The 60709-nt window shown below is 37.6% G+C and overlaps 1 protein-coding gene across 2 annotated transcripts; it reads left to right on the forward strand.

Annotated features, from left to right (window-relative positions):
• The first annotated feature begins 9150 nt into the window (after nucleotides 1-9150).
• On the forward strand, nucleotides 9151-32268 carry LOC117434698 (zinc finger protein 281-like). 2 transcript variants are annotated; one of them, XM_034057313.3, is made up of 8 exons: nucleotides 9151-9405; nucleotides 17364-17411; nucleotides 22056-22456; nucleotides 23961-24074; nucleotides 24562-24685; nucleotides 28106-28189; nucleotides 29642-29760; nucleotides 30166-32268. In XM_034057313.3, the coding sequence occupies exons 3-8, from the start codon at nucleotides 22097-22099 to the stop codon at nucleotides 31792-31794; spliced, it is 2430 nt and encodes an 809-aa protein (XP_033913204.3). In that variant the 5' UTR covers nucleotides 9151-9405; nucleotides 17364-17411; nucleotides 22056-22096; the 3' UTR covers nucleotides 31795-32268. The 2 variants fall into 2 exon arrangements, with proteins under 2 accessions (XP_033913204.3, XP_033913203.3); XM_034057312.3 differs by lacking the exon at nucleotides 17364-17411.
• Nucleotides 32269-60709: the final 28441 nt, after the last annotated feature.

The following is a 60709-nucleotide window of genomic DNA, read 5'->3' on the forward strand; positions in this document are numbered from 1 at the left end:
CTTTATGTCCTTTACTGTCTTCCACAATGAAATCCATATGGTAATGGCCATATTCTTTTAGTGTTTCTATGTATTTAGGCATTTGTTTGCATTTAGCCACAAATTAAAATTATGTTTTAAATTCCACAAGCTTGTAAATACTCCCTATGTAATATAGCTATATTCTTTTTTTATCGGGGGTGTTTTATCGGTTTTTATCTGTTAAACCTGAAAATCAGAAGCCCTATTTATAACTAAGCCAGGTTTACTTCGAAATAGGGCCTTCTGTGTATTTTTTAAGGAGGTGTAAATATTTATTGATTAGTGCTCAACAGAAACTGCACTGTTCACCAAAGACAATATAAAACACCAAATATAACTCCTACACTGCATCTCATTGGGGGAAATCTGGCCTCCCACACAATACAATTATCTCCCCTATTCCTCTTTGTACAGCACCATCTGGACGCGCATACAAAACAAAGGACAACACTATATTATACCATTTCACTTTAAATCTGTAGGGTTGTTTTAATAAACGTGAAAATTAGGAAATCTCTTCCATGTACAATACTGTTGCTTTATAGAAATTGACTGAAGTGTGTCTGTAGTAGCAAAGCATACTGAAGCCATAGCAAAGGCGTATAAAAGATGAAGCCGACAACAATTTAGAATCATGAATCAAAGTGTATTCTTAAAAAACAGACTTGAAAAAACAGTCTTTAAATAACTCATGAGTTAAAGATTTGTAAATAGGGCCTGTAATTTGCATTATAGTGTAAGGATTTCAAATTACTGATACAGTTTAGTCATCTCTATGGCTACAATACAATGTTAAATTGATTATTTCAGTCATGTTTACAGCGAAAAAATTGAGACACTTTGAACAAATAACTGATGAGAAACCTGTTTCAGAAAGCTGATTTATTATAACCTGTGATACAAGTTACTCTGATTAAGAACAGTACCGTCATTACAATGCACAGAACAAAAGCATAACTTACTGAAGTCTACTCTATTGTGCTCATTTCATCTCATCCACTGTACTTGGACAGTATATTACTTAACTGGTTTGCTCGCATAAACACAGACAGATAAGCATGCAAAAGCAAATGTTATCAAAATAAAGCAGAATCTTAAAGTGGTTCCAAAGCTTTTGTGATGCCAGCCTGGGTGCTAAACACAAAATTCAATATAAACTGTTAGTACAGAACATTATGTTGGGCACAGATTGAAGAATTGAAGTACTCATTGGGTACCGATGTACTTAGTGTAAGATTAATTTGAGGCCAATTGTATAAGGCACTTGGAATATGGATACAGCAAACCATATTAAATTAATTGAACAAAGATCAAACACCAAGCAAGAACAACAAATGTATTTTCATGACATTTTTAGTTTTTGGAGTTGGTCAGACCATCCATATATATGTAACATTTTGTGGCAGGATGCCCCGCCCGTTTTATTTTATGTGGTGTGTATGTATTGGTGCACAGAGTGTGGGTTACGTAGCATGGGTGATTTAAAATGTATAGTTGTATTTAGGCACGGAGATTGGACAAATTAGTTCACGTGCTGGGATTCCAGTGAATGATTCATTTATGTATAATTTAAATGCGCAAGCAGCGCATTCCTACCCCAGAGCTGTCTGTGCCTGTCTTCTTCAGGATCTGTGATGTCACACCACCCAACCAGCCTGCCACACACTTAATAACACAATGATTAAAAGGCTTTATAACATTTTTTTTTTTTTTAGTGTTTACTAATGTCACCTAATGCTGACAGCAGACTGTGATATCACACACACTTGCCGATAGTAACCCTCATCCCTGTAATGAGCGTCTTGACATTATTAATGCCATAATTGCTATTTTAAATGATCCATTTCATGGAATTAATAATGCCATTACGCTGACAGTAATAACTGCAAAGAACTGTCATTAGCCAGTTTAAGTTGCACAAAAGATGCATAGAGTCTCGCACTTCAAATTGAGTTTCATCTGAGTAAGATAATCAATTTTCAATACTATGCACCCAAACTCCAAAATGTATTACGGACTCAAATTCTATTAAATCTGTCAAAATGAACTTGAAGGATCAGGTGTGTTGGCACAAAGAACACTTTAAAAGTCAAAAGTTGTTGTTGTTGTTGTTTCTTTGTTCAATGAATGAGAGACACGTGTCTCAAGCAGTCCCCTTAGTGACTTAGGTTCCTTTAAGATTCACCCTAAACTGACACCCGTTACAACAACTACATTTAAATATATAATGCATCAATGATATGTCAACCACTTGGGCTACCACTACTTTTTGGATTTCTTTGGACACCAAAAAAGTCTGTGTTTTATTTAGAGTTTAAATATTTAAACATTAGCCAAGCATTTTGAAGTTATGGAGAATATAATTCTGTCAAATTGTTTAACCATCAAAAACAAGCAGGTCCAATTTAAAAGTTAACCTCAGTATTTATACAATACATGTAGGCTTACTTGGTAAGACTTTGGGGTTATTTATATTCAGTTGTGGTTTTGGATATTTTTGGTTTTCTAATTGGTTACAAACATAACAAAATGAGTTTAAAAAATAATCTAACACCCTAGTTTTAAACAATGTGTTGCAAGGCACTGCACACCCACAATCATTTTCAGCCGAATGCAGAACTACACAACAGCAACAACACAGTACCAGTAAGTTGACTACTTTTGCTGCTTGATAAGATAAACCAGCGGTTCTCAAAGTTTTTTGAACGCAGGTTGCAACACATATACGTTTATTTTAATGGTTTAAATCTTATGCTCTAAAATTAATAATCCTTCATTTTTGTGGTCTGGGGTCAATAAATCAACCAGTATTAAGGTCTGTCGCTGTTTGATCATTAAAATAGACCCCACTGTATCAACTGTAGCCTAATAGTAGACATTTCTATGTATTGGATGGAAACATATTCTGAAAATTCCATCACAATGACAGAATGCATTAGCGGTGATCTTACTCATAGCAATTGATGGTTCTGAAATATGTACTCAGAAATTCAGCTTGATGATGTAAACAAATATGATGGCCAGGATTTAAACTGTACTATACAGCAGTCAGCAAGCCAGACGGAGAGCTTTATGCCAAAAAGAAATGTTGATAGCTATGCAGTATGAACTTCAAAAACATTTTCTGTTATTTATTTACTTATGCGGTATCAGCTATATTTAAACAAACGATATAAAGTCATATTTGCTATCCAACCTTGCCTCACTTATTTTCTTGACTAATTAATATATTAACTATGTGCTGCAGACTCAGTTCATAGTGGAAAATTAAATGCTCCTCGGGAAAACTATTGTTACCTCCACTCCAAGGTATATATATATATATATGCGGCAATTTTTCTTAAAGACAATTCCCAGGGTGCTTAGCTCCGGTTAATGGAAGGGGCGGGGCATCCTGGGGATAAAAAAGGAAGTCGTCATGGAAACCATGCTCCGCCCCAAGGACAGGTAAGAACCTGGTGCCACCAGGGGGGTGAAGAGTGGTCCACGACCGTGAAAGGACCGTCTAAAAATAGTGAATTGAGGCAGGGTAGTGGGAATTTTAGCACTTATAGGTGCTATAAATGTAACCGGATGGGCCACATTGCAAAATTTTGTAAACAGGAAGAGCCCATGGACTGTAGCCTAGGAGATCAATTTTGTGGTAATATAATTGTACCTAAACTAGCGGAGGGAAGGTACCCGTACATTGTGAAAGTAAACGTAAATGAGAAAGTAGTGGGAGCTCTTGTTGATTTAGGCAGTGTATTAACATTGGTAGCCCCAGAATTTGTGGCTAAACCCCTAGTCTTAAGACTGGAATCACCTGCATACACAGGGATATAAAATATTACCCTACTGCTGTAGTGACATTCTGTATAGGGCATAAAAACAAGGAAATGAGGGTAGGTGTAATACCCAAGTTACCCCATCAGGTGATTCTAGGTAGAGACTATCCAGGCTTTTTCAACCTGGTACAAGTAAATGGGGAATTGGCCAGCCCCGATGTAAAACAGGAGGTGGTAATTGAGCCTCAAGGGAGCTTTGTCAGCCTGTTCCCATTCACAGAGTTTGTGTCACCCAGAGCAGGAAAGAAAAAAAAAAATCTCGTATAGAGAGGAAACGGGGTCTGCCCCAAGAACAGGTGTTGGTGGGGAGTACAGGGAAAAGAGGTAGCAAGGGGGTGGGGACCCAGTGCGATGAGGAAGAAATTTCAAGCGAGACCAGGGAGGTGCAATTGGACCCAAGTTCGGTAGAAGACCCTGGGGGTGGAGTAATTCATTTCAACCCAGTAGTGAACACTTCACTAGGGAACAGGAAAATGATCCAACCTTAGTAAACATTAAGCAACGGGTGGTAACAGTAAATGGCAAACCTCTAGAAGATGCCATAGTTAACCATCAAGAGCATTTGTGGTTAAAAATGATTTGTTGTACTGTAATACTGTGATTAACGGTAGCCAAGTGGAACAGCTATTACTTCCAAGGGTCTACCAAAACACTGTTTTAAAGTTAGCACACAATCATTTGTTCAGTGCTCATTTGGGGTGGGGGGGGGGGGGGGGGGGCGACACTACAGAGAATCCTACAGTGGTTTTAGTGGGTAGGGATATGGAAAGGGGTAGAGTTGTTCTGTAAATCTTGTCCCAAATGTCAGTTGGCGAGCCACTGACCTCACTTAAGAACTCCCCTAAAGCCCTTACCCATCATTGAAGTCCCCTTTGAATGGATTGCCATGGATCTGGTGGGACACTGTAATTTTTTGTGAAGAATCAACAACAAGTGGGACACAATCATGAAGTGGAACGAAATTTATTGGATATTTCAAACTTTTTTAACAAATAAAAAACTGAAAAATTGGGCGTGCAAAATTATTCAGCCCCTTTACTTTCAGTGCAGCAAACTCTCTCCAGAAGTTCAGTGAGGATCTCTGAATGATCCAATGTTGACCTAAATGACTAATGATGATAAATAGAATCCACCTGTGTGTAATCAAGTCTCCGTATAAATGCACCTGCACTGTGATAGTCTCAGAGGTCCGTTTAAAGCTCAGAGAGCATCATGAAGAACAAGGAACACACCAGGCAGGTCCGAGATACTGTTGTGGAGAAGTTTAAAGCCGGATTTGGATACAAAAAGATTTCCCAAGCTTTAAACATCCCAAGGAGCACTGTGCAAGCGATAATATTGAAATGGAAGGAGTATCAGACCACTGCAAATCTACCAAGACCTGGCCGCCCCTCTAAACTTTCAGCTCATACAAGGAGAAGACTGATCAGAGATGCAGCCAAGAGGCCCATGATCACTCTGGATGAACTGCAGAGATCTACAGCTGAGGTGGGAGACTCTGTCCATAGGACAACAATCAGTCGTATACTGCACAAATCTGGCCTTTATGGAAGAGTGGCAAGAAGAAAGCCATTTCTTAAAGATATCCATAAAAAGTGTCGTTTACAGTTTGCCACAAGCCACCTGGGAGACACACCAAACATGTGGAAGAAGGTGCTCTGGTCAGATGAAACCAAAATCGAACTTTTTGGCAACAATGCAAAACGTTATGTTTGGCGTAAAAGCAACACAGCTCATCACCCTGAACACACCATCCCCACTGTCAAACATGGTGGTGGCAGCATCATGGTTTGGGCCTGCTTTTCTTCAGCAGGGACAGGGAAGATGGTTAAAATTGATGGGAAGATGGATGGAGCCAAATACAGGACCATTCTGGAAGAAAACCTGATGGAGTCTGCAAAAGACCTGAGACTGGGACGGAGATTTGTCTTCCAACAAGACAATGATCCAAAACATAAAGCAAAATCTACAATGGAATGGTTCACAAATAAACATATCCAGGTGTTAGAATGGCCAAGTCAAAGTCCAGACCTGAATCCAATCGAGAATCTGTGGAAAGAACTGAAAACTGCTGTTCACAAATGCTCTCCATCCAACCTCACTGAGCTCGAGCTGTTTTGCAAGGAGGAATGGGCAAAAATTTCAGTCTCTCGATGTGCAAAACTGATAGAGACATACCCCAAGCGACTTACAGCTGTAATCGCAGCAAAAGGTGGCGCTACAAAGTATTAACTTAAGGGGGCTGAATAATTTTGCACGCCCAATTTTTCAGTTTTTTATTTGTTAAAAAAGTTTGAAATATCCAATAAATTTCGTTCCACTTCATGATTGTGTCCCACTTGTTGTTGATTCTTCACAAAAAATTACAGTTTCATATCTTTATGTTTGAAGCCTGAAATGTGGCAAAAGGTCGCAAAGTTCAAGGGGGCCGAATACTTTCGCAAGGCACTGTATAAAAAAAGGCTAACAAGATGCTCGGATATATTGTGAGAAGTGTTGAATTTAAATCAAGGGAAGTAATGTTAAAACTCTACAATACATTAGTAAAACCTCACCTAGAATATAGTGTTCAGTTCTGGTCACCTCGTTACAAAAAGGATATTGCTGCTCTAGAAAGAGTGCAAAGAAGAGCAACCAGAATTATCCCGGGTTTAAAAGGCATGTCGTATGCAGACAGGCTAAAATAATTTAATCTATTCAGTCTTGAACAAAGAAGACTACGCGGCGATCTGATTCAAACATTCAAAATCCTAAAAGGTATAGACAATGTCAACCCAGGGGACTTCTTTGACCTGAAAAAAGAAACAAGGACCAGGGGTCACAAATGGAGATTAGGGGCATTCAGAACAGAAAACAGGAGGCACTTTTTTACACAGAGAATTGTGAGGGTCTGGAACCAACTCCCCAGTAATGGTGTTGAAGCTGACACTCTGGGATCCTTCAAGAAGCTGCTTGATGAGATTCTGGGATCAATAAGCTACTTACAACCAAACGAGCAAGATGGGCTGAATGGCCTCCTCTCGTTTGTAAACTTTCTTATGTTCTTATGTTCCAATCCGTGGCCCTCAGTGATGGCCTCCTTAAGTGACTTCCCTAAGTAGTAGGTGTTCCCTCAGAGCAGCAGAGGTCACGGCCCCTATGAAAGCCATCCCTCAGGTCAGCCTCTCTTATCAAGCGAGTCCCCGGCTTCACCCGCACATGCATCCACATCACATCTTCTCTACCTAGGCCATCTTCACCCCTCCCGGCTTCTCTTGCTGCCGTGTCCTGTCTTATCCCATCCCAGACTCACCACCCCGGCTTCCCATCCATTCCTCCCATGGCCACCTCCCTCGGCTTCCTTTACTGCCAGAGTGGACATAATAACATGTAATTCTGATCAAGCCTCTGCCCACTGAGCCCGAATGGCTGCCCTTACCTCCCTCCGCTGTTCTTTTCTGAGGCCCGAGTCCCTGTAGCTGCACCCGCTGCCGTGGGTACTGCAGTCGCTCAGGTCACCATGGGAACGGTGAGGCTGGTCGGCCATTTTACGGGCTCCACGAGGTCCCCTTGATGCGTCTGCCATTTTGTGTGTACCAGTCAGTCCTCATGGCGCCTCAGCCATCTTGTGTGTTGCTGTCTGTACCTGGCTCCTCTCCGAATCCTCTCTCTTTAGCGTCTCGAGCTGACCTGTTTTCGGGCAATCCCGTCACCTCCACTGGTCCTCAATGCGATCATATCCCCGACCGACTCCATAAGGTCACTTCTGACACCAGTGTAGTGTTTTTGGGTAGCACCCTTATGGAATCAGACTACAGTAATTGTAGCAAACAGGGGTAACAGCCCGTGTTTATTTAGAATAGTGATAGCAGGGGGAAAGAGTACAGGGTAAGCAGAAGAATGGGGAAGGGGTTGAACAAACACACTGCTCTCCTAATGCAGCTCCTCTGGCTCATCACTCGGACTCCTGTCTGGCTTACCTTCTCCTTCTCACAGTCACTCCTTTGGCTCGACTGGTTGTCCGTCCTCTACCTCTCGCCCTCTTACTTCCTTCAACAAGGTTCCCAAGGGGGGAGTAATGGCACAACGGTGTTCTGGGGCCCGTCTCATGGCTGGCTGTATTAATGGTGGATAAAGGTGGTTCTCTCTCTTTCTCTATTCTTACTCGTCAGTTCACTTGTTGTCTCCTTCTCTCCGTCATATTAAGTCCGCTGCCCTTTTATACTGCCCCACCCCCTCTCGTTCCTGAGAATCTGTTTGGAGGAAACCTCCCGGTAGCCTCCGCCTCCCATCCAATCAGCGCTCCCATCGCCTGTCCATCACACAGGTCCTCTTAGGATCTTAAAGGGGGACCCCAGCTCTCTTGAGGTCATTACATATACGGTATATATATACACACACACACACACACACATATATATATATATAAATATATATATATATATATATATATATATATATATATATATATATATATATATATATATATATATACACACACACACACACAACGTCACAGCACATTAATAGATTTAAATAGAAACAGAGTGTAGTTGCACGTCATCAAAATTCTAGAAGTATGTCCACTGTTTGTTTACAAAGGTATTATAGAAAAAAGGCTAGGGGGTGGTGCTACTCAAAGTAAGGAGCGGTTACAGGGACAAAACAAACCGTTACAACACTCCTCCCCTTTTAAGCTTAATGTCATTTAAATACAAATAAACAAAATAAACAGTTACAACACACACGTTCCCTAAACAAAGGTATGTTAAACACACCGAAACGCTGGGAAGTTGGCTCTTTAAAGCAAAGATTTTTCAGGTGTTATTTTTTAAAAACATGTATTCACAAGAAAATCCCCCAAAGGTTTTTGGCTCCTTCACAGCTATACTGAACATTACCAGATTGCCAAGAAACATTTGGCAATAAGGGGTTAATACTTTTTTTATTTTTTGGTACTGTATCTTATATTGGTTGATGGTAAAGTAATAATGGTAACTAAAAATTAAATTTCGCATGACATATATCGAATTAAATAACACATGTCTCTGAAGTGAATCTGGCTGAATTGTTTACAGAAAGACATTGTTATTTTTTTTTAAATAAAAAAACACACAAAAAATGTGTCCACCCTGGAAGGCGTAGGGGAAAAAGATCAAAACGAGAGCACGCATCGCTCTCTGAAACAAACATATTTATTTTTTGCATACATTTAAATCGTATCGTAAAAAAAATATTATAATTATAACTTGGAAACCGTTCTTATTATATATAAATGTATATAATTTGCGTTAAAAAAAAAATCCTCTCCCTTCTCCCCTTTCCCTTTCCCTTTCCCACTCCCACTCCCACTCCCACTCCCACTCCCTTGTCGTCCACTTGCCTGCTCTGGATCTCGAGCTGTTGACTGTCTCCTCTCAGGACCCGTCCGCCAGACCCACAATCCCACGCGCTGAGAACAAGATGGAGGAGAGCAGTAGCTGCTGTAGAACAATGTTTGGGGTTTAAAGATTCAAAGAAACGAACGAAAAAAAACCAACAACAACAGCAACGCGTAGCCAGTGGCGGCCATGCACAGGTAACTGGAGCAAATTTTGGGTTAACATTTTGAAAAACAAAAAGGATCGGCCTGGGAAGAAAAGATTAAAAGAGAAATATTATGTGCGAGGATGCACATTACTAAACCGAGCATCAATTGTTCGGTTGTTGCATGGGCCATTTATTTTGTTGGCTGCTGCAAGCATACACCATTACGGTTATTTTAAGATGACACGGTTTTTGAATGATGTGAATAACAGATAATATTTGTCGTAAGTCGATTTTCACAGCAGTACACTTATTTTAGTTGGGAGTTTTTTTTCGGTCGCGCTGTAATTTAACAATTTGCGCCATTTACACCGTGTTGTGGTTTGTTATTTATGTAGGCCTTTTGTAATACGATGCGATGTATTAAATATGGACACCATAACGGTTTGTTATACATCAAAGGTTAATACTGCAGCAGTAGTCGTCGATCTTCCATTAAGCCAACGTTAAAATGTATTCAATTATTGATAACCGCGTTACTTGATTTCCTCCGTTTTTAAAGACTAATTTTTTTCATCCGTTTTTCGTATGTATTGCTATGTTTAAACGCAAAGGCCTCAATGCATTGTCTAGTTTCTATTTAATCAAGTCAAAGCATAATTATTGTAGGTACATTTTAGAAGAATTAGAGGCGGATGTATTTCTTTTTGGTGTTAAAGCTCCATTAAGAAAATGGCAGGGAAATAAACTTGTTTACGATTATTGTAGATTATTGAGTTTAATGTTCGGAACATAAATAACAGGAACGTAATGATTTTTGTTTAATTAGCAATAAAATAGAATCAGTATGTTACCTACATTTTATTTTTCATTTGAATTTGACAGATTCTGTATTCTGTTGAAAGAGCAAATAAGTCAGACTTCGACCTTCAGGGTTTTTTTTTGTACATGGCTCCAATGTTTTTGATAACATGCGTTAAATACACTAACCAACAAAAACAGTACATTAACACCAGTTGATGTATGGCACACGCCCTTACAATATACAATGTAAATAAAGGTTGATTTAGTAAGTACTGTTAATTTTCAGTAGTAATCTACTGTAATGTTTCCATTCTAACTGGTAAGGTTTGATACAATAGTCTGTTGCCTATCGTCCAAAACTGGCAAATTCGTAAACGTATGTAGTAAGCTTAAGTGGGAGAAAAACAATTGGTTATTTTCTTGTGGGGTGGTGGATTATTACATGGAAATTTCCATGCAGAGTTTCACTCTTAGGGTGCATATTAATCCCTGAAGTATTCTGATCTGTTAGTCAGGGCTTAATTACTAAAACGTACACTTGCCTACATAAGGCAATTATTTGATCTTCGTTTTTGAAAATGGACAGTTTTTCTAGTTTTCTGTTTTTGCTTGGTGGCAGTGATTCTGTGAACTGCATTAAACAGCTTTAATAATATTCAAAGGGGAGCACCAAACATGTGTGTTTATTTTTTTATTTTCTGTTTTTCTGATTCTTGCAAGTTCAAGTTGAAGTGTGTGACACCAGTAGATTAACTCTGTTTAAAATTGTGACCCACAGTGCATCTTTATATATATATATATATATTTCTGTTGCATTAGAAAATAATTACTGCCCCTCCTAGTAAATGGTTTTCTGTATGAAACTCTTGTCCAGCCTCAACAAAAATACATTTTGTGGAACTGTCAGTCTTGTATGTTACACTTTCAAGTCTAACTCTGCGCCTTTCTACTGATATCTGAAAGTTGAGTAACATCAGAATTACTTCTGGAACTTGTTTATTAAGGATTAATAAATATAATGGACTCATTCATCAAGAAATAAGTAAAGCACCTACTGAGTTAGTAAACATGAAAATAAGAAAGTTTATCTTGAATTACTAATTAAATATACCTAGGTTTAGCCCCCCCCCCCTTACAAAGAGATAGTGATCATGCTATTTTTTTGTGTCCTATTTTAAACAGGGTGATTTAATTAATTTAAGTAGCAGTTTACTGTTAAGATTAGAAGATCTGTATTCCAGATTTCCAGATTTTAAATGCATTTCTTTATGTGCAATTTTTGAAAAAAACTTGCTGTCCAAGGTAGTGTTCTGCAATACCTCATTTAGGGAGTATCGATACGATACCATGCATAGTATCGTGCTATTCAATACTATCATGGTATTTTGGATCTTATATCCATTACATGTTAAATGGCTGCCAAAGTGCGTGAGAGGCTAATACACAGTTAATAATGCTACAGCATGGTGGAATGCTTCTTGTTAAAATATTAGTGCTGGGACGAAAACTGGATTTTCATATTCGGCTATTCGCTCATATTCATTTGCTTTCAAAAAGTAATAAAAGCCATTATATTGGGCGGAGGGAGCGTTGCCTCTGTGTGTGTGCCTTTATTTTACAGCAAAATGCTACAATATCTAACATATTAAAGTAAAGAATATGTTGTGTAGGTCTTACATACAGCAGGGTTTGACATTAATCATGGCCCGGGGCCGGTAGAGATCGCATTTTGGCCTGTAGTTATGAAGCACCACATGCCCGACTGGGCCAATTACATTTTGTAACTAATATATAGTATAGTGCACATGGCTTCTGTTTCATGAATCAAGGAAAATGGACCAGTGTGCCAAAAAGCTGCAAAAACTAATTTACAAACCAAGCCCCCACCCCTCCGATAACGACATAATTGAACTCATCCGAATTTTTCCGCTGCACGTCATGTTTGTTGTACCTTCAGAATCAGAGACTAGGCTACTTACTAAAGTGCTGTGTTGGTAAGAATCGCTCCTGCTACGTGGACAATCTTTACAAATCAGGTTTTCTACAACTAAGCAACGAATAAGCCAAAAGGAAAGCGCTGAAACCAATAATCGTAAAGAAAGTAATTATGAAAAAAATGAAGATAAACGTCTAGAGTGGAGACTTCATCTGGCTTCATTATGACAGTGGAAAAAAAAGTAATGTTCTGACATGTTTCCCAGACTTGCAGATAAAACAGTAGCTTTATTTGTTGAAAATTCAACTTTTCGTTTACATCATTTCCAGTCTCACAGTAATAGTTTGCAAGATAACAGGTGTTTGTCTGCTGTGACTTCACAATCTTTCCAGGACTCGTTGGTATCACTCAGCAAGATTAGCGCTGATTTGGGAGAGTCTACACAAGTGACAACGCTCGGAGAAGGATAGTTATTATTTTGTATTATGAATATTGTTTTAATAGTGTTTTTTAGGATTAGGAATGGAAATTTCGAATGGTTTCCTATTAGAATGCACAGGGTGCAACATTTTCACATATTTGATTACCCAAACTAGTCCCTGCTCTTACGCTCCCAAGAATAAAAGGCAAATGCATTTATGTACTACAAGCAGCTAGCATAACCGTGTAAGCCAGTAAGGTTCAGCCGGGTTCACAAAGTGTACAAACAATATCTAAGACTATTTCATCGTTCAATACTCTATTTCCTTTGGCACATTTTTCCTTTTGTTTACTGAATTAAAATACAGATCACAATGAACAGCAACATCACAGCGCATATGTCTTCCAATTAAAGCAAGAGGGTTGGTCACTTCCACTAAGCGGAAATGAGTAAGCTTAGTTCAAGTTTTGTTTTTAAAAGCTAAAAAAAATAAATATAGTGCTCACCAGTTCCGTTATAGTGCGGAATCAGTTATAACACGGTAGGGTCGTGGCTCCCGTTTGCTCCATAATGCCATTGCAGTAGCTCTTTTATACTCGTTATGAGGCGGAACACAAATAGCACGGTCTTGTAACTATGGCTCCCCACTATAGCGTTATAAAGGGTGAGCACTGTACAAGGTATCGAAAAATAACGATACTTCGATATTTTTATTTTACCCTGATATTAGGTGTCATAAGATTTTGGTAACATGATATACTGCGGAACACTAAGGGACAAAATGCTACAAAAATCTACTAGTCCCCTCCCTGTCGCACAAAACACACACAAAAAGTAGATTATAACTTGTAGGATTTTGGTTTTATTTAACAGTGAACACAATCAATTAGTGATTAACAGGAGCGATCTAGTCTTGTAGCTTGACAGGTTCATTAAATTCTTCACGATACACAAGTGGTTCCCAGTGACCCCAAATGTAAGTATGGTAAATAGCAAACTATGTTAGCAACATTAAAATCGAAAGAAAATAAAATGCCAGTTTGTCTTGAAATGTTTCTAAACAGTAAACTTCACATTTCTTTTAAACATCTCAACAAGTACTGTACATGCTTGAAGCATAAAGTTGACTTTTAAATCATTTTATAAATTACAGTACACAATGCAATTTTTTTTTCCGCTAATATCTTAGCAGCTGGTGTTTTTTATTGGTTTAATTTTACTAGATTACTGCATTTAAATGTCAGGTTCGTGCATTAAGAAAGCAGCATTACTTATTTGGTAATCTACAAAAAAACATAAACAATACCTTAAATTTAAAAGATTAGTGTGCATTGCCAGAGGCTCTCTTGGCAGCCATTTCTGGGTTTCTTTGTAACCAATAGAAGATCAGCTTTTTTCCTACAGCTAGCCAATTTAGAAGCGATAGGGGTGGGACGTAAACACTTTTTAAAATGTTTGTGGGTAGGTGCTAGATTTCCACTATTCAGTTTTGCAGAAACTTGCGTGGCTCTCTAAAAATATACATGGAGTGACTTTCTAGCAGCAGAACGAACATAGAAAAAAAATAAAATAAAAACTACTTGTCCAAACCTTGTTTTCCCGGGGATCGGGCAATACGAATTGCACACCCCTGATAATGTGTTCCAGTATTTTCTATACTGCAGTAATATATAACCCAAATGATGCCCCAGACTCTTAATTGGCACATTTCCTGCCTGTAGAGTGTGTGTATATATATATATATATATATATATATATATATATATATATATATATATATATATATATATAAAAATATAAATTTGATTGCTTACTTCATGCATGTTTAACTGTGTCTAACCAAAACATTATGACACAGGATCAACACAGCAGCTTTTGAGCCTCTATTTAAAAGTTTTAGATAGCAAAAAGTAAACAAACCATGTTATGCGTACGCATAGTGATCTCTATGGAAAGCCACCTGGATCAAAAACGCGTTGTGCTGCTTTAGAGCGAGTCAGGATCTCATGGGACAGAAAAGGCAATGACGTCATTCTGAAATGCCTCACTTAAACACTGCCCAACTTGAAAGTGATGTGTAGTGATTTTTTTATATATATTATATATATGATATATTTTGGTTGCGACTTTGTGGAATGTAATAAACGAGAACCAAAACGGTGAGTTTTTTCCCCCTTTGTTTTACAATGCCATTTCCACGTTTGTTTTATTTGAAGTGTTAAGTTAAATTTCAGTTTGTTTGCTTGTTCAGCTACAAAAAGGCACAAGTAAACCTAATTTTACTTTGAGAACTTGTATGTTTACTGTGAAGAAATGTCAAGGAATGAAAATAATAAAATAAAATGTAGTGTTCACTTTATTTATGTACTATTTATTTCGGGGGAAACTGGGGTAAAGCAAGTCCTACACAACTTATTATTTACTCCTGGGATATGTTACATATTGTAACGTCTTCCTGTAAAATAAAGGCACACATGCAGGGGCCACGCCTCCCTGCCCCTGCTGCTATGCTCTCTGCCTGCGTTCAGAGCAATATAATGGCTTTTATTACTTTTTATAAAACGAACAAATATTTAAATATAAAACCCAGGTTTTAAATTAGCCGACGGTACCCGGTTCTCTTTTTACTACCCGGGTTTCGTTTTATTAATTTGAGAATTAAGAAAAGGTAGAAAATATGACAATACAGTTGTAAGCGCGGGTCTCTGGCAGGTGTAATAGACAATGTTCAAACAAGCTTTTGCATTAAGCCTTTTCTTAACTGACAGGATATCATTTTTACAGAAAACAATAACGCAGCAAGTGGAAAGTATACCTCAGTAATAACAACTGCGACGATTATTCTCAGGAACAAAATCGGAAACAAAACTTAACGGCTCTACAGTGCCACTAATCTGGTCACTTATGCAACTAAAAATGTGCTCGTGCGAAAGTACATTTTAATTTGGGTGCACGTGTGCCACTAGAAATTCTAAAGGTTGACAAAATAAATGTTCATTTTTTTTAGCTGACTGTATAAAACATACAAAAAAAAACCTCTTAGCTCAGTTGTAATGTGCTCTGGGAATGTAGTTTATTTTCATGTGGTTGGAGAAGTTTCAAAAGAAAACTGCAATGAACAAAATTCAGATATGTCGGCATCTTTACAAGAAATGAGCAATGAAGGTATTTTTTATGTATTATTATTATTATTATTATTATTATTATTATTATTATTATTATTATTATTTCTTCGATATTTCCAGTACTGAAAGAGGTTACACAAGTCTACAGATCTGAAGGGACTAAATGTATGTGTACTATGTAGTATTTAAATATGCACTTAACATTAATATATACCAAGCATCAAAAGAAACTTACCACTATTATAACGCATTCATTTAAAAAAAAAAAATAAGGTCTATAAATGATGGACATTGACTAAATGTTTTTGGTTTCTTTTTAATCACTCGATCATTCATCCTTGACCATGACATGCTTGAGTGACTATGAAACATATGCACTTACTCACCTAGCCTAATTAGTGAGACAGTTGATTGGATATGGAGTGATTTTCAGCTGTTGAATTGCAAGCTTGAATAAAAGCAATAAAGAATTGCAGGAAAAAAACAATATGCCACGTCTGTCAAGAGAGCAGCGCCTTCATGCAGTCGGCATGTTGGAGACTGGACTTAGGCAGTGTACTGTGGCTTGCTGTCTTGGGTGCTCACAGCCAGCAATTTCAAACCTGGCGAGACGGTATAACCAGACACACTTTGTCAATGGCAGGCCACGAACTGGGAGACCAAGAGTCACTGGGAGACTAAGATTGACAGATCATTTTGCAGCACCTACGTGATGTCAATTGTTAATCAGCACAATAAAAAGTCACTACACCTGCTCTAAAACAGTTTGTAATTTTTCGATCACATCTAGTGAATTTTATCCAAATAAAAGTGAAACGTTTCTTTTGATGCTCAAATATATGCGATACGTTTCTTTTGATGCTCAGTATATGTGATTTTTTTAAAGTATTTATTTATAATTACCTGAAAAAGATCTGGGTACCCAGGTATTTCACGGCAGGTACCCGGTTCTGGATTTTCTACACATGCCAACCTCTAATACATCTTGAGGAGGCCTTGGATTGAAAAAGGCTGAAAATGATGATGAGATAAAGATTAGTATCTCTCAAACTTAAATTCAGGCCTAAAATATATGTCGGAATTAAGTAAATCTTTTAAAAGCTGCGTAACATTGGTAGTGTTAGTTTAAATCATAGCTTATATTATTGAACCGAGTTATAGGCAATGTAAAACAATTCTTTGTATATTGTAGTCCTATACTGATTTTTCTTTCTAGCTTGTTACATTCTTGAAAGGTTTAGTAGACAGTGTTGAAGTTTAGTAGCCCAAACATACTCTGAAAAGTCAAATCTGTTACACTGTTTAAATGCTTTTGATTGTGAAATAATGCGTGAAGAGAATGGTTTCCAGCTTCTCTCTCTGCAGAGGTTTAGCTACGAATAACAAACTGGTTGCTACCCGTAACAATGGGATTAATACAAAGGCTTCCCATTTTGACCACACTCTCATTTTTAATTCCAAGAACTGTAACCTGAAAGGACTTCCAGCTTTGTAGCATAATAGAAAATGTCTTTCAGGTCAGTGTGCTAGTTCAGTAGTTTATAGACTAAGGGATTATCAGCAATAAAAAGCAAAGATTCAAATTGGTTCTTTTCAGTGTTTAGCAAGGTGACAATTCTGTAAAATGTATCAATTTGCTGATCGCCTGCAATGTCTTATTCGGTCAGAAGGAAACTAATCCATGTTAGTAGTTTGGTTGTAAAATTGGTCTTAATTTGTTACAGAATAGCAGAGCTGGAGTCGAGTCACTGGTCTTCGAGTCCAAGTCAAATGTGAGTCAAACCCATAAGTCTCGAGTCAAGTCAGAGTCCCAAGCTCCAAATAATGTAGAGTCCAAGTCAACCCAAGATCCAGTCAGTGCACTTACACCTACAAAAGCTTGCATCTTTCGATCACTCCACATAACAACTGTGGTTGATACACATGTAGCCTTTGCTAGATCAGCTTTTATCTTGTTTTTAAGATCACTGCTTTTTTAAATTTTAATTTAATGCTGATCTTTCCATCAGACTTACTTGTTGTCTATAACTACAAGAAAATGACAAATGTTCATTCTCAACAATGCTGAGTGGCCACTTGTCTTTGATGGTTGCTTGTACATCTTCCAACTTAAAATACAAAGTTATTTCTTTAGTATTTCCCTCACTTGCATTTCCTTATAGCCTGAATTGTACACTTCATATTTCAGGAAAAAATGAAACATAAAAAGAAGGTAGAACTGGTATAACTGGTTTCTGATTATTATTATGACTATGAATTTTAGGGTTTTTATTACTCTTCCTGCCTGATTGTGTTTTTTAATAAAATACAGAAATGTAGTACTAGTCTATTTTAAAGTGGTAGGATTTTTTTTTTTTTTTGGTCATTTGCAAACGTTTACTCAGGGATCCTACTCTAGAAACACATTTTTTACGTGGTAAAGTTTCCAAGCACAGATTTACAAAATGTCACCCCCACAGTTTCTCCGTGTTTAATAAATAAACAGAGCAGTTAATTGGAACTTACCTGGCGTAGCATTAAATGTAAATGACAACTCAACCGATCTAAATAACAGATTTATTAAATATTATCAGTCGTCTTGGGACGAACACAGAATTTTCATGTTCGGATATTCGCTCATAATTTAAATGTTCGTTCGGATGTTCGTTCGTTTTTCAAAAAGTTATAAAAGCCATTATACTGCTCGCAGGCAGAGACAACATAGCGACGGGGCATGGCCCCTGTGTGTGCGCCTTTGTTTTAACAAAGGAAGCCAAATAGCAGTTTAAGTTAAACGTTGTTTTGTTTATTCCCAAAATAAGTAGTACATAAAGTTGACAACACATTTTATTTATTTTTCATTTTTTCATTGGTTGCCATTGCTGTTTCTTCACAGTAAACAGTGGTCATCGACACGTTTTCATAAAGTAATAACATGAGGTTTACTTGTGCTTTTTTGTAGCTGAACAAGCAAACGGAAACTGAAATTTAATAAACACTTCAAATAAAACAAAAGTGGAACTGGCATGGTAAAGTGAAGGGGGGAAAAAAAAACAATTTTTTTTTTCTCATTTATTACAAGTCACAACAAAATATATACAGTCTATATAAAATTTTCAGTAAGTTGAGTACTGTTTAAGCAAGGTATTTCTGTCCCATGAGATTCTGGCTTGTAAAGCAGCACAATGCATTTTTGTCCCAGATGGCTTTCCGCGATTTACTGAGGAAAATGTAAACGAGGGTGAGGAAATGGAAAGATCGGACTCGGAGGAGTTAGTGACAGAGGGAGGAGACAGCCAGGTTGACACTGACAGGAGAAGAGGCGCGTCAAGGGGAGTGGCACGAAAACAGCAGGGAAAAAATTATTGAGTTCAGTCCGTCACAATCTGGGCCAACAAGAGTATGGAGTAGTGCTGACCCATATGTGCTAAAATAAACACGTAATTCCTGTTGCCATCAAAATGAAAAATTATAAGTGCCAAAACAGCATCGTATTATATCATATCGACTTCTCTTATAAATATTACTTCCCAAGACTCTTCCTCGCTTGACTCCGCTCGTCCTCAGAAACAGTCGGTTCTTGTTTTTTAGGTGTTGAAGTAAAGAAGTGGTGCTGTGATGGTATTTAATTTTGCCTTTAGACGCTGCACTCAACATGTGAATCTTCAAGCGCTGCAGATGCATTGCCACGTGCACCGTCATATTGGAATGCATGTATTAATGCGCAGAGTACTCGGAATGCATGTATTAATGCGCAGAGTACTCGAGTACCAAAAAGATCGTCGATATATTAAAATAATCGCGAGTATTCAAGTAACTTGATTTATCCCAGCACTAGATATGAATATCTTATATTTGAGAACTCAAACATACACATTTTATAAAATAAATAACTACTGCATTTATTTACATTTAGCAAATTAATGTACAATTTTTTTGTAATTAGACACCATATACAGCATATTTGCTGTCTACTTTGCCAGATGAGCCACCTAAAATTAGTTATTTCATAAAGGAAAAAAATAGTTTTTACAGTGCTTGTAATTTCCAGAGAATAGTATCCAAAATGTTTTATTTTTTCCAGTAAAATAGCAGCAATTTCCACAATTCATTACATATGTAAGTCGAGTAAAACATTCCTTCACTGAGGACATTTTGTTTCCGGGCTTATGTTTCCATGGACACCGTGAATTGTGATGGACCAATCAGTTTCGAGCTTACAAGCGATGTTGGTGATGAAGGCCGAACTGTACAATCATATGCTGTACTGGAGTCAGTAACCGTACAGCAGTTATGAAATTGTGTAATTTTTTTTTTTTTTTTAAAAAACCAACAACCTACGTTTTCTATGTAAGATTGTATTTTTTACACAAAGTGTACGAAATGCAGTGATATGTTACAGCATTGTAAAATGTCTTATGCATTGACTTCAAAAATCCATCTGAAACGTATCACTCTGAGCTACAAGATGTACCGGTCAGATCTTTTGCTGCATAATCAGTTGCTGTAAAACTGTGGTCAAGTAATATTGACAGTTTACAAACAAAATGCAGATAAAAAGTACACACATACAAACATACATGTACAAATATGCATACACACATACTGTGATTATATGTTTAAATAGGCACGGTACTTAATATGACTGAAGACAAAGGTTTGTTTATAGAAGACTAAATTCCCTTAAGTTCAAATCAAATTGAAATGTATGTTTTAACTTATGTACAGTACGAATCTCTTCCTCCTCTTCTGTTTGTGTCACACTTCCCATGTCTTCCCAAAACACAGCCATATTTTCTTTTGTATATTAGGCAAGAGCAACAGTGGGGGAGGGAGGGTGTTTTCGCACTAAATGTGATGCTATAGAGTACTTTTTTTTTTTTACCCGGGAAAGGGAATTGAAGCTTGGGTATAGACACGCTGGTGTGGCACTGTGTGGCATGGTGCAAACAGATACAGACTAAAATGCAGTCATTAATGAATGGGTTAACTCTGTTTTGCTTTCACTTTGATACTTTTTACTCCTACGCACTCACCAGCTGTATAGATGGCTAGTGTCTCTCATGGCGACACCTTCTGGCAAAATTGAGCTACAATAGTAGTATATTGAAAGTCTTAAATAGTGTATACAATCTACGTTAATAACTTTTACCCTTGTCCAGGGTACTACGTAAACATTGTGATTTCTACAGTAAGTAGTCATACTTTAATACAAATTAAAGCTAGTTAGCCTTAATACAAATTAAAGCTAGTTAGCCGTGTATTGCAGTGTTTTGTGGCAGACTGCAAGGACCAGCCAGAAAGGGAAGCTGCTCCAGATTTCCTATAGTAGCTTATGCTAATCTCTTAAAGAAATTCGAATGAATAAAAAATATCCAAAACCATTTGTGTGTAATTTATACACCAAAGTGATTTTCCGTTTCAACGTTACTCTTTTCCATTTGAAGTAGTTTCCATGTTTTTCCATTTCATACACCTATAACTTGATATTTATGTACTGGACTTTTACATTCAAGCTGTGTTCAAGTAAATGCCAATACATTGTTTATTGTTATTTGTATTTATTTTAATCAAGCGAATTTAAAAAATAAATAAATAAACGAAAGATAAAAATACAAATTACTGTAGAAATCGCATTGTTTACAGAAAATGCAACAGAAACGAACTTCCGAAAAGTGAAATCAACATTTGAAATCGCAGTTCTCGCAAGCGCATTTTTAAAAATGTATTTATTAATGCACTTGCACATTCTTGGACTCGGTAGTTAATGAGAAACAGCGACATGGGAAAGTATGTATACTCAGAATCTTAGAATACTAAAAATAAATGTAAGGACTAGTTGGTTCCATGAATAGTTTTAGAAACGTAATGTGTCTTTTTTTTGTATAAAATTCAAAAGAAAAAATGGAATACATGAAAAAATAGAAAACAAAATACAGCTTATATTCAGATTTACTACCCATTAATATGGCTTATCTTGATCTTTTCATTTAGAAATTGCTTCACATTTTTCTCAAGTCTCACTTGGTATTATGGTGTCTAATGTTACTGTTTGTGCTTGTGCCACCTGTACCCGCACTTGGGGAGGACCCCCATACCCTCCTGCTTTCTACTTAGGATTTCTAGCCACCTACTTTTTAAATAAAAATTAAGACTGCATAATAGATACACTTGAACAAATGTTACAGTGCCTGTTGGTACCAAGAATTGGAGACTGACCCTGTTATATATTTTTTAATTTAAACAGAGCTTCTTTAATTTTGATTTAACAGTAAAACAATGGTATAATTTGTACCATATTTAAAATAAATATACAAATCTTTTGTTTTGAATATTCAAATATTTGTCCAGTTTATCAATATTGAAGAAACATTGCAGTTATTGATTTTTGCAGTAAATTGCAGCTCCTTAGTTAACCTTTTTTTTTCTGATTTCAGTAAATTCTCTGTTGGCTCCAGTTAGGTTTTTGCCTCCCATCATGAGTATTATTCAAGACAAACTTGGCAACGAGTTCCTTCGGAACGGCATCATGGAGCCTAACTTCCCACCCAGTATGATAATGTTCAGCCACCTGCCGCCAGTGACCAGCTTCACCCGCATCGCTGCCCAGTCTGTCATGCAAGACATGACTCAGGAGATGGTCCTCAAGAAAGAGCGCTACTCCCCCATCGAGAAGACACATGGAGACTTCATCCACACAATGGGCATCAAGCAGGAGAAGATGACTGATCATGACTACAGAGTACCGATGTATGGGAGCTCTGGGAAGAATTCTGATCTTGAAATGTCTCTTGGAAACCAAAATATGTTAATACAGGATCTGAGCATGAATAGAGATGTAAGTGTTTTCTACTGCTCTTTTTTATTTATTTTTTTAAGCACCATATTGGGACAGGTAGACTTATATAATGTAACTGAAAAAAAATATTCAGACAATTATCAAAGGATGTCTATTTTTTGTCTAATAGGTAGAGTTTCCTTAAGTTAGAATATTCAAATACTTGCACAACATTTCAAAATAATTGGTCTTCTCCAATAGGTTATAGTGATATGCATACTGTTTCTTTAACTTATCTAGATCATAGAATATAATGACCTAGATCAGGGGTGGGCAGTTCCGGTCGTGGAGGGCCGGTGTCCCGCCTGGTTTTTGTTCCAACTGTACCCTAAATGAATTAATTGGACCAATTAAGCTTCTAATAAGCACTTCATTGGTCCAGTTAAGTAATTTAGGGTACAGTGGGAACAAAAACCAGTAGGGAAACCGGCCCTCCAGGGCCGGAATTGCCCACCCCTGATCTAGGTCATTATATTGTTTCATAATTAAATCCTTTTTTGGTGCATTAGGGGCTTCTTGAATATAGAGAATCTTTGTTGTGGGAGTTATTTAAAATGAATAATTTGAGAATCTTAATACCCAATAGATCTACTTTTTAAATCCGCTCTTAACTGTATTCTGCTTTAAGCTTATATGCTGTTCACAGAGATGCCAACTGCTACAATTTGGCCATAGCAGCTACTATTTTGGAGGTTCTGCTACGGCGCTATGCCAAAGGGGTGTAATACTACGATTTTCATTAAAAAAATTAATGTATACTACCTGAACGCTTATGAAATATTTCAATACCGTGTGTGTGTGTGTTCCCGTTAAATTTAACGAATTAATGGTTCTTAAGTAATACTGTATTTCACTGACAGTTTCATTGTGGCATTTTAACTGACATACTTAATGGTCTGAGCCGGGCTGCTTGGTAACCAGTTTGGAGGTCCTTCAGAAGCTGCTGCGTAAATGTCGACTTGCTGTCATTATCAATCGCACGTTTACTTGGTTGCTTATCAGTAAGGCTGGGACTAAGTCACGTGGTCACAGATTCCGTGATTTTAGTAGAGAGCATTGAACTTTACCAACACAACTTGAAATTCCACCTTAACCAAAACAAAAAATATACTTTTTTCACTGTTTAGCTAATGAAGTTGAATTAGCTCGGTTGCCTTACTTGCAATGTAGCCGTTCACACTTTAAATCAATTTCTAAAGTGGCTGACAGCTTGACTTCCCCCTTAGCTTGATTTCCCCCTTCCTCTGTGATTTTGAACACATTTACATTGGCTTGCCAGAGCCTAATAACCTTTTAATTTCTAGGGGCTAACAGCCACTGGACTTAAAAAAATAAAAATAAAAACAATAAAAAAATAAAATAATTATGTAAAGTCTGCCTCGCTTCGTTCTGCACATGCTACTATTTTCTCCTTTCAGAAGTTGGCATCTCTGTGTTCATGGCCTAAATCAAATTGTTGTGTATGTAGATAGGTTATATTTTATTCTCCTTTTTTTATTTCCAGCTATCCGGTAGATTAGGTAAAGAATCAAAAGAGTATTCTGGAAAGAAGACAAGGAGATCTAACCCAGACTCCCAGGACACAAAACCCAGGAGAAAACGTGGGGATTCTTCAAAGGTGTGCATGTCATGGCCCCGAGTCCACACCAGCATTAACCAAATTCACATTCAGTTGAATCACAGTAGAGTACTTTTTTAAAATTCTGTTTGGAGATGTGTTTAACAGTAGTTACTGAAACTTTCTGCACAGTGTCACTCTTAATTTTAATTGGCTATGTCGTGGTCTCTTCAGCAGATTCAAAAGGAATATCACAGGAATGAGTACCCCCCATTAGTTTTTTTATAGTTTTTTTTTTTAAGACTTGATTCAAGATACACAAATGCAGAGGATAACATCACTTATCTGTTTTGGATTCAAGTTGATAAAGACTAATATAGGTTTAATATGATTGATTGCATGGTAGAAGTCAGTTATTGGTGGTTACAAATGGGTGAAAAATAGATTATTTAAACTTTTTTTTTTTTTTTTTACATTTTCAACAATGCTTTCTTGGGGTGGCTGAATTGAGGTGCCACTAAATTCCAATGCTTTTCTTTTGTCTTAGTCTACAATGATGGATGGAGATGGTGGGAGCCTTTCTCCAAGTTCGAAACCTCACGTCTGTGAGCATTGTAGCGCTGCATTTCGAAGCTCCTATCACTTACGCAGGCATGTGCTCATCCATACAGGTGAGAGATCTCTTAGTCTTTGCATTCTCAGCCCATCACCTCTGGCGATTTGGAATAGTATTCTGTACTTTAATCACAGCAAATAGCATAATGAGGAAATAAGGTTTTGATATTTTATGATGCTATTTCACAAATATATTTTAAAACTGGCCTCATATGGATATCTTAACTTTGTTTTGATATAGTAAATGGCGAACTCTTACATTTTATCCTCTGCCTTCAACCTTCAGGTCCCTTTTTGGCTAACTTATATAAGCGTACAACTGCATACCGTCAGCATATTTAACAGGAAAGCAGTTTTCATATAGGCAGCGAGGGTGCTCACTACGGGGCTGACAGTTAAGCCTCCAAATAGCAATCGATTAATTGGGTACACAAAATTGAATTGGTCGAATAAATATCGATGATTGTACCGCCCTCATATGTCTTTGTTCCATTCCTCTCCCCCCAACGTGATTATTTTAATATCATTGCTGTTCTAAGTAAAAGCTTGTGCACAACAATTGAATGTGAGGGGTAATAATTCTGGATAGGGGTGTAAATTGTTTAGAGTTTAAACTTTTAAATGTTAGTAAAGTGTCAAACTTTAATTTTGCTTAATCGTTTAAACTTTGCAAAAATGTGCAGGTCTAATATTAAGAAGCAGGTGTCTGCAAATAACGGCTACTCAGGTTCGTGGGGTATTATGGTCACGTGGTAAGGGTGTTGAGGGTCAATGAAGCACAAATAAATTACTAGTTACGCACGCAGCACTACCCTGTGTGAGCTACCCCGTGGGAGCTATGCTGTGGGAGCCTTCGTTCTGCAGCTATATGCTCTTGACTGAAGGTGGAATTTTTTTTTTTTTTCTGTTGCCAGTCAGATGTACAAACTATTGCTATTAGTACATTTTTTTTTTTTAAGCAGAGTATTGATTATTTGAATTAACGTGATACTGTACTTGGAATAGTCAGCTTGGTGTGAACGTAACTAGTTCTTGTCTCTTTTATATACAGTAAGTAGGATACATTAGCGATTTGGATTTTAGCACTGGACTGCGTAACATTTCTGTAAGAATGCAATAAATGGTCGCCCTCTAATCAAAACAGACCATTGTCGTACCGCCGATGCTATTTTTTCATATTGCTTCACTGTTTTTATACATTTATTTATATAAGGCTTAATTTAGTAATTTGATTTAATTTAGTTATTTGTTTCTGTCAAACAACTTAATGGACTTTTAAATAGACCAAGCCTTCATTTTTCACATACAAATGAGGTCGCAACATGTTAACAAGCGACTAATCTTTATTAAATACAGTTACTCGTCATAACTTACTCGTTATGACGAGTAACTGTATTTAAGTTAATAAAGATGAGTCACTTCGGCTTCCCCCAAGATGGCTGACTTCCGGTTTTCTCCTGCTGTCGAGACTGCGCATCGAGGTGGGTTCATATTACCCGCCTTGCACAGTGTCTTTTCAAAATGTTTTTATTTAAATGTTTAAACTATATTTTTAAAAGTTGAAATGTTATTTAATTAAACAGAATCTAGCACCCCTAGTTCTGGAATATAATAGCATTACTTGACCACCTTGACGCTCCTCTGGTTGCCCCTCCTGCCCTCTCCTCCTACTCTCCTCTCTCCATTGCTGATGTTTCCGGCTTACTGTCGAAATCAACCACTGTCACATTCCCTCTGGACACCTGGCCGACTAACCTTGTCCGTCTCTGTGCTTCTAATCTTGCTCCCTCCATTATACACACTCAACCTGTCCCTGGACTCTGGCTCGGTTCCTGCTGCCCTTAAGCTTGTCCGAGTTACGCCGGTACCTAAAAAACCCTCCCTTGACCCGGTTGACTTAACTAATTTCCGTCCCATCTCCAATCTCCCTTTTCTCTCAAAAACTCTTGAAAGGGCTGTAGCCAGTCAGCTGATGAAATATCTCACGGATAAGAATCTGCTTCAAACTCTACAGTCTGGTTTCCGGCCGCATCACAGTACTGAAACTGCTCTTCTCTGGATTGTGAATGATCTGCTCAATGCTGATGCTGGTGCTCCCTCTGTGCTTGTCCTCCTTGACCTAACAGCCGCTTTTGACACCATAGATCAGGGCCGCCTTCTTGACCGCCTTCAGAAGTATGCTGGAATCTCTGGAACCTGTCTCTCCTGAATGTCCTCTTACTTATCTGGACGCATGCAGTCTGGACGCAGTGGTGTTGCAAACCCAGTCACTTGTGGTGTCCCTCAAGGATCTGTCCTTGGGGCCCCTTCTCTTCAATATCTACATCCGTCAACACAGCCTCGTGTTTCACTCCTATACTGACGACACCTCGCTCTACTTAACTCGACCCTGGAAGCCCCTCTGCCATGGTCCGGCTCTCGGCTTGCATTCAAGACATCGAGGCCTGAATGTCTGCTAATTTTCTTCAGCTGAACACTAGCAGATCTGAACTCCTTCTAATAGGATCTAAAACTCAACTTAAGAATCTAAATATTGCTGCCCTGAACCTTGGAAACTGTCTGCTGCTGCCATCCCCTACAGTACGAAGCCTTGGTGTACTTCTTGACAGCAACTTCTCCTTTGATGCCCACATCTCCTCCGTGGTCAAATCTTCCTTCTACCATCTCCAAAGTCCGTCCCTACCTTTCCATCCCGGATGCGGAGATACTTTGTCATGCATGTGTCTCCTCTCGCTCACTTTAAATCAACTCTAAAGACCCACCTGTTCTCTCTTACTTTCCATACTCTTTAAGCCTGATATCGGCTATTAAATGCTGTGTTGCTGCTACTATTTCATGTATTATGCTACTGTCATGTATTATGCACTTTCCAGTATATTTAGTGTATTATGCTTTTTTTTACTGTATAGCACATATTATGCATTTCTCTATCTAAATTGTTATGGATTTTCTTGTTACTGCATCTTGTAAATTGCTTTGTGAAGGTGGTCCACTATGAAAGGCGCTATATAAAATAGATTGGCTGATTGATTTAAGGTTAACAGCATTCCTGCAGGTGGCAGCAATAGCCTCCTATTTGGCTTGCGCGGCAATATTAAGAAGGATATTTACTTTTAGACGTTTCTGGCAGCAGACCAGTTTATGACAATATGGCGAAACAGTTGTCAGGCGAAGTCAATGTTGTAAAGATATCGATTTCAATTTGAGATATCAATGTTTTTACAAATATCATTAAATATTAAGATGTCTTGTGTTGAATTATGCAGAATTTTTATTTTTTACTGGTGGAAACAAGAAGCCAGAAATCTCCACTTGAGAGTCTGTATCAATGTATTCCCTGACTTTTTTTTTTTTTTTTTTACCGATGCTTCATGCTTGCTTTACAAAGTAGGTTTAGTGTCTTTGACAAAATTGTGGATCTTTATTTTGTGAAGTTAATTTGCACTCCTATTGATTTGTTTACTCCTTTGTTCCAGGAGAGCGGCCTTTCAGGTGCAGCCAGTGTAATATGAGTTTCATCCAGAAGTACTTGCTACAAAGGCATGAAAAGATTCATAGCGGTAAGTTTACCATATAAAAAAGTTGACTGGTTGTGTAATTGTACATTGCGTGGGCGGTATTGTTGCAGTATAAAACATTTAGGTTCATGTTGGGGCTGTCACTTGATTCATTTAGTCAAAAAGTCTCGCTCCTCCAAACGTGCAGGCAAACTCACCACACCCAGGTGGGTAAAATTATCAATAACTCAATTAGTCAGTACCCAATAAGGCATTACAAGGGGACTGAGTGGAGAAGCTACTAGAAAGTGATAAATCAATTACAAAGTGCTGGTCGACAATATATAAAAAACGTGCACTAATCAAATCAAAGTGTACAATTATAAAAATAAAACATACAAGTTACAAATAAATGTGTGAAATATAACAGGCATTATTGACCCTGTTACAATCTTAACTATCTTTTAATGAAGATGAAACAAAAGAAGATTTGAACACGAACAATTAACAATAACAATATTATTTCTCTCTGCTGTGTGTGTGTGTGGCGAGTTTGCCTGCACTTCTCTCGTGTGTGTGGTGAGTTTGCCAGCGCGTATGGAAGAGCGAGACTTTTTAGGAGAGAGGTAATAAAAAGTGGTTTTACCGGCCCAATAAAACCAGTCCTGGTGTCCTGCATTTTCTGCACCGCCGCTGCAAACTCTGCACACAGTCACTACATTATTGTCAGAAGTGGAGGTGAGGCAGGTACCCTGGCACGCACTTGGAAGCTGGCAGGGGAGAGTGTAGAAATGCAAAACTAAATTTGCCCAAATAATTGGCATAAGCAAAACTTGATTGGCCCAGCATCGATTTGTTGAAGCGTTGGGTGAAACTAGACTTGCCCAAATTAATGGCATGTGCGAACCAGATCCGCCCAGCATCGATTTTGAAGCATTGGGCGAAACTAGACTTGCCCGGGCTAGCCCTGAAATTGAGTGAAAATTGTTTAAAAAATGGGTTTTCAAGTTCTGGGCCAATCTAGATTCGCCCGATTGCATGTGGGCAAGTGCGGAAAAAAAGTGGGAATTGGGGGACATGCTGTAGGAGCGTTATATCCGAGGCGCGTTATAACTGAGAGCCTTATAGCGAGGGGGCACTGTATATAATGTGTGTGTCTCTCTCATTGATAGATAGATAGATAGATAGATAGGTTGATACACACAAAAACGGATGCTGTACCAACCAGGTGTTACTTGGATTATACTGCATTAGAAAAGAATAAAATTAAACGGCTCAGAAGTTAAGCTTTTTAAGATTGACTGGTGGTGGGCCATTAATTGACTGTTTACCCTACTCAGACTCCTTGGCCAATAAATATTTTGGTATCACAAATCTATGATCTATTTAATAGACTTCCTTGTCTTTTACAAAGCACCAAAACTTGAGAACATCTGTCTGAATAACTTTAGTTTCAGTTCTTTTATAGCTAACTTTATACTTTCAGTTATCTAATGTTTTATATTCCTATTAAAGGAGAGAAGCCGTTCTGCTGTGATCAGTGTAATATGAGGTTCATCCAGAAATATCATATGGAGAGGCACAAGAGGACACACAGTGGAGAAAAGCCATACAAATGTGACACCTGCCAACAGGTAATTTTGATAAAGGGCTTTTTGGATGTGTGTTGCTGCTTGTTTTCTGCTTTATTAGCAAATTTATTTTGTTCTATTGGATTATGCAATCAAAGTCAGTATTATTGGCCTAAAGAAATGTGTCACAGTATGATTATTTCTTTTTTTTAGGTAATATAGAAATTTGTGAAATATGCTTTAATATAATGTTAGCTATTTGTTTTCCAAGGATACAAAAAATAACTTCTTACACTGAGTGGATATAGTTAAAACAAATTCTCATATAACTGTGAACATTTTGAAGTTCATCTGATACATGGTTTCATTAAATTCTCTAATAAGGAGACTATCTAAGTTAGTGTTGTATGTTGGACTTTTATGGGTGTTTTTTTTTTTGTACAACCACAATTTTTTATTTTTTTGCAGTATTTTTCAAGGACAGATCGACTGTTAAAGCACAAACGAACCTGCGGAGAAGCCATGAAAAAAGGAATAGAGCCTGGGCTGTCGGATCAGAGCAGCGGAGTAATTGGACACAGCAGCTATGAAATCTCTCAGGGAAACACAAGTGCTTCCGGACGCAAAAAGGGTAAATCAAAAAACACTTCCAGTGAACGTAAAAAGAAGAAAATAATTGAAACACAGATGTCAAGCAACCTTAACATGCAGGACTATGCGGTTGAAATTCCTGTTGTGTCTTCAAGTAACAGTCTGGCAGGCACTAGTATGCATGACCTGCATGCACGGGCACCTAAATTAGTCTTCAAAAAGGTCAATAGGAAAAGCTTGGATAAGAACGAACTGCCTTTGGGGGCTACTGAAGCTGACCTATTAGGTCAGAAGGTGCTGTCTGAAAAGCAGGGCTCTTTAGACTTGGACAACAGCACAGGGCTAGACGGAATGGGCCTCCTTCAAAGTTCTGCTTCCAAACAAGGCCAGACCAGCAGCAACTATGATGATGCCATGCAGTTTTTAAAGAAACGGAGGTACCTACAGGCTGCAAATAATAGCGGGGACTATGGTGTAAATGTAGGGCACATGGCCTCTCAGCAGACAGTTATTCAAGGTGTTGTGACCAGTGTTATGGACAATGAAGCCTCTCTCAATCTTCTTGACACCTCTCCCATGAATGTTGACATAAAACCTTGCCATGACAAGTCTGGAATACCCGATGAAGTGTTGCAAAGTCTTCTTGACCACTATTCCCAAAAATCTGATGGCCAGCATGAGGTTCCTTTTGATATAACTGATCAGCACGTGGATATGCACTCCTCTGGGAACAACCCTGAGATTGGCCAGGAGGAGAATGTGTGCTCAGATTCCCCGTCCTCGTCGGGAGACAAAGCCGTCATCATGCACGAATATTCTAAATTCCTCCTCCAAGCTTTAGAACGAACAAGCCACAGCAGTACCTTCCCTTTAGGGTCTGGAGGACCTTTCACCAATCTGTCATCCACCCACCCCAGCAATACCTTGTTTTCTGACAAGAACGTGTACACTACACCCCCTCTCGAATGCGGCTTCAGCCAATCCGTTACCTCAGTATTACCTGCCCCATTGCCAAAGTCCCATTTTGGAATGCTGGTTGGATCTTCCCAGCCCAGCTTCCACTTGAGCAGCATGGAGACGACCCATCAACAGCTGACCCCTTCACAGGAGCTCACAGACCAGATCGAACAGCAGCAGAAGAACCTTGAACCCTCATCGAACTACCCGATCACGCCTCAGGAGCCGAGTGTCCAGAAAGATCAATCAAAAAACACTCCGTCCAGCTACCAGATATCTTCTCAGGAGCTGTCTACCCACGTTGAGTCCTCCAAAAGCGTAGACCTGCGAGCGCCGTATCAGATTGAGAACTTTGCTCAGGCTTTTGGTTCTCAGTTCAAGTCAGGTAGCAGAGTGCCGTCAGCCTTTAACAGTAACTCTAGTGGAGAAGTTGACCATAGAATAAGGACTTCAGTGACAGAATTCTCAGGGTACACTAGTTTGTTGTCTGATGTTAATGAGCCAGTTAGTACAAGAGCAAAGACCACAACAAGCCAAAGTTACAGGTAAGGTCCTAGGAGTGACCTAGTTGGAGGTTTTTGATTTATGATTATTTTTAATTACACTGCCATTATAATGTTTCTACAAAGTCTTACCAGGAATGGTATATGTGACGTCCTTCCAATGCATTATTTTTTTCATATTCAGTCATTATTAGTGTAATAATGTTAGTTCAGATCGTATAATTAATTTTAAGCAAAATAGGCTAGCTGAATACTGGCTTAATTTTTTAATGAACCTATGTGTTTTAGCAATCAACTTTACAATTGTAAAAAAAAAAAAAAAAAAAGTGACAGGGAATAGCCCAGATTTAAAATAGCAAAAAAAAACTGTTACAAGGATATTAAGTATTACTCAGGAAATAAAGACAAATGTAATGAGGGATATTCTTTGGGACATACAGCATGCGCACACAGAGGTGCAAGTTTGTGACTATGTAAAAGGAGCTTTTTTATTCAATAAAAATACTGTAACTACTGCCCATTCAAGTATACTGATCACTCTTCAGTTACTTATTTTGTCTATTGTGGTTCAAGTTAGACACCCAGTTACTTTATAAGGGCCACCTATATTAATTAATAGCTCTTGGTCATTAAAGTTTGTCTTGCAAAATGGTGTCAAAGCTGGGCCTATATATATATATATATATATATATATATATATATATATATATATATATATATATATATATAATGGATGGGATTTTGGGGGAAAAAATGGCTAATTGGCCTATTACAGTACTAGTAATTTTCCCAACTGTAAAATCCTTTTTTTTTTTTTTTTTTTGTTGTGTGTGTTTATTTTTGGGTTTTTTTTGTATGTTTTTTGAGAATACAAATTCCCCCAAGTGGTGTTTAACAGTAATAGCTTACCCTTTTGATGTAGAATTGTTGGATTTTTTTTTTTCTTCTATAGCCATAGTTAGTTGTAGCAATAGTAGTGTAATGAGAATTTTGGGTAAGCTGTAACTGCTGAAATTTTAGGTAGAATTTCCAATGGATGACTTTCACACACTGATGGCCAATTTGTTTCCATAGGAATATGACGAGCACTATCTTAATTAATTTCCACCTAAATCATAAGGAACACACTTGACTTAAATGTAAACAAGGTAAAACTGACCTTTGGCCCTGCTGTAATGCACAGAGGTGATTTATTCAGTTGACTGAAACTCATATGTTTGCATGCCAGCCTACCCTGAGAGGGAGGGGAGGGGGGTCAACACAACACTGTTGCAGGGAAATTGGTGAGATGGGATGGATCAAAACTGTGACAGATTTGTGCAAATGAAATCACAGAATAGGATATAATAAAGAGAAGAAATCGGGGTCAATGAAACCGGTACATCATTTGGAAGTATAACAAAACATTTCAGGATGGCAGAAGAACATTTTTTTGGTTCCAAAAATATTAAGTCTGACAGTCTGGGCATCAAGTGCAAAAATCGCTGGACCTAAACCTGTGTTAACATTTAAAAAAAAAAAAGAAAAAAAATCTCTTGCCAGATACAGAAGTGTTATTTCTACAAATTAACTTTGAAAATCAAATGCTTTGTCTTCCATAGTATATTAATTATCCTTTTTTTTTTTAATGTAGCCCTCTCCATTCACGATTTGAGCCCTTAAAAAGCTTAAAGACTGCAAGGCTGTAATATCATATGGAACAATAACTGACCACTCAAGTAATATGCTAAGTTTTAAATTAGAATTGACCTTATATATACCTCATATCCACTGTTTAAACGTAACCAGGGACACATGTATTCATGTATGTAGCTGAGATGCTATAGTATGCATTAACATTGTATAACCACGTTACATCTTTTATTAAACAGTGTTTACAACTGTGGAAAGAAGACAGTGATAAGTAAAAAAAGATATTTTGCTCTGTAAAGCATTAATGCCAAGCAGTGTGCAGTCTAAGTTCCACATTGAATTTGTTTGTTACCATGAATTTTATTTTGCCATATGTGTTTTAATGCAATTGACAGGTATTGTTTACAAACAAGTATGTATAAAACACTAAATATGTGTTGAATTCTTTATTTTTTAAACTTCTTTTCAAACCTATATGATGGAATTATTTTATACATTTCTTTTTCATTATCACCATACCAAATTTAAAGATGTCTTAAATGTTTTGTTTCCTGTCTACATTTCAATTTGTGCATTAAGCTGTACCAGTTAAATGAATTTATTATTATTTGAAAAAAAAAAACATTAAAATATCTGTTAGTCAACTCGCGTACACGCATTTTGTAAATGTCAACATTTTTAAATGATTTAAAAAATAATTTGAAAAAAAAATAATGGTGTAAGTACATTTGCTGGTTGAGATAGCTGAATAATATTTATCAGTGTGTTTACAGGTAATGACATTTTTTTTAGTTTAAAAGTTATAAATTCATAGGTAAAACTGATTAACAACTGTTTTACCCAAGATATGTTGGATTGGTGATTGTGTACAATTGGAACCCCTTTCCCTAGCATAGACTGTAATGTTATTGCTATTTTCAGTACAGGATTTTAGGCTTTATATATTACTAATTGTTTCCCCTTAAGGTAGTTTCAGCCACTGCCATTGCATAGCAGTTTGAACTATTCCAGGTTTTAGTAATAGTTACACACCACACATCATTGTTATCTATATACTGACTGAGGGGAATATAGTTACAGAATGCATTACTTTCAATTTTAAGTAACTACATTTTACAGTAAATACTGACTTTTGCTATGGGTTCATAAGATTTACATCACTGAATCTGAGTAATATCTATTGATATATTGCACTGTTAAAGTAGATTTTAACCTGAGAATTAAAGTATGTAGTATTCACACAATTCTGAACATTTATTTATATGCCTATTTTAAGGTAAAGTTAGGAACTTGGTGCCACAGTGGATGATAACTCACCCGGGTTCAGATCTGATTACAAGGCATTGAGAATGGTGGTACTTGCATAATGAAATCTAAACAACTTGGAAATATAGTTGTCTTTCTCTGTCCAGTGGTGAATCATGGTTCAGGTAAGCTCATTTGTCTGATTTTAAACATGAATTAAACATTACATCTCCATGGCCTTGCTTAATTCTTGATATGACTGAATGACTAACGTGCTGGTCATATTTATGCTGAAAGCGTGAACTTGCTGCATTGTGCAAATCCAACTGTTTTTATCATAGCTTTCACAGTTTTGAATGTTTGATATCTGCACCATCTTATTTTAACAATACATAACTGAACATCACAAGGTATAATATATAAAGGACCTTTCTGTTTTTACTCAAATTCATGGGTTTTACAAAAGTGTATTTTTTTTGCTTGTTTACTTGAAATTTGTCCCAATACTGATTTACACAAACAAATCCATGACTACATTTGGAAGATACATGTATATAAATAGTGAATTACTGTAGTTTTAGTACAATAGTGTGTCTGCCTGTTTTACATACTGTAGTATTGATACAGTTTAACTTGTTAGCATTCATAGTGAATTGAAGCAAGTGAGCTGCTATTATGCCCATCTTCCAATAATACCCCAACTATCCATAACTAAGTTTTTTTTTTTTTCCTTTTTCTGTTAACAGAAACCGTTTGACAATGTGTGAATACTATAAATCACACATTAAATGTCACTTCCAAGCACAATAAGATATTTTATTTGTATAATGCATATTAAACAAAACTTGCATTAAAATCCACTACTGTACCAAGTCATTATACGGGAGACATTCTGGTGTCGCTGCCGTGCATTGGAGCAGGGTATATTATGCCAAAGCACTGCGGAGGCTACCTATAGCAGTTGTATTGCTTCAGTAAAATATCTACTGAATACCCAATGTACACGACAGTGCAAGAGAAGTGATATGGTAGAATATGTTTGAAATATACAAAATACATGCTAACACTAATAATTTTAATTTAGAAAACAGCACCGTCTGCTCCAGCTTGTGTTATCCAGAGGTAGAACTTTTAATTTCTTCAGCAAAGCGTTGTATAGCATAAGCTGTATTGAAGTAATGTCTCAAACCCTCTGCTGTTTGGGATTTTTTTTTTTGTTAAATGCCCAGACGACCAAAAGAAAATAAAATTGAATGCAAACTGTGCAAGCGACTGTTGGATGTATCACTTGACAAGTGCAAATTCATATTATTATTATTATTATTATTATTATTATTATTATTATTATTATTTCTAATGTGACCTGGTAACCTGCTTGAAACGGTGACTATTAAATAAAGCGTTGTTTTGCCCAAGTCAGCTGCAGTTATTTTATGGGTCACAAAGCATATTGTATATATTGCAAACAGAATCAATTACATGTACATAAGCAATGTGTATTTTTATTTAAATTATAAAAACATTGTTAACGTTCAATATAATGTATTTAAAAAAAAAAAACATGAATGTATTATTCCATTTATATGGATTACCTGTAACCTAATATAATTTTCAATCAAATATAAACTAGTAGCTATGAAGACGTCGTCAGTAAATTATGCAAGTTAGTGCCATCGAAGGTTCGAACCTATGAACGCCAAAATGTACCATTCGTTACAGTCCTATAGATCTGTTTAAAAATATCGGTCACAACAGTGTCTCCTACAAAAGATCTCTTTTTAAAAATAAGGAAATGTGTTTTACAGATTGTATGAAACCGCTGTATTTTTATACATGTTAATCTCAGGCATTTAATCATATTGTTTCCATTATCTCTTACAATATCAGATTTTCATTGGTTTGCAATTTAATAACCACAATTTGTAAACTCTATCCAAGTATTATTGAACATTACTTTTGATCCTAAGCGGTTCTTTGTTAGATAAGGAAAAATTGTATTAGAGCCAGATCCATTCATTATTTTAACAATGTAGAAAGACATATTGGATTGTATTTATTGTAAAGACCAATGATTGAGAGTGTTTGTTGTTGTTGTAAAGCAGAGAGAGAAGCGAATAAACAGAGACAGAATAGTTCCACCCTGAGATTCCTTTAAAAAATGAATTGGTTTTAGCGGCGTAGTTAACAATTGGCAGATTGTCTTTGATAATTTATTAGTGTAATAAGATCAAGTTTGGTGCTGAATTGACTGATGGCTCATTCTGTACACACGGGGTGCCACCTCCACAGTGAAGTCAACTCTTTTGTCTTAAGTAGAACTGCATCTGAAACGAAAATAATTTTATGTTGCTACAAAGCTGGACATACTAACTGGTTGAAAAAAGTAGTAATGCCGTGTGGTTAAGTGGTTCGCAGGGTACAGGTGTAGGAGTGATGCTGTGCGCAAGGAAGAGACCGACCAATCCAATCAGAAAGTGATTTATTTTGTAATCCAGGTCTGGTGACCAAACAATAAATCCCAGGCAATACATAACAATGTGTATTGCACTGTTGTAAATAAAGGGTTTGCAGTCCCAAATAATAAGTCAAAGTACACACACGATATACAAATACGGTCACCACCCTGGGTGAGTGCTGTAGTGCTTGTGGTGTAAATACAGTTTATCGTGATACAAGTGCAGTGATGTCCAGTTTAGTGCTGGCCTCTGGCGACAGCTCCGGAACATGTGTGCCGTCTACTAATAACAAATAGTAACAATTAGTGACAAACAAAACACTCACGGTACGATAAACACAATATGGGTCATTCCGGGTGGTTCCTTAACCATAAACGAAGGACCAGATTACGTCACTCCGTCCCCTATTTGTACCGTCACGCATGACCCCTTGGTAAACAATTGCAGCCACTCCTCCAATCCGCGGCTGCCATGCTGTTTCCCTTCTGGGTCGATGAGTTAGTACACTGATGCTCTGCCCCCTTTCTAGATGACAGACTTCCTTTTAACCCTGAGAATGAATTGTCCGGCCAACCAATCCAGGGTACTCTGTTCCCGTTACTTAGCACCCTCGCAGGTCAGGAGGGAGATTTACAGTGACTATAGAAAGTCTACACCCCCTTGAACCTTTTTCAGTGCCTCAGCGTTTCATGCATTTAAACAAGGATTTTTCCCCACTTATCTACACACCATACTCCACACTATTAAGGGGAAATAAGTTTTTCTTGAGAAAAGAATTATATTAAAAATACAAAACGATCACAATTTGACAAGTCTCCACCCCCTGAGTTAATACTTGGTGGAAGCACTTTTGGCAGCAATACAGCTGTGAGTCTGTTGGGATAGGTCTCTACCAGCTTTGCACACCTAGATTTGGCAATATTTGACCACTCTTCTTTACAAAACTGTTCAATCTCTGTCAAGTTCCTTGGGGAGCGTTGATGGACAACAATCTTCAAGTCATGCCACAAATTTTCGATTGGATTTAGGTCGGGGATCTGACTGGGCCACTCAAGGACATTTACCTTTTTGTTCCTTAGCCACTCCAGTGTAGCTTTGGCTGTGTGCTTTGGGTCGTTGTCATGCTGAAAGGTTTTCCTCGAGGACTTCTCTGTACTTTGCTCCATTCATTTTCCCTTCTATCCTGACAAGTGCCCCAGTCCCTGCTGATGAGAAACATCCCCATAACATGATGCTGCCACCACCATGCTTCACAGTAGGGATGGTGTCCTTTGGGTGATGCGCTGTGCTGGGTTTGCGCCAAACATAACGCTTTGCATTTAGGGCAAAAAGTTCCATTTTAGTTTCGTCAGACCACAAAACTTTTTGCCACATGGCTACAGTGTTTTTTTGCATACTTCAAACGGGATTCAAGGCGGACTTTCTTGAGTAATGGCTTCCTTCTTGCCACCCTACCATACAGGCCAGATTTGTGGAGTGTGTGGGATATTGTTGTCACATGCACACTTTGAGCAGTCTTGGCCATAAAAGCCTGTAGCTCTTGCAAAGTTGTCATTGGCCTCTTGGTAGCCTCTCTGATCAGTCTCCCTCTGGCTCGGTCATCCAGTTTGGAGTGATGGCCTGATCTAGGCAGGATCTTGGTGGTGCCATACACCTTCCACTTCTTAATAATCATCTTGACCATGCTCCAAGGGATATTCAAGGCCTTTGATATTTTTTTATACCCATCCCCTGGTCTGTGCCTTTCAACAACTTTGTCCCGGTGTTCTTTTGAAAGCACCATGGTGCTCATGGTTGAGTCTTTGCTTTGAAATGCACTACCCAGCAGAGGGAACCTACAGCAACTGCTGAATTTATCCTGAAATCATGTGAATCACTACAATTTAACACAGGTGGAGGCCACTTAACTTGGCGTGTGATTTTGAAGGTGATTGGTTACCCCTGAGCTAATTTAGGATTGCTATTACAAGGGGGGTGGACACTTATCCAACCAAGCTATTTCAGTTTTTATTTTTAATTAATTTAATTCATATGAAGTAAACAGCAGTTATGTGCATCATATCGATAGTACTGTGGCTGCACATGATGTCCTCAAAGGGTACATTATAAAGACACTTGGCCACTTTGTGCTTATACTAGAAATCAATCTTTTGAACTTTCTAGAGGTATAGGTGTGCTTGTGAAAATGCAGCTTTGGAATGTTTAATGTTATCTTGATCCTTTTAAATCAAAGGTGGTGAATGTTTTGTTCTCCAAAACTGCTAAATTCCTGGCAATTTCTAAAAAAGACTAAAATACCATCTCCCACCACTAGAGGGTACTCCTGACAAGCTAGATTGAGACTCCCTTACACAATGGGGCCTCTTTTCCAAAGTACTGTAATAAGGCATGGCTTATATCATTTAGCTATTGTGTCCTGATTATTGTGTGACCATATCTGAAGGTACAGAAAACCTGTTTTGCAACACTGATATTGATCTTGTTCTCGTTCAAGAGTAGGTCATTTTTTTATTTAGGACCAACTATTTTTCTTAAAGTGAAACAAGCAGATTAACTAGGACTTTCTACTCCAGCAAATAACATGCACCATGATGGCGGTGGAATAAAATGAATTGCTCTGCATTTTAAGTAGTGCTCTTATAATGCAAACACATAATTAATCATTGCAATCATTACTCATTTTATTTGACGAGTTTAACCAGGATGAGGTCTTTGTTTTATGAAAGTTCAGTGTTGCAGCTACAACCTCCAAGCAGCGAGGGTAAAGCGATCATCACTGTGGTTTTAGGAATGTATAGGTAGAAAAATAGTTGAGCTTGTTTTGTCTATCAGTTTTCCATGATTTTAAATTAAATTGAGATGTTTAATGACGCTAATTACATAATTAAAGGCAGGTGGAGCGCTCAGAAATAAAAAACAGAAATCCTAAATCTCTGTTCTAGTGTATTTAGAAGCATTTGACTTTAGGCATTTGAAGCAAGTGGGATACTTAGAGGTTTATTTTAGTGCATGATTGGCACTGGTAGTTGAGTTGAGGAGTCCATAGGGCTGCGGTTTGCAAGGAACCTCACAGCTGGCCAATCACATTAACAGAACATAAGAAAGTTTACAAATGAGAGAAGGCCATTCAGCCCATCTTGCTCGTTTGGTTGTTAGTAGCTTATTGATCCCAGAATCTCATCAAGCAGCTTCTTGAAGGATTCCAGGGTGTCAGCTTCAACAACATTACTGGGGAGTTGGTTCCAGACCCTCACGATTCTCTGTGTAAAAAAGTGCCTCCTATTTTCTGTTCTGAATGCCCCTTTATATAATCTCCATTTGTAACCCCTGGTCCTTGTTTCTTTTTTCAGGTCAAAAAAGTCCCCTGGGTTGACATTGTCTACATCTTTTAGGATTTTGAATGCTATAGATTCAATTATTTTAGCCTGTCTGCATATGACATGCCTTTTAAACCCAGGATAATTCTGGTCGCTCTTCTTTGCACTCTTTCTAGAGCAGCAATATCCATTTTGTAACGAGGTGACCAGAACTGAACACATTCTAGGTGAGGTCTTACTAATGCATTGTAAAGTTTTAACATTACTTCCCTTGATTTAAATTCAACACTTCTCACAGTATATCTGAGCATCCTGTTGGCCTTTTTTTATAGCTTCCCCATACTGTCTAGATGAAGACATTTCTGAGTCAACATAAACTCCTAGGTCTTTTTCATAGATTCCTTCTTCAATTTCAGTATCTCCCATATGATATTTATAATGCACATTTTTATTGCCTGCGTGCAGTACTTTACACTTTTCTCTATTAAATGTCATTTGCCATGTGTCTGCCCAGTTCTGAATGCTGTCTAGATCATTTTGAATGACCTTTGCTGCTGCAACAGTGTTTGCCACTCCTCATATAAGTAAAATGCATATTCATGAGTAAATCAGGTCACAGCTAAACAGACTACCAAATCGACTGGTCAGCCGAAAAGCTTGAGCTGCAACCCTCTGAACTACACATTGGCTATGATGTTCTTACAACATATGCAGCTAAACTCTCCCCGTCTTGTCAACCTGCTTAAACTCATTTTTATTACTGAATGTGATTTTTAATTAATATCAGACCATTTATGTATGCAAGCACTGCTGTCTTCTCAGTATTTGGAAAATGCTACTTTATTTGCACTGTACAAAACCACAAATTTAGAACCTAAGGTACTGAAAATTCTATAATGATATCAAATCTTCAGAAAAACCTGTCTACCCTGTTAACTAAACTTTTTTGTATTTAAATAAACATTAATAATGTCCTCACTTTTTGTTTTCTTCCGTTATAAAAACTCAAGTGGGGGGGGTGTGCATGGGCAAGTGCCTCTGTGATTTTTCATGGATGCCTACAGCCCTGTTGTCACAATACAATGTACATGTCTGAATGCGTCATCTCTCATAACCCGATTGTGACCAAAGTAAGGACAAGTGATTTAACTTCGCCTACTATAAACTGCATTGTTGGACTGTCGCTCAGTTATCACCTGATCAACACTGCCATTGTCCATCGGCGCACTATAAACGCACAGTTATGCTGTAGTTCCACTTTACTTGAAGCATTTGAGCAGAAGTGGAAGATGAAGTACTTCAGTTCTTTTTTACTTCTGCTTTACTTTTATGAAGCAGAAGACGCCATTGTAAACATGCTCATATGGGTTTCTCGCAGGTAAGCCTGCAGCTTATAAAACCTGAAATGATTCGATCTGTGCTATGGAGCTATGAAATGTCTTATTTCCATCCCTGCACTGTATGCAGATTTATTGTGGCATCTGGTGTTATAAAATATGCATGTGTTGAAATAAGCACTGTAATACAGGGGTAAAGTGGTGTTCCACACAGATTACAAAAAGATGGTCTGGGGTTCTTATTTGTTGAGCTCTGGTGTTCCGTCTAGTAATGAACGCATGTTGAGTCTATATTGCTGTCCGCTGTCTTGCAATGTAGTTCCGTTATGTTATTTATTGACCACATTTTAGGGAAGAAAACACTGCTGTCATAGGCTGTACAAGGTTTATCGTCTATTGCTATTTCATAACTACCAATGGGTATATCGTTTTTATTTTTATTTAACTGTAATCTCTGTATACTGTGCACCAACACGTGTCAAACAAAGAGTCTTTAGAATGAAAGTGTGTTTTTAAAACCGATCTGGTTTTCCACCTGAGTTTTATGTGGACAAGCTGAGAAAACATAGGGCATTTCTATCGTTGCAATACATTTACTGTATGTAATAGGTAGGTCAGTAGCTACATTAGAAAGCTAGATAGATGAATTGTTTGATTAACGCTAGTTTATTTGTTATATTCCATTTATAATTACATTTTTGTCCTATAGTTCTACACTGTGGTTGTTTTAATATTATATAAACATATATTGATATTACAGTGTGATGACATTATGATTACATTATGTACCGGTCAAGAGACACAATCATGAATCCTTTAATTTGCTGTGAGGGTACTTGATTGTATTTATTCAGCAATGGATACCCAAATATTCTCTTTTTCTGCTGATCTTTATAATGTGCTAGTACATACAGACAGTGATAGCCATTAATTATACAGAGCATCAATTTTAGCACGATCACCTAGAAATAAGGTCAGTGACAAATTAAAGTTCAGTTGATTTGAAGTCTCAGCGACGCGAGTGTCGGGTGACACTATAAACTTCACGTGCCGTGACCGCGATGGTCGCCTTGCTCTTTAACAACAATTGAAGGATGGAGTATAACCTGGCCTTTTCAAGTCAAAATAAGTTCAAATTCACCAGCTTATGTATATCTCACTTGTGGATCAGATGACAGGTTGCATACATAGACAGACAAGGGGATTTTGTTACATACGCTGCCTGGCTACATTTTTAGGACCTGTCTACCCAATTGGAGAGAGCTGCATGTTCTTCTGGTAAACCCAGGGTCCCGTAATTACTCTAAATGAATGCCATAGTTCACAAGCATTACTTTGGATCAAGTCCACCCAGCAATGCTACATGTGCACCTTGACAGTGATACAATGCACAGTGACTACATTAAAGACTTCGGCATGAAGGGCAGGGACTTCAGCTATCTTCCATGGCCACCACAATCTCTGGATCTTGATCCAATTGAGCATGTTTGGGATGAAATGGAACAAGGCATTAATCATCAAGATTCTTTGCTTGCCTCTCTGTAGCGAAATATTGATGAATGAATCCTTCGAGATACCGTCCTGCATATTATGGTGTATTTCATGGTGTGTCAAGGCTGTAATTAAGGCAAACGGTGGCCCTAACCTAAATTAGGTACAGGTTCTAATAATGTAGCTAGCCATGTATATTTGTACTTCTGTCAGTGCAGAACTTCCACAGCTAATTACTTTAAGATTTTAGGAAAGACATTTTTAAAACTAAAATATGGGATAAAGTTAATGTGCAACTGAAACTCCAGATATCCATTTAAAACCACTGAGATACTATTCTCTTTCCAGCTGATTTACCCTGGGGCACATCATGTAGTTACATGTTACATTGACCTGCACAATATGTTGTTTTTGTTTACGTGTTCAAAATAAAGCATTCTGCCAAATCCCATGCAACAATTGGGTGTGGTATGGCATCTAATTAGGATATACACATTGGAATAAGTCAATTTCTACCCTAACCCCCCTTCCTCTAAGACGAGAAGGTATTTTTTCTCATTAATTCTGGCCTTGGCACCATAAGTTTATTGATAAGAGGATCCCCGCTTTTGTGCCAAGAATACCTCTCTGTACCAAGCAATGATCTTTCCAAAGACAGGTTTATAAAAAGTTCAGGAATACAGGTTACATAGAGTTTACTTTTCGAAAACCTATCTTTTGCTTTCAAAGTTATTTTTCATTGTTATTTCAAATATCTTATTTTCTGCATTAGTTTCAGCTCAGGGCTAGATTTAAGTATTCTTTAGCAACTAAGACTTTCTTTAACAACTAAGACTCCCTAACCATTTTCTTTTCATTATTTAAAAGGCAGTGTACTGACTCTCTTAGATCCTTATAGTTTTCTCTTTTCTTTTTTAAGAAACCCCTAGCCCTTTTTCATCACAACAGTTTATACTATTTAAAGCAAACATATTAACACACGTCTGCTTAGTACAGCAACATTTTACATTCAAACTGAAATGTGTTTAACAGAGACTTGGCACTCAATTCTGGAGCCGTGCCTATCTTGATAAGGGACTCCTTGAAGTCAGCTAGTGTACCAGGCAGTGCTGGTTTCTACTATATGGTTTTACACAGAAAGCATACACAGTATTTTCACAATATTTCTTACAGACTAAAGATTATTAAGCACTACTTTGAGTTACATCACATATCATTTTATCATTACATGTCATTTTTAAATTATCCCGTTCAAGTCCAGTAGATCTGCACGTTCCCAGCAGGTTTCAAAGTCTGTGTCGGGTTCAGCTCGAGTGGGTTCTGCAAAGACCACCACAGGCCCTTTAATCCAGCATCTCGCATCACAGGTATGGGCTGCCATGGTCCGGACTTTATACCTACAAGACACTTGTACACGCTTAATAGGGACACCTTCCTCACATTCCAATTTGCCCAGATGTGCCCATTCTACAAGGTGACCGCATTCACAATCCATGCATTCAACCCTTTTTACATCTCTTGGATGTACATTCAAGTGAGAGAAAGATATTCCCTCAGCATCTTTACACTCAAACAAGATTCAACAGTGTTTGACTAGGTGACTGCAGGCCAGACATGGCTTGGGCCCTGTCAGGGGTGATTCACCTCTGCACCTGTCGCATGCACACATAACAAGATAATTTTTTTCCCATTTGATGAGTCAGAGTTAGTTCTGTACCTTTCACAATCATTCTTGACCTCTACATGTTTCTTTCATACATTTCATTTTGTTCACATAGAGATACTTTACGAGGTATGACATCTATCCAGAACACAGTAGGAGGCCAAAACTCACTGTTTTTCATATCAGCGGGCACCCAACATCTGTTTTGCTCTGCATCATCAGTGGCCAGACTTAATACAACTGAATCTGAATCAATCGATGAACCGTGAACTCTAGCCACTGAAATTCTCCATGCAAAGGGATCCAATGTCTTACTACACATAATAACTGGTTCGGGATCACCCGTGACATCAGGAATAAAATAATTAGAACATTATAAAACAAGTACAAAATCCTTACAGTAACTCATTGTTTCTTGACAATTTTATTTCTCACAGCAAATTTGCCTTTTTTAGTTAGATTTTCAAACTTTCCATAATAGGTTTTGATGAAAATAATTGATTTAATTTATACATTCCAGTTTAAGGGACACAATATGAAAACCCATGTAAAGTGAAACAAAGTGTTTTATGGAATCATTTTTTGACATTACTAAATCAAATAAACCTTGCCTTGTCAGTGCAGTTGAAATGGGGCCGAAGATGCTGTTGCATCAGTCTTAAACAGTATTACTGACAGGAGGGTTAACATTATTAATTGGTGTCCTTTGGATATATTAGTTTCTAGACATATTCTCATATCATCTACAAACTTTTGCAATTTGCATTTGCCACTGTTCTCAACAGATGAATTCCACCTGCTCAATATCTGACTGACTTTTAAGGTAATACTTTGAGAGTGTCTCTTATTGTTTTAGAGATAGCTTCTTGTGCAGTTTGAGCGAGAGAACTGTAAAGCTACATACAACATTGTTAAACTAAATAAATTAGTAGCCAATTAATTTTACCCCACTTTTCTCCCAATTTGGCATATCCAATTGTATTTTAAGCTCAGCTCACCGCTACCACCCCTGTGCTGATTCGGGAGCGGCAAAGACGAACACACGCTGTCCTCTGCAGTGGCGCTCGGCCAATTGTGCGCCGCCCCTCTTGGTGTCCCCGGCCACGGTCGGCTGTGGAATAGCCTGGACTTGAACCGGCAACCTCCAGGCTATAGGGCACATCCTGCACTCCACACGGAGTGCCTTTACCGGATGCGCCACGCCACTCAGGAGCCACCGTTTTTTGTTTTTTTTATAACTGCTGTAATGTACGCAGAAGATGATTTACCAGAATTGACACTGGTTAATTTCTATTACGTGATTTGCAAACACCATCTTTTGCAGTTTGAACCAGAAATGCTCAATGATATTAAGTTTAACAATTATATGAAAGTTTACCACAGTTATAATGCATTTACTGTGTTTTAACAACCACATATTTCACTATTTGTATTCGGTGATATACCTGGCTTGCCTGTGGTTTGCCATGCTTGAAATATTTTTTTATTACAATTCACTATGCTTTTACCTTGATGTACCACAGTAACCCTTTCAAAGGATGATATGGAAAAAGAACCTTGATGTTTCTACCCCAGTGTAATATATTAATGGTAAAATCAGTTAATATTGCATCAGTATACAATACAGTCCTTCCCTCTCTGAGAAAGAGGATGATAGATTTCACTGTGACTGTTTCTTTGTTTTTTTACAAGTTCTTGGGTAAATGTGCCCTTGTTCATTCAATCAGACTCCTGTTTGTTTGACAGCCTGTTGCATATTAAATTGTATGATAGTGATCATTTACGACCCATCTGAGTATTTCATAACCTTTCTCTGCAATGAAAACATCACATTCATGCAGCTAGAAATCTATCAGAGGGTGAATTTCAAATATTCTGCATGCAATTTTTGAATGCTACATATAATCATAAAAATATATATTATCAAAGATGATCATCAGACACCATTGCAGTGCTATTCTATGACCAGGGTATGTGTCTCTCATCACAAAGTGAACAGTATGTGTTTGGGTGAAGCAGTTTCATCTAAACAATTAATCTTCATAATCATGAATGATTTTTCTTTACAAGAAATAATTAGGAAATTGTGCATTGCATTTGAATACATTACCATGCCAGTTATTTGCACAGTAAAATCTCCAGTACGTACTACAGGCTCCCTCTGTGTGTAGTTGCATAGGGAACTAATACCAAGCCACTACCTCATGGTTTTATTATTCAAATGTTTATTACACAGTGAAACCCATTTTGAGAAGCCAAGATGTGCTTTTGATTCATCAGATCCCTGTTTTCAGAGAGGCTTTGTCATTGTTTAAGTTCCACAGAATCAAACTAGGAAGTTGAAAAATACCATTTGGCATGCCATAATAATAGCACTGTATTATACAGAAGAAACCCATAGCAGAACCATGAGTAGAACACATTACCAGCAATGGCACCACATTGAATATGCAAGTGATCCTGGTGAGACCACACTTAGAATACAGTGTTCGACATTGGTCTCTTCACTACACAAGACAAGGAAAATGCCATTTAGTTTTGTCTTGTAACTTTTTCACTTCTTTAAATAATCGTGTTACTTTTTAATTTCCAGTTTTGATACTGGATATATTTAGTTTGAGAATATCTATGTATATTTCAATAGTTTGTTGAATATGTACTGTACAAATTAAATTAATGGAATCTACCTTCAGGAAAAGTTGAGTAAATGGGTGGGAGATCTTTGTGTGAGCCAATAGCGTCAGGTTGCGTATTAATCACACTTCAAAAGTTACACCATTATATAAATCAATTGCTCAAGGGGTATGTGGCAAAGTTGTTAACAGTGTGCAGTTGCAGATGATCAATGAACAGACAATTAAAATCCAGGTGCAAAGTTGTTTAATGGGTTTGTATGTCCAGTGCCTGACAGCAAAACAAACAGTAAACAATAAATGATGCTAAGTAATACAGCGGCGTGTATTACTTAAATCGTAATCCCCTGGTTTGTCCCGAAATAATAGTGCCTTTCTTTATACACCCACACAAAACACATAAACAAGTCCGTTAGTGAGTGAATTAGTGCTCATGGTGCAAATACAGTTATTTGTGATACAAGTGCAGTGCTGTTCCGGGTTTGTGCTGGACCTTGGCGACAGCTCCGGAACGTGTTAGCCGTCTACTAATAACAAGGCACAATTAGAGACAAACAAACAAACACTCACTCACGATACGGTTACACAAAACACAGGTCCTTCCAGGTTCTTTTCATTAACCAAAATGAAGGAACAGATTATGTTGCTTCGTCCCGTACTTATACCGTCACTCATGACCCCTTGGTAAACGACTGCAGCTGCTCCTCCTATCTGCGGCTGCCATATCATTTCCCTTCCGGGTCGATGAGTTAATGCACCGAAGCTCCGCCCCCTTTCTAAATGACCGACTTCCTTTTAACCCTAGGAACGAAGTGTCAGGCCAAGCAGTCCAGGGTACTCTGTTCCCGTTACTAAGGGCCCTCACAAGTGGGGAGGGAGATTTACCACCAAGAATCACTGTCTTTCTGTCACAGGTAATTCAGAGCTTGACAAGCTTTTGACTAATCAGGGGAAATATTGTGTCAAAATAAGTAAAACAGGAACTTAAAAGTTTTATTATTCTAATTGTACTTAAGAACTGTCATTCTTTGACTGTTCCGATGTTTACTACAGGCACATAGCAGTGCAATCACTAACCAATGATTTAGAACAGAAGTAAATGTAAATTCAGGAAATATACTGCATTACAGTAGACTAATCCAAACTGATTTATAAACCAAGCCATTATATTGTAATGAAATACATTCTGATTTGTCTGTCCTCAACTACACTGCTCCATGAACAATCATGAATATTCATAGGGTGTACACACACACACATATATATAGAGAGAGAGTGTGTATGTATATATATATATATATATATATATATATATATATATATATATATATATATATACTGTATTACTTCGAATAAACACCGCCCTCAAATTAACGCCTCACTCAGATATCAGCTTTTTAATAGACGCTGCCCTCGAATAAATGCTGCTGTCAATAAAGAAACGCAAAGGTGTTTTTTCTACACTTGCTCAAAAAGTAAAGAAAGAAACACGCAACTCTGGCTATGTACATGTGACACCCCCGGAGAGACAGCAGCCTCAATCCACCATGTAATACAAACTAATGTACACACACCTTAGTAAGCAAATTTTATTTTATGGTATAGTCCTGACAGACAACCCAAGATGAACTACTTACAGCACAGCAGTCCTTCACATCTTTTTTTCCCCAGCAGAGTTCAGTGCCAACACATCGGGATAAAACAAGGGCTGTCTGTTTAACTGTCCTCAGCTTGGATGGTGAAAACTTAAACTCAGAGTAACTTAGAGCTTTGCCAGTCACTCTAAGCGCTACCCGAAAGTTGGCTGAATACATCTTCTTCTAGGGGGGTTAGTTGTTTTATTTTTTATTCAATTGGAATTTTACTCAGTCCTGTACAATTATATATAAAAAAAAAAATAATAAAATAAAACTTGCTTACTATCTATGAGAAGATTTAGTTTCAGTTTCTCTTACAGAGAAATTACAAACAAGCAGGTAAATTACAGTGAGAGAAAAAAAAAACGAGTAGGATATACTGTATTTTAGTTTTAACAGAAATCAAACCGATATTCATAGGTAATATTTTTCGTTAAGAAAAACAACTGCATCACACTCAACTACCATTCTCTCTCCTCTTCTTGTCCCGCCCCTAAGCAAACAATACACACTCCTGATTCGCTGGTACAGTACTCCCCTGACCTCCCAACTCCCAGCTAATAGGGTCTCATTAATTGTCAGTAAATGTACTGTATTCAAGCCACAAAAACACACAAGAGTATAGTGCTGCAGGTCGGAGCCTCTCACTGCGTGGCTTCTAAAATGCCTTAAATCATGTAATAAAATATTGCAGCGTTTGTAAAGCATAGTATTATAATAAAGGCTGCCCTTTTACATACAATTACCCATTTATACAGTTGGGTTTTTACTGGAGCAAAGTAGGTAAAGTACCTTGCTCAAGGGTACAACAGCAGTGTCCCCTACTGGGGATTGAACCCACAACCCTCTGGTCAAGAGTCCAGAGCCCTAACCACTACTCCACACTGCTGCTTTTTTTATATATATATATATATATATATATATATATATATATATATATATATATATATATATATATATATATATATATATATATATATATATATATATATATATATATATATATATATATATATATATATATATATATATATATATATATATATATATATATATATATATATATATATATATATATATATATATATATATATATATATAGTAACCTCCAAAATGATTGGAACCCTTGATAAAGATGAGCAAAAGGGACTGTATAAAATAAATAATACCAGTACTGAGCTATATTGTAATTTTCCAACACGTGGAATACATTTGACTTTATTAATGATTCAATGGAATCAACCAAAATTACACATTTCTCAAATTATAAATTTATTTCCAAAAAAAATGAAGTGTCACAATTATTGGCATCTTGTTTTGAGTACTTTGTGCACCCTCCCCTTGCAAGGATAACGGCACTGAGTCTTTTTCTATAATGTTTAATGAGATTGGATAACACATTTGGAGGAAACTTAGACCATTCCTCCATACAGAATCTTTCCAGATCCTTAATATCCTTCGGTCTGTGCTTATGGACTGCCCTCTTCAACTGAAACCACAGAAATTCAATGGGGTTCAAGTCCGGAGACTGAGATGGCCATTGCAAAATGTTGATTTTGTGGTCAATTAACCATTTCTTTGTGGATTTTGATGTGTGCTTGGGGTCATTGTCTTGCTGGAAGATCCACTTGCAGCCAAGTTTCAGCCTCCCTGCAGAGGCAACCAGGTTTTTGGCTAAAATGTCCTGGTACTGGGTAGAGTTCATGATGCCGTTAACCTTAACAAGGGCCCCAGAACCAGTGGAAGCAAAACAGCCCCATAACATCAAAGATCCACCACCATATTTTACAGTAGGTATGAGGTTCTTTTCTGCACACGCATCCTTCTTTCGATGCCAAACCCACCGCTGGTGTGTGTGGCCAAAGAGCTCTATTTTCGTCTCATCTGACCATAACACCCGGTGCCAATGCCGTTTAGCAAACTCCAGGTGCTTACGTTTGTTGGTTGCTCTCAATAAAGGCTTTTTTTCTGGCCATCCTTCCAAATAGCCTATTGGCATGGAGGTGGCGTCTAATTGTAGATTTGGAGACTTGGTGACCCCAAGATGCAACCAAGTTCTGTAATTCTCCAGCAGTGGCCCTTGGATTTCCCTTTGCCTCCAGCACCATCTGCCTCACTGTGCGTGGGGGCAAGATACACTTGGGTCCTCTACCAGGCAAGTTTACCACTGTTCCAGTGGTTTTGAACTTCTTAAATATTGCCCTAATAGTGGTAAGTGGTATATTTAGTTGTTTAGCTATTGTTTTGTACCCATTGCCTGATTTATGAAGGTCAACAACCATTTGTAGGAGGCTGTGTGGTTCAGTGGTTAAAGACACGGGCTTGTAATCAGGAGATCCCCGATTCAAATCCCACCACAGCCACTGACTCATTGTGTGACCCTGAGCAAGTCACTTAACCTCCTTGTGCTCCGTCTTTTGGGTGAGACGTAGTTGTAAGTGACTCTGCAGCTGATGCATAGTTCATACACCCTAGTCTCTGTAAGTCGCCTTGGATAAAGGTGTCTGCTAAATAAACAAATAATAATAATTTGTCTCTTTTCATTTGTGAGTTCTTTGCCTTTCCCCATGGTGATGGATGACAAATGGATTTCATATGCGTGTTACCTCATTTTTATACCCCACTGAGACAGGAAGCCATGGAAGGCAACAATACAGTTCCTTAACATTCTACTTCTTTAACTTAATCTCAGTCTTAATGCAGATTTAATTTTGTTTGATTTTATTTATAAGAATCTTTAGGGGTGCCAATAATTCTGACACCTATCTTTTTGAGAAAAAATGTTATTACTTGTTAATAAAAAAAACTTTTTCTCTGAGATATTGTATTAGAATAAAAGAATATGGTTTTCCCATATATCTGAGCATAAAATATAGCTCATTACCTGTGTTGTTTATTTTATACAGCCTTTTTTGCTCATCTTTATCAAGGGTGCCAATAATTCTGGAGGTGACTATATATATATATATATATATATATATATATATATATATATATATATATATTGGCAGTTAAGGCTTTGTGAATATAGGCCCTTAGGCCCTGTTGCACTAAAAATAGAATGTATTCACTTCTGCTTCCAGGAAAGAATTATTTCTAAATCAGATAGCAAAGTACCTGTGGTCACATTGCTGTTTTCTCTGCTTGTCAAAGTCCACATGACTAAGCAAATTAAAACATGAGCTAAGGTTGATCTTGTTTGATTGAAGTAAAGGTTGTGCATTGTTATCTTCAGGGCTAGTGTTTTCTTAGCAGTATACTCCTGTTTGAATGATCTCAAGGAAGAAAAGCTTATCTGTGGTCATTTTTTTATGACAGAAGGTTTTTGTTATTGTCAACAGTATTAGTTTTAACATCTCCGCTGACAGCGAGTTTAAAACCAACAAGAACGTATTCCTGTCAGTCATGAAAACTTTTAGAAAAGCAGGTAAAGACAAGGCCAGACACCACCCCCCGAATTACCAGCCTGGATTTGAAGCGTCTGCGGGAAACTGAGGCACTGTCCCAACGCCGCAGTTGGATTGGTGCGTAAAGTCTGGCTTGATCTTCAACTTAATCTGGCACGACTTGGACGTGAGGGTGTCCGACAACTAACAAAAACAGCTTTTGCGATCCGAAAGGATGTAAACAGACTTGAATATGTGTGCCTCGCATATAATGAGGACACAAACTCACCTGAAGATACAGCTTCAGTATCCATGGTGTTACGAAACATGTTACCAATCACGAGGATTATGATTTCCCAGTGTTATGTCCGTATGGCCAGTCTTCAGGGAGAATTTGTCATGTGCTTTGTGATGTCATTGCTGATGTCATGGATGATGTCATATGTGATGTCAAGTGACAAGAAACATACATATAAGGGTGCAGAGTTAAGGTTGTGTGGCTACCTTAACTTGCAATTTCCTAACCTTTTGGACTTTTGCAACCAAACCTTAACGTTACTTTAACAAAGTTTTTGCCATTGAATTTCCATTGTTTTGCAGAAGGCATCCTGGAAAATCAAACAACCACATAATGTAGTGGTGAAAACACAAGTTGAGACACTAAATAGCACAGAAGAAAGAGACATGCACCAAGTATGTAAAGTTTTTTTTTTTAAAAGCCAGATTTATTGAAGCCAAATCAAATGTGGAAAATGTTAATCCCTGCCCCTGAGGCTGAAGAGGTGGGGAAAAATGTGGAACAGTAGTGCTGAGGGAAGTTATTCTTCATGTGTATGGCTCTGTCCACTCTCTCTAGAAAGATCATGTTAGAACCATGCAGGTTTTTAAGCAGTCTGATGCGTTGTGTGTATTGCGTATCATTACATTGAAACCATTGCTCATCTTTTCACACCCAGGTAACATAGTGACCGTGGCTGATGGTTTTCCCTTTGTGGAAGTTTAAAATGTTTTCCTATCAATTACAACTCTGTCATGCTTGAAATTGTCAAGTGCTGTATTAATTGCAATATCATATTATTATTATTTGTTTATTTAGCAGACGCCTTTATCCAAGGCAACTTACAGAGACTAGGGTGTGTGAACTATGCATCTTTAAGTAGGCCTATGTGGCAATGTGCCCCACCCCTGTGTGCAATTGTGTGTTATGTGTTGCGTGTTGTGTGTGTAAATGTCGGTGTATAGTCATTGGTACACGGGATATAAACGGGTCTGTGTTTCACGTGTGATTTAAAATGTAGATTTGTATTTAGGCACGAGGAGGGCACAAATCACTTCACGTGCTGGTTAAATGTAATATGTGAGCACGGGGTTGCACAGAATTAATTCACGTGCTGGGATTCAAGTGAATAATTAATTAGTAATTGAATCCCAGCACAACAGTATATATAGATGCACATTTCTTTCACTCGGAGTTGGGTGTTCGGTGAGTGGAGAACGGGAGAGAGAGAAGGAGAAAATAAAGCAAAGTAAAGTAATTAGAAGTGTTTTCACTCACCGTGTTTGTTCGTCTGTCTGTTTAAGTGTAGTACGTTTTGTTTGTCTTTTTATTTTGGCGTATAGTGCCGTGTCCCGTGTTTTGTGTTAAAACCTTTTATTTTCTGTGCTGTTTATTAAATGCTGAGCGAAACCATTCGCTCAGCTCCACCAAACCACACCTCTCTGTCTGTTTATTTCCTGCTTCTGGTCTGACGCCACCCACTCCGGCCGTCTTTGTGACAGCCTATTACACTTATTCCCAATCATGCTTTATTAACGGGTAATTAATAAAAATTTGCACCATGTATACCAAAGTGAAGGCTATTATTGTCCACAAAGTTTGTCTTTCAAGTTTGACACGTGGAAACTGTTGAATACCGGCCACAGTTTATATAATAACTTTACTTATGCTACTTATGCATACAGAAGTGTGCAGTCTCTTTACATCAAGAGGCAAAGCTAAACAATGTACATAATTCGAAACTCTGAGATGCTAAGTCGGAATTCTGAGATAGCTTTTTGTTTTGGCAGAAATGGGCTTCCATATCTTTTTACCAACTGAAAGCATTTTATAAAATAACTAACTGCCTGAAGTCAATGTCAAATGCTATAGGGCAAGATATTTTCCATGAAGCCAAGCTCCAGCCAGTCATATTCTGTTGTTAAATTTGGTTATTGTCAAGGGAATTCTGTGTTAGTCTTGTCAGCATCACAGAAAAGATCGCTTTTCAACAAGTTAATTGTTTTTCGTTAGTGTCTTAGTCATATCTGCTCATTTTTGTCTTCATCATACCTAGTTTTTTTTCGTCTTTTCATTGTCATTGTTGACTGACTAAAACAAATTGTCATTGAGTAATATTTTCATCACTATTTTCGTTAACGAAATTAACATTGGTTATAACCAGATGTATTATGATTTTCCCCTTCATTTCTATGATTTTGCATATTTTTTATTTGCCGTAGTAAACTATATCAAAAATGTTATTCTGGGATCATATTTTAATATGATTGCTGATTGTTTATGTAATTAACGTAAGGAGTGCTATCTGGTGTAGGGACTGTTGATGGGAAAGGGGATGGTCATGGTCACGGTCAAACCAAACATTTCAACTAGAAGTCTTTTTCATTGTCTTCAAGTCGAAGTGTTTGTCATTGAATTTAGTATAAATATATACGCTTATTTTAGTATTTGTATTTATTAACTACAGGTGCAAATAGTAAGACTCTAACTACTCCTGTAGTTTATAGAGGCATATACATTTACTACTAATTATATTATTATATGTTATCTTGGGGAAACTGTGAGATTCCAACAGTAATAAAAATGTCTTTATTATAAAATCTAAACAATTTTAGGGGTTCCAAGTGGTTCATTCAGTGGAGTCCCCATTACCGTACAGGAGTGTAGATCAGTCAGACTATCAGGAGCATTCTCTCATGTGGGAGTGAGTGAAACTGAAGGAAACCAACTAGAAAACTACTATAAAATATTATATATTATAGTAATGGTTTCCTTACTGAAAAATTCCCCATGATTGGCCAACTGAGAAAATACTTAATTTGCAATGGGGTGCAACTACTGTTATACTATAAATTAGTTAGGTGTGTTTTGAAGCATAAAGGATGACAGTTGCAAACGTAATTAGGTATTTTACCCACTTTGACTTCCTCATTTGAAATGGCCAATATACAGTACCATCTCAGGAGGACTTAAATCAATAAGTCAATCATCTCTTAGTTTTAACCCGACCAAACCTAAGCAGCAGAATACAGAACCCCGGAGAACAAAATTCACACTGGTGCTCCACCTGGGCTTGTCTGAAGCCTGACCAGCAGGGGTCACTGTGGCATGGTGAGGTGAACCAAGCCCAGATGATTTCTCCTCTCACTGAAACCCTATATGAAAACAGGGTCGTAGCTAGGAATAGATTTTTACAGAGGCAAAAATTAAATTGTCTAAAAAAAAAAAAACCCTGCATAGCCTGTATATTATTATTTATTTATTTATTTATTTCTTAGCATACACCCTTATCCAGGGCGACTTACAATTGTTACAAGATATCCCATTATTTTTTACATACAATTATCCATTTATACAGTTGGGTTTTTACTGCAGCAATCTAGGTAAACAACCTTGCTCAAGGGTACAGCAGCAGTGTCCCCCGCCTGGGATTGAACCCACAACCCTCTGGTCAAGAGTCCAGAGCCCTAACCACTACTCCACACTGCTGTGAAAGTTATCATCTTATAAAGCCTGGAGACTATTAATGCAAACTACAAAGCAATATATGCCTGTGGCAAAATGGTTAAAAAATATGTGTCATGAAATTTCAAACATCATCCAAGGTGGGTCAATGGCTAAAGAGTTAGCGGCATTGTGACAGAAAGACAATGATTCTTGGTGTTAAATCTCCCTCCCCACCTATGAGGGCACTAAGTAACAGGAACAGAGTACCCTGGACTATTTGGCCTGACACTTCATTCCTAGGGTTAAAAGGAAGTTGGTCATTTAGAAAGGGGGCGGAGCTTCGGTTCATTAACTCATCGACCCGGAAGGGAAATGATGTGGCAGCTGGGGATTGGAGGAGCGGCTGCAATCGTTTACCAAGGGGTCATGAGTGACGGTATAAGTAGAGGACGAAGCGACGTAATCTGTTCCTTCAGTTATGGTTGCGGAAGGACCAGTGTTATGAAATATATCGTGTGTTTTGTTTGTTTTGTCTGAAAATACTGTTTGTTATTGTTTAGAAAGGCCAGCACCAATCCGGACAACATCACAGCACTTTGTTTCATTCAGGACTGTATATTCACTACGAGCACTCGAACACTCAATGTGGACTTGTGTTTGTGTTATGTGTGGGTGAATAAGAACAGGAATGTTTATTATTTGGGAACCAACCGTGGATTTAAACAGAGCAATACATGCCGCTGTATTGCCTGTTAACATTGTTTGTTATTTACTGTTGTTAAGCCATCAGGCAATTGGATTACAAACCATTAAACAACATTGCACCTGGATTATAATTGTCTGTCTGTTTATTGATCACCTGCACCTGGACACTGTTAAAACAAATTGTCTCCTAGGAAAATCACACCAACCTAAAATTACCCTATTCACATTGTCAGAAATATGTGATATTATAAGGACAAGAAGAATAAAACTTATAAATATGAATAAGTAGACGTATTTATACCTTCATTGAGAGACATGTGTTTGGTTCACTGCTATTGAAGTTAATGCAGAGACTGGTGACACTGATGCTACAGCTGGAACTGGTAAGACTGGGCGTTTACTGGACACTGCTGAAACTGGTAAGACTGGTGCTGGTACTGCTGGGACTGGTGGGACTGGTAAGACTGGTGCTGACACTGCTGGGACTGGTAAGACTGGTGCTGACACTGCTGGGACTGGTAAGACTGGTGCTGACACTGCTGGGACTGGCAAGACTGGTGCTGACACTGCTGGACTTGTTTTCAGCACTTAAACAGTTGCATATTTCAAGTTATTTATAACATGACTGGTGGTTGGTAAACACTGCACTGCAGTATTAGATACACTCTGGTTGAAATATACTGTTATAATTACTGTTTTAAAATGTTACATTGCTTAAATATGCATTTATATGGAAAGAAATTAAGGCAATGTTATACATGAAAATCAATGGTTTTATTTTTCTAACATATTTTCACCATATGCAAATGCTGGTATTAGTTCGGCAAATGAAAGGTTCTTTTCGTGCATGAAAAGGGTCAAAACATACCTGCGTGTACGCTACTGGGGATGAGATTGAGCCATATTCTGGTTATTGCGAGCTAACCCGACAAGCAAAAACATAAGACTTACAAATACAGGCTGACATTGACAAATTTGCCAAGATGAAAGCGAGATGCTACCCCCTTTTATTTTAGTTTATTCTTGATTATCTGTGTAAACATGTTGTTTAAAACTTTGCTACATATTTCTTCTTTCAACATTCACAGAAATGTGTTGCTTATTTAGCAGTTTATGTTCATTGACTTATATTTCATAAAAAGTGTCATTCTTTGTGGAAAGCAGGAGAAATGTATCAAACTGAGGTGTAAGTATGTATCAAATTTGGTGAGATGCATTCGAATGGATGCTCTAAAACGGGTTATCAAACCCAGTCCTGGGGACCCCCTGTGACGTCTGGTTTTCATGCCAACTAAGCTCTCAATCACTTAACTAAACCCTTAATTGAGCTACATTTTCTTAATTGGACCTTTTTAATTGTTTTCAGCTCTTAAACAGTTCCAGTTCAAGTTACTTATAAAATGTTATAGCTAGTTTAAGAGCTGAAAACAAGTAAACCTCTCTAAGCAAATTATCAGTTCAATTAAGAGTGTAATTAAGTAATTGAGAGCTCAGTTGGTATGAAAACCGGCAGACACAGGGGGTCCCCAAGACCGAGTTTGAGAACCCCTGCTCTAAAATAGTTAAACTACGTTTTCAATGATCTGAGAGTAGTCTAATGTTCCTACCTAGCTGGTACTGTAAAATGATTATATAAAAAAAATGCTTTACAGTTATTTGTTTAATGTATCAGTGGTATGTAACTGAAATGTTTACTTAACTGGGATATCGAAAGCTGGCAACAGAGCAATTAGGTTACCTTTAAAGCCATTACCCACTAAAAACACAAAAAGTTTCAGTCAAAACGACGACCGTAATGTTATACCTTTATTTCTATAAAATGAGACTTAGTGGAACGACATTGTCAGGTTTGTTATAAACCAGTGGTATAATTGTATAATTTATTTTAAGAATAAGAATAAGAATGCTATCTCGTAAACATTCTTACCTAGAGTTGGCTTCTTATGAAAAAAATGTGTTAAGATTGTGCAATAAATGATCAAGTACTTTTCTTCAGGTTGGGCTATCTCCAGTACATAACCCCCACAATGTCTAAACATGATCAGACTTGATCAGTTGTATTTGTTTGTTATTTTGGCGTAAATATATTTTGTTTTATCACAGAATCGGTCTGGAGCAATAGTTTGTTAAACTAAGTGTCTTTCTCTGATTCATATCTTATAACAAACAGAGGTTCATTAATTTGAAGCTGGTAGCAGTTCTAGTACCAGATATCATGTTTTAAAATTAAAATTCACATTTGTTATAACATGTGTTTCTTTTAATATGTAGCTAATGGAACTGAAAAATGATTCATGGAGTTACTTTGCTAGCTACAATTACTTTAAGTTACTCCTTTATTTATGAGTCTATGAAAGATAATAATTGCTGTACTTCCAAATAAATAAAATACAATAATTTCATCTTGAGCCATACTAATAAAATACAATGAAGCCCAGAAGAGGTCTATTCACTGTAACATTACAGTGCAAATAACGTCAATGCTGTAACTAAGAAACAAAAGTCAGTTTATGTGTTGAAGTTAATGTTTACCTTTGTGCTGTAATATCAAGCTCATACTGACATGCTTTCTGGAAAAGCAACTTCACCATCCAGTTAATTTCCCAGTTCACAAGGTCAAAAATTGCTTGAGGATTGACAGTAGGTATATGCGTCATCTGTTAGTGCAATAATATCTCGACATGTAACAGGACCGAGGCTGGGCACATGCCATGATCACGCACACCGCAAGCAAACGTCTTAACCACTATCCAAAGGAACCGGGATCATCTGCATTCGTGATTATAGAGCTTTTAACCTCATATGATCTCATCTACGGGGGGGCAGAATCTGTAACAACAATGATCACGCATCACTGCCCATAACATACACATGAAACAAATCTGTAAAGGTACAGAAAAATAGGCAGTGTGAATAAAATGGATAGCACTGTAAAAAAGTAAAACAAGTGTATTCTGTTTGGAATACAGTTTTTAGAACATTATGGAGCTGTAAACTAGGTAACCCTCACTACCAAGCTAAAGTGTCTTATTTCATTAAAGGCAGTTTGGCTTAGCGTGTAAACTGTTCCCATAATTAATGACATAGTAAACTTGTGCACCATAAATAAAATAGGCAAGGCAGATGACTATGTATAATTTATGACGTAACCAGTTTCTTGTTTGACAGGTGTACTGCCATTAGAACAGTTATTTACTAAAGGTTGGACCAAAAAAAAAACTCCAGCAAAGCAATAGGGCTCACAATTGGTAACTGAATCTGTGCTGCAATTGTTCTGGGATGCATGACCATTCCTCAGTGATTACAATCTCTAATTCCCTCAGGGAAGCTGGAGTGGAAATCTGGTACAAAGACTGTTCCACAGAATGGCTATAGTTGTCACTTTTGAGACCAAGTGAAACAACAATAATTTGTGCAGACTTGCCCTCTTTAACTAAAGCTGACTGGCACCTGGTATAGGCACTGCCACATTGTGTGCAGGGTGAGTCATACAGTCAGTGGCTGCTGGTTTTCACATACAGTCAGTGGCTGCTGGTCTTCGCATACAGTCAGTGGCTGCTGGACTTCGCATACAGTCAGTGGCTGCTGGACTTCGCATACAGTCAGTGGCTGCTGGACTTCGCATACAGTCAGTGGCTGCTGGACTTCGCATACAGTCAGTGGCTGCTGGACTTCGCATACAGTCAGTGGCTGCTGGACTTTGCTGGAGATTCCACAGGAAGTCTTGGCTCTTGC

The sequence above is a fragment of the Acipenser ruthenus genome, chromosome 28 (assembly GCF_902713425.1).
Source record: "Acipenser ruthenus chromosome 28, fAciRut3.2 maternal haplotype, whole genome shotgun sequence".
NCBI classification, from domain to species: Eukaryota; Metazoa; Chordata; class Actinopteri; order Acipenseriformes; family Acipenseridae; genus Acipenser; species Acipenser ruthenus.

Excerpts from the sequence above, each read along its gene's own strand:
- LOC117434698 (XM_034057313.3), top strand. The coding sequence starts at position 22,097 with ATGAGTATTATTCAAGACAAACTTGGCAACGAGTTCCTTCGGAACGGC. Across the intron at positions 24,075-24,561 it reads AACGTGGGGATTCTTCAAAG|TCTACAATGATGGATGGAGA; the intron begins GTGTGCATGTCA and ends CTTTTGTCTTAG. Across the intron at positions 28,190-29,641 it reads GCATGAAAAGATTCATAGCG|GAGAGAAGCCGTTCTGCTGT; the intron begins GTAAGTTTACCA and ends TTCCTATTAAAG.